The 66,061-nt window shown below is 44.6% G+C and overlaps 8 protein-coding genes across 13 annotated transcripts; 5 read left to right on the top strand and 3 right to left on the bottom strand.

The window, feature by feature from the left end:
- Positions 1 to 21,009: 21,009 nt before the first annotated feature.
- LOC133926025 (benzyl alcohol O-benzoyltransferase-like) lies at positions 21,010 to 22,847 on the top strand. Its single transcript, XM_062371755.1, has 2 exons — positions 21,010 to 21,540; positions 21,704 to 22,847. The coding sequence occupies exons 1-2, from the start codon at positions 21,091 to 21,093 to the stop codon at positions 22,592 to 22,594; spliced, it is 1,341 nt and encodes a 446-aa protein (XP_062227739.1). The 5' UTR covers positions 21,010 to 21,090; the 3' UTR covers positions 22,595 to 22,847.
- A 2,292-nt stretch (positions 22,848 to 25,139) lies between these two features.
- Positions 25,140 to 27,214, bottom strand: LOC133927372 (benzyl alcohol O-benzoyltransferase-like). 2 transcript variants are annotated; one of them, XR_009911325.1, is made up of 3 exons: positions 26,670 to 27,214; positions 25,519 to 26,482; positions 25,140 to 25,379 (listed from the first exon to the last, which is right to left on the bottom strand). XR_009911325.1 is itself a non-coding variant. In XM_062373814.1 (2 exons), the coding sequence occupies exons 1-2, from the start codon at positions 27,123 to 27,125 to the stop codon at positions 25,586 to 25,588; spliced, it is 1,353 nt and encodes a 450-aa protein (XP_062229798.1). In that variant the 5' UTR covers positions 27,126 to 27,214; the 3' UTR covers positions 25,481 to 25,585. The 2 variants fall into 2 exon arrangements, 1 of the variants encoding a protein (XP_062229798.1); XM_062373814.1 differs by lacking the exon at positions 25,140 to 25,379 and having other exon boundaries at positions 25,481 to 26,482.
- Positions 27,215 to 37,232: 10,018 nt separating this feature from the next.
- LOC133926024 (uncharacterized) lies at positions 37,233 to 38,646 on the top strand. Its single transcript, XM_062371754.1, has one exon. It carries the CDS (start codon positions 37,676 to 37,678, stop codon positions 38,345 to 38,347), a length of 672 nt encoding a protein of 223 aa, XP_062227738.1. The 5' UTR covers positions 37,233 to 37,675; the 3' UTR covers positions 38,348 to 38,646.
- Positions 38,647 to 39,471: 825 nt separating this feature from the next.
- Positions 39,472 to 41,249, top strand: LOC133927371 (uncharacterized). Its single transcript, XM_062373813.1, has 4 exons — positions 39,472 to 40,053; positions 40,153 to 40,237; positions 40,416 to 40,543; positions 40,635 to 41,249. Exons 1-4 carry the CDS (start codon positions 39,721 to 39,723, stop codon positions 40,857 to 40,859), a joined length of 771 nt encoding a protein of 256 aa, XP_062229797.1. The 5' UTR covers positions 39,472 to 39,720; the 3' UTR covers positions 40,860 to 41,249.
- Positions 41,250 to 52,179: 10,930 nt separating this feature from the next.
- Positions 52,180 to 55,419, bottom strand: LOC133927370 (F-box protein SKIP31-like). Of its 4 annotated transcripts, none has more exons than XM_062373812.1 (8): positions 54,905 to 55,419; positions 54,460 to 54,794; positions 54,303 to 54,375; positions 53,868 to 53,978; positions 53,574 to 53,748; positions 53,372 to 53,496; positions 53,036 to 53,096; positions 52,180 to 52,506 (listed from the first exon to the last, which is right to left on the bottom strand). In XM_062373812.1, the coding sequence occupies exons 1-8, from the start codon at positions 55,058 to 55,060 to the stop codon at positions 52,436 to 52,438; spliced, it is 1,107 nt and encodes a 368-aa protein (XP_062229796.1). In that variant the 5' UTR covers positions 55,061 to 55,419; the 3' UTR covers positions 52,180 to 52,435. The 4 variants fall into 4 exon arrangements, with proteins under 4 accessions (XP_062229796.1, XP_062229795.1, XP_062229793.1 ...); XM_062373811.1 differs by having other exon boundaries at positions 54,460 to 54,803; positions 54,905 to 55,418; XM_062373809.1 differs by having other exon boundaries at positions 54,460 to 54,806; positions 54,905 to 55,417.
- A 375-nt stretch (positions 55,420 to 55,794) lies between these two features.
- On the bottom strand, positions 55,795 to 57,238 carry LOC133927369 (arogenate dehydrogenase 2, chloroplastic-like). The gene has a single exon (XM_062373807.1). The coding sequence runs from the start codon at positions 57,216 to 57,218 to the stop codon at positions 56,031 to 56,033; it is 1,188 nt and encodes a 395-aa protein (XP_062229791.1). The 5' UTR covers positions 57,219 to 57,238; the 3' UTR covers positions 55,795 to 56,030.
- Positions 57,239 to 57,258: 20 nt separating this feature from the next.
- On the top strand, positions 57,259 to 61,864 carry LOC133927367 (uncharacterized zinc finger CCHC domain-containing protein At4g19190-like). Of its 2 annotated transcripts, XM_062373805.1 has the most exons (7): positions 57,259 to 57,328; positions 57,510 to 57,995; positions 58,863 to 59,014; positions 59,212 to 59,331; positions 59,547 to 59,748; positions 60,408 to 60,522; positions 60,633 to 61,864. In XM_062373805.1, the coding sequence occupies exons 2-7, from the start codon at positions 57,717 to 57,719 to the stop codon at positions 61,496 to 61,498; spliced, it is 1,734 nt and encodes a 577-aa protein (XP_062229789.1). In that variant the 5' UTR covers positions 57,259 to 57,328; positions 57,510 to 57,716; the 3' UTR covers positions 61,499 to 61,864. The 2 variants fall into 2 exon arrangements, with proteins under 2 accessions (XP_062229789.1, XP_062229790.1); XM_062373806.1 differs by lacking the exon at positions 57,259 to 57,328 and having other exon boundaries at positions 57,864 to 57,995; positions 58,858 to 59,014.
- Positions 61,865 to 63,217: 1,353 nt separating this feature from the next.
- On the top strand, positions 63,218 to 64,619 carry LOC133927366 (arogenate dehydrogenase 2, chloroplastic-like). Its single transcript, XM_062373804.1, has one exon. The coding sequence runs from the start codon at positions 63,275 to 63,277 to the stop codon at positions 64,331 to 64,333; it is 1,059 nt and encodes a 352-aa protein (XP_062229788.1). The 5' UTR covers positions 63,218 to 63,274; the 3' UTR covers positions 64,334 to 64,619.
- Positions 64,620 to 66,061: the final 1,442 nt, after the last annotated feature.

The following is a 66,061-nucleotide window of genomic DNA, read 5'->3' as shown; positions in this document are numbered from 1 at the left end:
CATCTCAAAACAATGAGACAAGAAGGATTTGATTTCATCAATCACGGCAGTATTTGTTCCAAAAATTAGTATGTGATCAACATACAAGCACAAAATTACTCCTTGACCCCCACCAAAGCGATAGTATACACACTTGTCTGCCTCATTGACACTGAATCCAGCAGATGTTGATGTGTTATCAAATTTTTCGTGCCATTGTTTAGGTGCTTGTTTAAGGCCATACATGGATTTTAACAATTTGCACACCTTATTTTCCTGCCCAGAAATCTGAAAACCATCTGGTTGCTCCATATAAATTTCTTCCTCCAACTCTCCATAAAGGAAAGCTGTTTTTACATCCATTTGATGAACATGAAAACCATAGGAAGCTGCTAAAGAAAGAAGCACTCTGATGGTAGTAATTCTTGCGACAAGAGAATAAGTATCAAAGAAATCCTCTCCCTCTTTTTGGGTATAACCCTTGGCCACAAGCCTAGCCTTGTACTTTTCAACAGTACCATCGGGCCTTAATTTCTTTTTAAAGATCCACTTACACCCAACTGGTTTACACCCGCTTCGAATATCAGTAATCTCCCAAGTCCCATTAGACATGATAGAGTCCATCTCGCTATGGACCGCCTCTTTCCAATACTCTGCATCAGGAGATGCAAAAGCCTCTGAAAGAGTTTTTGACACATCATCGACAAGATATACAATAAAATCATCACCAAAGGATTTTGCAATCCTTGGTCTTTTGCTCATCCTAGGGGCCTCATCAACTATATTGTCATCCTTGTCAGATATATCATTATTTGATTCAGGTGGTATAACGGTTTCAGGAGTATCTACATGAGTTTCATTATACTCATTATAGTTAGAACTGCATGCTGCTCTCATGGGATAAATATTCTCAAAGAATGAAGCATCTCTAGACTCCATGATTGTATTAACACAAATTTCTGGAGTATCAGATCTCACTACTAAAAATCTATAGGCCATGCTATTTTGAGCATAACCCAAAAACACGCAATCAACTGTTTTGGGTCCCAGCTTTCTCTTTTTCGGCGTAGGTATATTGACTTTTGCCAAACACCCCTAAGAACGCAGAAAATTGACATTGGGTTTTCTTCCTTTCCATCCCTCATACGGAGTGACATCTCTATTCTTTGTCACAGCTCTGTTTAGGACGAAAGTGGCTGTTAAAATAGCTTCCCCCCACCATTCGTAAGGCATACTGGCACTCTCTAACATGGCGTTCACCAAGTCTGTAAGTGTCCGGTTTTTCCTCTCAGCTATCCCATTCGACTGGGGTGAACATGGTGGTGTAACTTCATGGATAATTCCATGATCAGCACAAAATTGAGAGAATTCATTTGAGATATACTCTCCTCCGCGATCATCACGTAATCGCTTAATTTTCCTCTCAAGTTGGTTCTCAACCTCGGCCTTATAAATTTTAAAGTAGTTTAGAGCTTCGTCTTTTGTTTTTAGTAAATAAACATAGCAATAGCGTGTTGCGTCATCTATTAAGGTCATGAAATATCTCTTGCCTCCTTTAGTCAACAATCCATTCATCTCACACAAATCAGAATGGATAAGATCTAGAGGTGCCAAATTCCTCTTTTCCTCTAATCCTTTAAAAGGTTTTCGAGGTTGTTTAGCTTGAACACACGATTGGCACTTTGATCCTTTGACAAAATCAAATTTCGGAATTAACTCTAAATTGGACATTCGAGCAATGGTGTCAAAACCAATATGACAAAAACGAGAGTGCCAAGAGCTGGTCTCGCAAATATTATTCATGGATGCAACATTCAAATTATAATTAGACTCTATAGTACTTAGGCGGAGCAAGCCTCCGCTCTCATAGCCTTTACCAACAAAGTTCCCGAATTTAGACATGACAACTTTATTGGACTCGAACACTAACTTATAACCATCCCGACAAAGCAAAGAACCGCTAATAAGGTTCCTGTTTATTGTTGGAGCATGCTGCACGTTCTTCAAATGGACAATCTTCCCTGAAGTGAGCTTCAGTTCGACCGTACCAACACCAAGAACAGAAGCAACAGATCCGTTTCCCATCAGGACGGAGGAAGACCGCGCTCCCTGGTAAGAGGAAAATAAGGAAATATCAGAACACACATGTATATTGGCACCAGTATCAACCCACCAATCTGTTAATTGTAATACTAAAAATACAACTGGTAGATTACCATACCCAGAAGATCCGGCCTCATTGCCGTTGTTGCCAATAGTAACATTCACAGCCTTCTTGTTTGGCTGTCCATCTTCTCTAGTTTTGTGGTAGCAGCAGTTCTTTGCAAAGTGCCCATCTTTGCCACACACAAAACATGCTTTGTCCTTCAATTTCTTCTCAATGTTCTTCTTTTTGAAGTTAGTGGTTTTCTTTGGCTTTCCACCATCCTTCATCTTGCCCTTGTTCTTGTTGTACAAATTTTTCTCTATGATGTTTGCATTAGCACCATTTTCCGCTGCCGCGGATGTAATCGGCATGTCCTTTGCTCTTGCCTTTTCCTCCACATCAAGGGCTATAATAAGATCCTCGGTGGAGATCTCTTCCCTCTTGTGTTTCAGGCTAGTGGCAAAATCCCTCCATGATGCAGGAAGTTTGGCAATAATACCCGCTGCCACAAACCTATCAGGCAGGACACAACCCAAACTTGCGATCTCCCCAACTAGAAGCTGTAACTCATGCGCCTGTGCAACTATCGACTTCGCAGAATCCATGCTGTAGTCATAGAATTGCTCACAGGTATAAAGCAAGCGACCAGATTCGGAGACCGCAAATTTGCGCTCAAGTGCTTCCCACAACTCTGTGGGGTTTGTGTAATTCATATACACATCGTACAACTGATCTGATAACAAGGTCAAGATGCAACCGAGTGCAGTGTCTCTTGCACTCCCAAAGTTGGTATTCTGATCAACCGTGAGTGGCATCTGTGGATGGATTACCCACCACAGTCCCAACGACATGAGCCAAAACTTGACTCTAGTCTGCCATCTACGGAAGTTCATGCCACCAGTAAACCTCTCAGGTTTCATTGCATCCGAAGCACCAGCCATTGCTGAATAAGAATTAGCGCGATAAGGTTTCTGGAATGTTGGTAATATGTGCAAAAATCTAATTCTAGATTTTATACAAAGGCATATTTCACGATCTGTAACATTTGAACATACTTCTAACCCTAGCAGCAAGCAACAGTACCAAAAATCCATCAGTTTTCATCAAGAACTCACAGTCGGGTTGATGAAGGGATGAAGTTGACGATGTGTCGATTTGCTGCCGTGCAGATCGAAGATGAAGCAGTGCAGAGCGGTCGCGCAGGTTCGCTGCCTAGAAACCTTATTGTCGTCCCTCGTGCGGGCTTCACGACGGCAAAGGCTCGGAGATACCGCTCACCCTCCAACCTTGTGCACGGCAAGGAGAAGGGCCAGCGAGATCCGGCAGCACAGCACACAGGACAATGATCTGGATGGGTGGAGAAGAAAATGTGGAGCGGAGAGATCTGTCCCCAAAAGCCTGGACGTCTCCAGGATTTATAGGGAAATGGCTGCCCTCTTGGAGCCGTTTTCTCTCATAAAATTCCCACAATTGCAGCCTCCATAACTGACCAATAACCCTCAGAGTTAAGGCATTGATCGTGATTAAAACAGCTGATTATGGCATTGATCACAATTAAAAAGGGAGAGCAGCAAAAGGGCTTGCAATTTTGTGCTGCCACGTCACGCCACGGCCGCGCGTCGCAAGTCACAAGTCACGCGGATATTCACGCAAAAAATACACGAATACACGCGCGCGCGTGCGTGTGAATATAGCAAAGTATACTCTCTCTTTCTCATTTTCTCTATTTCAAAGAGGCCAGAGAACTCAAATATTTAAGTTGCTCTACATCCCCTTGCCTGGCAATACAGGACTAAACCTTCTTGCTTTGCATTCTCATGAATGGGCTTTAAATGGGCCGTATTCCAACAATCCCCCACCAATGCCAAAGCGAGAAAAAGAAGGAAAAAAAGATCACTGTATTATAGTGCTGTTAATATACCAATCTTTTAGTATAAGTCCCGTACGGGTTGAACTTACACCTAGAATATCAAGATTCAACTTTCCACAACTGATGAATGGACTATGCCTTGAATTCACAGTTTTGTGTGGGCAGATTTCACTTGAAATCGCAACTGATACTAGGCTGCTAAAACAACCTCGCCTAAACAGAGCGTTTATGGTCTGCTCCCATATCTTCTCATGAGCTTTCTAAGAGAATGCCCTGTTCTCATGAACTGCGACCAAACAGTTAGGCTCAAGTAAGTGTTTTATCTTGGACTAAACCTTCTTGCTTTGCATTCTCATGGGCTAAACCTTCTTGCTTTGCATTCTCATGAATAAGCTTTAAATGGACCGCATTCCAACATGCACAGAATATATACGGTTGTTTGAAAAACTGCACGGATTTCTTTTGTAACATTTGTCAACCCTAGCAACATAACAAAGGAAAAACTTCCGTTGTATTCAGAAATATGGCGGCGGTATGTCCAGACGAACGCATCTATCTATCCTATATACTAACGGAGGTGAAATCCTGGACGCTCAGTGGCTCTGCTACTGTAGCTACTGTAGCAAGACCACACCCATCATTGTAAATAGGTACGTATACGTATATATTTATATGGGTACGTATATGTATAGTATACAGATACGTATACATATAGTTGTATATGGATACTTATATGTATATACGTATTCGCTACTGCATTTACTGTAGCAGGCCACAGCCATCATTGTATATGGATACGTATATACATATTTGTATACATATAATATACTTTCTATTTTCGGAAATACTAGGAACATATTAAAGGAAAATTTGTTATATTGATAAATCGACTGAAACAATCTAAAGTGCAAAGAAAAAAACTAAAACTAAAAAAATACAAAACAAATTTTGTTACATCCGTATTACTAACGTAATTATTGTCCACAAATATATTATGTATATATATATAAATATATATAGATACAAATATATATTTATATTTATATATGTATATTACATACATGAGTTTAGATGAATTCAACATCCCACTTCCAATAACATATACTAACGGTGGAAAAATTAATGCACTGATACGAAACAAATTTTGTTAGTTCCGTATTACTGACGCTACTACTCAGCAATATATTGTGTGTGTGTGTATATATATATATTACATACATGAGTCTAAATGAATCCAATATTCCTCTTCTAATAACATATACTAACAGTAGAAAAATTGATAAACTCTATATACTATTAAAACTACTATAAATCGTACAACATTCAAACATAATATTTATTCAAAACAGACGCAGCAAAGCGTGCCGATCAACCTAGTGTACTACTATTGATTGCCGCACAAATCGTTGTATTCAAAAGAATCGCCAACTCGCCAAGCAAGCTTAGAGGCATTTTGGGCCTTGGCTTGAAGCCCCCAGCACAGCTCTCAAACGAACAAAGCAAAGCAAAGATAGATTGGGCTTACCTGCCGGTTCCACAAACGGCCCATATAGTAAGAAAAAACTACGTAAAATCGAATCATCATCCACGATTTACCTCCACTGCCCCGCTGGATCCAGTAAGTAAAATCGAATCGAATCGTGTCGTAGCGTCGTGTGATCCATCCGATCTCCTTCCGTGTCCCTGTCGAATCGATCGTGCCTACGTTCACACAGCAGCAGGATGGACGTGCGGACGGAGATTTTTTTTTTCTTCGTATTTTCTACTGTGCAGTCGAATGAAATCCACCATAGTTTCAGTCGATGAGCAACGTCCAGCGACGAGCTTCCCTTTGGATTCGGGGAGGGGGTTGTTGGGATCAGTTTGTGTTTTATGGGCTTAGAAAGGGGGCTTTGAGAGGCAGCTGTCCCGGCGGAGGTAGCAGGCAGCGGGCGGAGCGGCAAGGCGCCACTGGCCGTAGGTGGCGGAGGACGACCAGTGGACGGCAGCGGCATCGACGACGATGAGCTCAAAAATTGGCTGGTTAGTGTGGCGGGGTGACAGAGGTAGATCTGGTGTTCGGGAAGCCACCTGGGATGAGAGGAGGTATGGGCGTGACGACAGACTCGTGGAGAATGAGGTCAGTTGAAGGAAGAAGAAAGAAGATGGAATGTTGGATCGCATTTTGATAGCTCAGATCGTCAACCGAAACTAATCCTACGTTCGTTCACTGATAGTTAGTGCGATCCAATTTTTTTTCCATGGCACGGCCACACCACCGGAGAAAGCGCCCTGCCGACCCGGCTCGGCTCCCACCTTTTTTATGCGGGGAAATTAACTTTTTGCCATCCTTAAAAATAGTCACTCAACAAATGTCATCTAGTTCACCATCCGTAATTTTTTGCCACATGAAAGAGGCAAACTCTTACACGTGTGTCATTTTCAACTCTTTTTCTCGCCACCTGGACACTCCAACATGGCAAGGCCGGGAAATGACTTCCCTGTGCATGCCTCATTGTCGCCTCTCCCTTCCTCACCGACCTGCGTACCCCGCTCCCGACCTCGGCACACAAACCATCCCAACCAAGCAAGCTACGCTCCGAGAGCGAGGAGGAACCAATCACCGGGACACCACCGACCCCACGGCGATGGCCAAGGAGGCGAAGCACCTGGAGACGGCACAGGCTGACCGCCCCATGTGGCTTTGGTGTGCCTCGCCGATGCCAAATGGCGGCGTGGATCAGCCAGTGAAGGAAAGAACGAGCCTTAACGCGTCTCAAGGGTCTGATTTGAGGTGTCCACGTCATCTAGCAACGAGAAGAGGAGCGCTAACAGCGACCATGGCAGTGACATGCGGCTGTGCGCGACAACGACAAGAGAGCCTACGAGAGGGGGAGGAAAGGGGGTGACGTGTCTCACCGGGGCGCATGTGAGCACACGATGAGGTCAGCCGGGGAAGGCTCACGGCTACGAGATTGATTACGTGGTCAAGGGCTCGGTGCTTGGCCAGCACGGAAGAAGAACTGCGCGCTTGGGCTCGCTGTGGGAAGGAGAGGATAGAGGCGGGGAATTGACAGAGAGCGTCACATCGGATCTCCTCGAACCTCTAGAGTGACGGGGCGATGGTAGAGAAGGCCCTGTAATGAGGTATTTTCCACTGACGACGAGGTTGAGGTGGAAGTCGACAGTGCATTTGTGGTCGATGTCAGCACGGACCATTGTGTTGTGGAGCTCAGAGGCATGGCACCGAGACATGCAACCCACGAGGAGCCTCAACGGTCTATCATGAGGGTTCCACGCTGGACACTAGTGTGCCTGATCAGGGCGGCGACGCTAATGATGGGTATAGGAGGTGAGTGGCTCACAACAAGGGGCAAGAAAGATATTTCTCATATCTTGCCACGTCGGATTGGCCAAATGGTGGGAAAAAGAACCCAAAATAACACACGAGTAAGAAGTTCATCCTCTCATGTGGTAAAAAATTAAAGAGAAGTGGATAACATTTGAAGAGCGGTGTTCTTAAGAATGGCAAAAACTTAATTTCCCCTTTCTATGCAAGCGCCCATTCCGCAACGGTAAAAAGCGCAGGAGTCCGATGATGGACCACGCCCACCTCCTGACCATGCGCCGAACGTGACAAAACGGCCCCACTCCACCCCCGCCGGCCGCAACAAGCACCGCACTTCACTAGCTCACCCTTCCGGTCTTTCCCCCTCTCGGCCTTGTTCTCCCGATCCCCGCCACCTCCACCCAATCGGCGCCACAACTCGGGGGGAGGCGGCGGGAAGCTATCGGCCGTGAACGCTATCCTTGCCGAGACTGCCAACCTGGTCGTATCCTATAATACTATTACAGCATTTCCTAACACTATTATGGTACTCTCTATTTTTTCCATCTCTAGCAGCTACCTTATTTCATACATTACATTACTTTTCTCCTCCCTTCAAACCCATAGTCATTCTCTATGAACAATATTGCGGTCTCCTGCATCTGTTCGTAAATTTGCAGCTGTCTCCCTCCCTCTGTATCACTGTAGCGCTGAAAACGGACTCTGCTAGAGCGTTTTGGGGGCTGAGTTGAGTGGCATCTTCACTGTAGCAGTCGAAAAGGGGGTCTGCTGGAGCTGGCCTAAGTAAGCAGCCAACATGATGCACAGAGGTTTGAAACATCTCCACAAGGACAAGCAGGTTTTGATGTTTTTCTGACAAATTAAGCTCTCTTTTTTTTCTTCAAAGAAAAGGCAATTAAATTGACAAAAGCAGAAGATAATTCAAGATTCTACAGCACTAATTTAGGGCAGATGACAAAGCCAAATTATTTACACTTAACAGAAACCTGAAGGTCGAATCCCAAATGACTACACCATGAAGAATCCTGATTCAGCTGAAGTGCTAAAATAGATGGCAAAGATACTTCATTGAAGTCAGCTCACTATGTTTCTACATAAACTCTAAGCTGTTTGTCATGATACTCTATTTTATTTCTCAAAGCAACGGCTTTCAGCTATGTCAAGATAAATGAACATCAGGTATTGCATAAGCTGCAACAATAATATTTACAACTATCAGCAAGGCTCTCACGGTGCTAATAGTTAAACTAACCTGTTGAGCGTAAGTGTTATCCAAGACGCAAAAGATGCTAGGTGAAAGCTGCATATTTTCAGCTTTAAGAGCAGCTACACACTCACGTGCATCACAAAAATGGCCATACTGCCCGTAAATGTCAACCAGTACAGCGTATACTGCGCCACTCTCCTTGAGCCCTCGATTCCTCATGCCGTCAAATAGCTTCTTGATTTCATCCCACTTTCCCTGCTCCCCTAACCGGCCAATGATCGGAACAATGATCTTCGGGTCCGAGTACATCCCTTCCTCCTGCATTGCGGTGAATAATCGCAGAGCACGTTTCATGTTCCCAACTCGACAATGTCATCGAATCAACGCATTCCAAGTGACAATATCCGGCTTGATCCCTTCTGCGCGCGTCCGCTAACTGGCCATACTTGCCGAACGTATCGATCAAGCCGTTGTAAATCTTGACATCAAGCTCCACCCCGAGCTCCTGCATCTCCATGATGAGGTCGGTGGCCTTCTTCCACATGCCATTGTCCCAGTAAAGCCGCACCAGCATGCTGTACCCGGCGGTGACGAGCCGGGTCTCGCCGCGCCTCATCTCGCCGAGAACCCACCACGACAGGATTTTCGTCCGCGACGGGAATTGTTTGGACGTGTTCTTAGGGGCGAGATGGGCAGAAGCTTGAGCGGTGGTGGCAAATGGCGGCGGACAAGGTAGTAGACGTTCATGGAGCGCGCGCTCACTCGCTGTGGTTGGTGGAAGTGGAATGGGTGGGCCGGTGGGGAATGACGGAGCGAGAGCTTCGAATCAATGCTGAAGACGTAATTTGCCCGAATACGCCACCAGACCAGGTATGCTTATCCCTTCTACTCAACCTTGTTTTCTATAAAAATGCTGAAACTGAGGTGCCACCAGTTAATCTGTGCATTTTCTGGTACTCTCTCCGATAAAAAAATACTTAATCTTTTGAACACAATACGAGTCCATTATATACATTTAATAATTATTTTTACTATGATATATTTATAATATCTAATAAATTTATAAGTTATTAAAGTATTTTTCAAGCCAAATCAAGCAAGTGGTTTGAAACTAGCACGGCCCGTTCCAGCCCGGCCCTGGGGGGGGGGGGGCGAGCGGGGCAGCTGCCCTGGGCCCCCAAATCCCAGGGGCCCACCGGCCACCGTGCGAGTTGTGACGCGCCGACGCCGCAGCCTGCCAGCCCGCTGGACGCAGTCACGTAGCCGAGTAGACAATGTAGACTTCGCCACGCGCCCACGCGAGACGCTGAGAGCCCGAGACGCGACGCGCCCAGCCGCCCACGCCGCCACGCGGTGACGGCGTGACGCCTGTCGCCTGAGGGCTGAGGCCTGACGCCCAGCCCAGTCGCCCACGCTGCCACGCGCCGCGTGCCGTCTGCTGACTACCGAGCAGGCGTGGTGCCGACTGCCGAGTGCCAATGCGCGCCCACCGCCCACGGCTGCAAGCCTGCGACGCACCGAGAACCCGAGACGCCGTGCCGACACGGCGACGCCTGATGGCCCGAGTTCCCGTCTTCCCGGAGCCGCACTGTGGTGGTGACTGGTGAGTGACTGAGTGGTGGTGACCGGTGAATGCGATAGTCCTTTTGTCCATGATTAATTCTTAATTCTCAAAGTATTAAGTATGCACATCAATTGTTAATTTGATTTAACTTTCAGCAGGAAGACGGCAAGATGCCAAGACGGTGGCTCATCTAGTCGTTTTAGTTGACGAATTGGTGATTGGAGACAACGGTGAGACGGGAACTTGACCTAATCGTTGAGATAATAACTCGTCTTAATCGTCTAGTTGGTGATACTTGTAGTCTTTCAACCACTAATGTATTTTCTTTTTAATTTTTAGCATATTTTTGAATTATGTCTTCTAGAAAGTATGCATCTGGCAGCGAAAAAAGGAAAAAAAGAAAACGAGTAGATGAGTTGGTGGAATCACAAAAGGGAGCCATTGACAAATTTTTTAAGAGTAATACGAGCAGTTCAAAGAACTCGGATGAGTTGGCGATAGCTGTTATAGAGGAACAACCTAATGAGAATTCAGAAGACCAATGCCCTACAGAAGAAAATATTGATACCAATGGGGATGATAACAATGTGAGTGATTATGAGCATATATTTAATTCATCTGCTAGTGTTGATGAACAACTATTTTTTTCTATGGATATCTATGATCCACGAAATTAGGGTAATCTTGATAACAAAGCTAGAGACGTATTAGTTGAGAAGGAACCTATAAGAGAAGAAAATCTTAAATTCCCTTTAGATGGTAACTCAAGGCATTTTTCATATGCTCGTTATTCTAGAATAATGAGCAATGGAGAGGTACATGACAAAAAATGGTTGGTTTATTCTAAGCATGTTGACAAAGTGTTTTGCTTCTGTTGTAAGATTTTCAAATCTAACAATAGCAAGAGTTCATTAGGAGATAATGGATTTAGAGATTGGAGGCATCTCAGCGAAAGGCTCAAAAAACATGAAACTAGTATGGAGCATATTACTAGCATGAGGTCTTGGAATGAATTAAGTACTAGGTTGAGCAAAAATGAAACAATTGACAAAGATTTTCAACAGGAAATCATAAAGGAGAAAGAACGGTTGAAGCAAGTTTTGTTTCGAATAGTTGCCATTGTTAAATATCTTGGTAAAAGAAATTTGGCTTTTAGAGGATCTAGTGAGCAGCTTTACAATGATACCAATCGTAATTTCTTAGCTTGTGTTGAGATGATTGCAGAGTTTGATTTGGTAATGCAAGACCACCTTAGATGCATTCAAAACAATAAAATTCATTATTATTATCTCAGTCACAACATTCAGAATGAGTTGATTTCTCTTTTGGCTTCCAATGTTACAAATATTATCTTAAAGATTGTCAAAGAGGCCAAATATTTCTCCATTATCCTTGATTGTACCCCTGATGTGAGTCATGAAGAACAAATGACTTTGATAGTTCGATGTGTTAATATGTCTAAGAGGAAAACAAAAATTGAGGAGTACTTTCTTGGGTTTTTGAAGGTGGATGACACATCTGGTTTGGGGCTTTTTAATGTATTGCTTGAGTCTATGAAGTCATTTGGTCTTAATATTGGTGATATAAGGGGTCAAGGTTATGACAACGGTTCAAATATGAAAGGAAAACACCAGGAGGTACAAAAAAGGTTGCTTGATATCAATCCAAGAGCTTTGTATATGCCATGTGCTTGCCACAGTATTAATCTCACTCTTTGTGATATGGCAAAATCATGTGTTAAAGCTATTTCATTTTTCGGTATTGTGCAACGAATATATGTATTATTTTCTGGTTCTACCAAAAGATGGAAAGTATTACTTGATCATATTCCATATTTGACTGTGAAATCATTGGGCAATACCCGTTGGGAGAGTCGAATCAACAGTGTTAAAGCAATTAGATATCAAGCTTCTCATCTAAAGTCAGCTTTATCTGAGTTACATCAAGCTTGTGATACCGAACCCAAGGACAAGAGTGATGCACAAAATTATTCGATGTTCTTGGTAGCTTTGAGTTTATACTTGGTATGGTTATTTGGTATGATATTTTATTTGCTGTAAATACTGTGAGCAAGAAGTTGCAATCATCATCCATATGCATTGACTCTGCCTTGCACCAAATTGAAGGTATGGTTCAATACTTTGACAAGTACAGAAATAAAGGGTATGCATCTAGTTTGAACATTGCCAAAGACCTTGCATCTGAAATGGGTGTTGAGCCATCGTTTCCAGTAAAACGTTGAGCTCTTAGAAAGAAACAATTTGATGAAATTGATTGCAATGAAGAAATATTGCAAGCCGAGAAGGCATTTGAAGTTAATTACTTTTTGGTTATGGTTGATATGTCAACAACTTCATTGAAAAATAGATTTGAAGAACTCCAAGTGTTTCAAGGTATATTCGGGTTTTTACTGAGTTCAAACGCCTTGAAGTCACTGAATAATATTGAACTAACAGATTGATGCACTAAATTTGCAAAAACTTTCTATCTGCATGGTTCATCTGATGTGGAGTTAAATAATCTAATATCTGAATTAAGGGTTATGCAATTGACTTTGCCGGATAGAACAATGTCTGCTATGGAGGTTTTTGAATTTGTTAGAGAAGTGGACTGCTATCCTAATGTTTCTATTGCTTATCGAATCTTATTTACTGTACCTGTGACTGTGGCATCGGCTGAAAGAAGCTTTTCAAAGTTGAAGTTATTGAAGAACTGTTTGAGGTCAGTAATGTCTCAAGAAAGGCTAATTGGTTTGGCGACCTTATGTATTGAGAAAAATTTACTAGATGAGATTGATGTTGATACCATCATTAGTGACTTCGCTTCTGTAAATGTTAGAAGAAATTGTTTCAGATGATCTCCACAGGTAAAGTTATATTCATATGCAATTTTACTTTGTAAGTTTAGCTACATTCATTGTGTCTAACATGTATAATCATATTCTTATATATTTTTTTAGATTTATGATAAGCTAGCTTCTGTTTTCAAGTTGGATGATGGAGTCGTGATTGCTAATCTTGGTGCTGATAAATATAAAGACTTGACTGAGAAGTATGTCTTTATTTTACCCTATCATATAGTCATATATCTCGTCTACATCTTATTTTCTCTGTTTATGCTATTGTGTACTGGGACATGCTAGTTTTTTTATATGATACATACAACTGCTATTTATTTGATATAAAAAAATACCATTATTGCTGTGAGTCACTGTGTTATATAAATATTTCAAAATTTATATTTAATAGGATCCCATTTTTAATCTCACCCTGAACCACCAAAATATCAATACCGGCTCTGGCCCGTTCTGTGCAAACGTTCGCCGGACCTGTTGGAATGCTTACAGCTTGTGTTTGGAAATGATTGAGAGTGTCGTGGCAATGCATCTGCACACTACTGAAGCATGGCTCTAATGTGTTAGCAGTTCGAGTAGAAAACTTCGATTCAAGTTTCAATTTGAGCCTTTCTACAGCTCGATTTCAGTTACCCAAATCCTAAGGTATTAGTTCGATCAGATTTGAATTTGCAACCACCCTGGAATTCTTAGAGCGGCCCTTTCGTCAGGACTGCGTCAGCATCGATCACCACATTTCTGCACAGATCAACGCACTCATGATGACGCAGAGCCGACGCCATTCTAGCGGCAACGAAGAGGCAGGGGTATAGGAAAAAGGAACTACTATGGACTGGGTAGGTTAGAAGACTCGAATGGTCAACCAGCGGAGTAGCCATCCCCAGTCCCAACCCTATGCGCAGTGCTACAGTATTGATTTGCTATTGTCGGGTGAGCGAGGCAGCACTCTAGCGGAGTCTCCATCTAGCACTATAATGTTGCTACAAGGAAGCGGACGGAAGGAGGCGGCTGCAACTTTGCAGACGAAAATATGAGTCTATGGTACTGTTTATAGGAATGAATATGAACTCAAGGTAAAGACCGAGTAATGATAAGTAGAAATAAGGTAGCTATCAAAGATAGAAAAAATAGAAAATATTATAATAGTATTAAAGAATATGATAATATTGTTATAAAGAAAACGAATTTTTTAAAATATCTCCTCAAGATAGCCGGACAAGACAAATTTCCACCAACATTCGTCTTGTTAGTTTTGAAGAAAACTAAACCATCAAACAGGCGTATATTCCCTACCAAGTGTGTATCTGAAAAAAAAACACTTTGCATCGTACAAGTCAGCAGTCATTCAGTCCAAGTCTTTTTGCAAACGTGCGGTGTACAAATTCGTAACGGTTTCACACAGGTCAAATTGAAAATTGAACTGTATATATGCAGTGGCCTGCAGGTTAAACGTACTTGTTGGATTATTTGAACATGTCACTTTGGGTATTGGAAAACCTATAGGTGGCATAGCTCACTTCAACTAATCCGGCTGGTAGTCTAGTCATAACTTTGCATTGTGGGCTGTCAGAGTTTCGTATTTACAAGCCATCTCCCGTTCAGATGATTACACTTAGGCACGGTTGGTTTAGATTTCTGTTTGTTAGTTTCCGCTTCTCAGAAGCTAGAAACCTAAATAAATAGTCTATTTTTATTAGCTTTTAACTGTAGCTTCTAAGAAGCAAAAGCCGTCTTTACTGTACTATAAAGTGTGATAAAAAGAGCATGAATATCATTCCACAGGTATAATTGTAAAAGTAAAATATAGAGTTTTCATTACACATGATATAAATGACAGTGACTAACATCATGTATACTTAAAAATTCGACAACAGGAACTGAGCAAGAATAATAGTGCTCTCAAATAAATAATAATTGGCCCTATAACTATAGATGTTCTGCCCCCTAATTATCCTGTTGTACACATTATTGATTGAACGATTATCTAAGTTATCAACTAAGTATGCAGAGCCTAGTTATAAATCAAAGTATATTTCTAGATAATACTGCTGCGACTAAACAGATTGCATAAAAACTGAACAGAAATAGCCAAAGCACATACTAACAGTAGCTAAAAGAGCTAACTCAACAGTAGTATTCAGAAACAAAAAAGCTGCCTCTACATCACAGCAGTATTCAACTAGAGATCAAACAAGTAGCCCGCTGGATACTTAACTACAAATGTTTTTCGGTACATAAGAACATATCAGGTAATATCACCAACTCAAGTTTCTAGAGCTACTAAACACATGTCTATATACTATAGTACTTAGATAAAATACCCAACCTCAACACAACAATTCATCACAGAGCAATAATATATAGGCAACCTTACTGTCCAAAACAAGGAAGAGGAAAACTCACAGAGAAACACACTCAAAAGCGTCAATGACAGAGGCTAGGCATGACACTCCAGCTGTTGTCCCAGAAAACTAACACCCATCATTGCCGGCACCGTGAAAGAGATCAGAGATACAAAACTAAACGCATTGTGTCTACACGTGCGAATGAGCCTGGGCGTCATAGCTCCGACTACCACCACCACCAATTCTCGCCAGCGATTCACCAAGCCGAGCAGGGAGTTCCCAGTGCTCAACCACACGCCAGAGAGAATGCCACCAAATCAGAGAAAGTGAGATGCCACTTTTTCCTCTTGCCAACTGAGATGAGAGCTAAGGAAGATATAGAAGCCCTCACCTTGAGCGCACATGTCGAGAATGGCTACCACAAACGCAATCGGTTCGGCCTCCCCGATCCTCCATGCCGCTCCAGCCAATCTGCACTGTCCAAGCTCTATCCGGTGGACAACGAGGAGCCCAGCCGTCCCACGGATAAGCCCACAAATGTGGAAGATCCGGACACAGTTACTGAGACCCGGGCGCAATTGCCAAGCCGCCGCCACCACCAAGTAGCCTGAGGCCAGGACCAACTGGTCCCTAATCTGCTACCACCAACCTTAGAAGCAGCATCAGCACATAGATAGGGCAGCCCACAGATCTAGGCTGGTTTTGAGCATGGGCCAAAAGGAGAATACTCATTCGGTTGGCTAAGAAAGAAATATTGAACATTAAAATTTATTTAAATGACAACATTTACTATAAAAAATCTAAGGAAACAAAAACAAATCTTGAAATACTTATACTAGTAACAGACTTTTAGAAAAATCACAGCCTGTAGAAACACCAACAAACATGATATTAGTCAAGTTAATGGATATATGCATAGTATACTATTGTGCATATAAGGTTAGACACGTGTGAACTGCAAAGTCTCCGAGATTAGAGTGGAGTTGGTGCACCAACCTGCCTGCCGGCCTCTAATCATGCTTGTGCTGCCCCGTCCCATCGATGGAGTCGGATATCTGGCTGATTCATCGATCACCTCTAATAATGGAACGAATGTAGTCAACGAACACATGCAAACCAGAAGCCATATATCTTGTACAGGAGCTGTGGAACAGGTGACGATCCATCCACCCACGATAATGCATGCTAGAAATCAACGCAACGAAACCACTACCGCTCATGACGGTTCAAGGACGAAGGGACGTACGTGCCTAAATTTCAGCATTTCTCCTAAATTTCAGACGGCTGAAAACGCGGAAACAGGTGATCATGTGAATATGTGTGAATAAGCATTGTGTTCTTCTCGATCGGATTTTTCCATCTCTAGATTTAGAGAGAGATTGGCAGTGGCAGATCGGCTCAACTGTGGTGGCAAGCATGAGATTTTTTTATTTTAGTTTTTTTAAACTAATATTTTAATAGCAGTCCGTGAACATCTAAATTTTCAGAAGCTAACCCATTTTATCACGCTAAAGTGTCTACCATGACTCCTTAACGTAGTCATGTCATATTCATTGGTGTGACTAAAATAACCACACTGGCGAAAACCCTGACGCTTTTACACTTGGGTTCGAGTGACAGTCTAAGTCACGCTAACAGTGGTTTCAGCGGATGAACAGTGTTTTCAGCGGTTTTAACTGTTTCTCTCTGTTTTCTCTATTTAAATAGTAGGGTTGTCATACTCTAAAATTCACAAAACTTTTTCTGTATGTCCTATAATTCATGATGAATCTATTTTAAAAGGATTCACCTCAATACCCCATCTAGGTTTCAAAATAAAAAACTCTAAAAATGGCTACTTTTAGAAATTCTAGCAATTTTTAAGGCCTCAAATAAATTCCCAAAAATCTGAGAAAATTCACTAATATTCCTCTCATGTGGCGTCGTAATTTCTAAAATTATTTTCAATCCTAGGTTACTTGGTGAAAAAGTGAATTCCTTTGCAATGCTCTATTTATATGTATTTTTATCATTTCATACTATTTAGCCTTGTGAACGCCCTCTAAATAATTAGCAATTATGTTCGATTTTTCTCAAATTTTTGCTAGCACTTAATGCAACATGTACATGTCCTATTTGCAAATATGAACAGTACCAGGTAGATTCAAATTAAAGTCCTTTCATCTTTCTCTTTGGACAGTGGGGTTGCTGTGCTCCAAAATTCACGAAACATGCATTGGTGTGTCTAAAGCCTAAGTCAGGTCAGAGGTCTTATCATTTCATGGCTAAAGCTGAGTCATGTGTTCACTTCTTGTCTAAAGCCTGACTCACGACAGATGTGTTGCCATTTCATGATTAAAGCTGAATCGTGCTGTCACTTCGTGTCTAAAGCCTGTCTCAAGACAGAGGTGTTGTCATTTAATGCTTAAAGCTCTGTCATGTGGTCACTACATGTTGAAAGCCTGATTCACGACAGAGATGATGTGCTGGTGTCCTCTTATGACTAATATTCATCCCTGAAGGTTGAGAATTTATTGTAGTTGCCTGTGACTGCATGATTTTGGAGGCCCCTTTGCTCAGAGAATACATTTTGAGTGGGTGTAGAAGTAACATCTATCCATTTGATCTTAATCCAAAGTCAAAGCATGCTTTAAGCATTCATCCAAAAGCAAGCAATCTTTGTGTGTTGAATGGTTCATACAATCACATGATTGATGCTACAACTGCAACTAATGTTAGTCCCCGAGGTGCTGGTGATACAACCCCAGTCTATGCCAGTCCCCAAGATGCTCGTGCTACAACATTAGTCATAAGAGAACACTAGCACAAGCATTGGTGTGTCTAAACCTTGAGTCAGGACAGATGTGTTGTCATTTCATGGTTAAAGCTAAGTCATGTGGTCACTTCTTGTCTAAATCCTGAGTCAGGACAGATGTGTTATTATTTTATACTAAAAGCTCTGTTATGTGGTCACTTCCTGTGTACTGTATGAGTCACGATAGAGATGCTGTGCTGGCAGCAAGGTGTTATCATTTCATGTTTAAAGCTAAGTTGTGTGGTCACTTATTATCTAAAGCCTAACTCATGACAGATGTGTTGTTATTTCATGCTAAAAGCTCTGTCGTGTGGCCACTTCGTGTGTACAGTGTGACTGTGTGAGTCATGACAGAGATGTTGTCATGGCAGCAAGGTGTTGTTATTTCATGCTTAAAGCTGAGTCGTGTGGTCACTTATTGTCTAAAGCCTGACTCACGACAGATGTGGCCCTACAGGTCAGATGCCGAGAAGGGCCGCTGCCAGCTTTCATGTGTAATCACTATCGGATGGCTCCTTCCAATCCACAGTTAAACTACTCATGGATAATGGTTATCACTGTTTCATTCAATGTAACCTAAATTGTGTATAAATTCTTGATGAAAACATATCTCATGGCTTAAACCTAAGAACATTAATGTTATCGATTGCCTACTTTCAACAAAATTGGAAATTATTTCCTAATTTAAATGTACGTTTCAAATACTTAATTCACCCTGTAGTCTCAAAGGCTGTAGGTAGCCATAGCACTTAGCTATGTTTGAACATGCGCAATTTAAAGTGTATTAGTCTTCCTAAAAATCATGTATGTGGTCCGGCTAAAACATATTCTGAACTATCCATACAATAAATTTGGTAAGGTTTAGACCGCAAATGAAAATTCTTTTTAGCTCCACAAGTCACCTAAGTATTATTGTTATAGAACAAATTGTAACATATACCAACATTCGAAATTGAATAATTCAAATTCTACGATCTATTGGATGTGCATGTTTGCAAATAGGACATGTACATGTTGCATTAAGTGCTGGAAATTTTTTGAGGAAAATCGAACATAATTACTAATTATTTAGAGGGCGTTGACAAGGCTAAATAGTATGAAATGATAAAAATGCATATAAATGGAGCATTGCAAAAGAACTCACTTTTTCACCAAGTAACCTAGGGTTGGAAATAATTTTAAAAATTATTATGCCATATGAGAGGAATATTATTGAATTTTCTCAGATTTTTGGGAATTTATTTGAGGCCTTAAAAATTGCTAGAATTTCTAAAAGTAGCTATTTTTGGAGTTTTTATTTTGAAATCTAGATGGGGTATTGAGGTGAATCCTTTTAAAATGGATTCATCTTAAATTATAGGGCATACAGAAAAATTTTTGTGAATTTTAGAGCACGGCAACACTACTGTTCAAATAGAGAAAGCGGAAAGAGAACAATTAAAACCGCTGAAAACACTGTTCATCCACTGAAAACACTGTTCAATCCCGCGTGTAAATTACATGCGCCGGAGTTTTCACCAACGTGACCACTTTGGTCATACCAATGAATATGACGTGACTACGTTAAGGAGTCACGTTAGGTACTTTGGCGTGATAAAAGAAGCTAGTTTCTGAAAATTTAGATGCTCACGTGCTGTTATTAAAATATTAGTTTCAAAAAAGCTAAAATTAAAAAAAAATCTAAGCACGAGGGCAGGACGGAGAAGAATGACTAGCTGAGCGGTACCAAGTGAGGGTGAGCGGAAATGGCACGGTAAAGTTGAGTTAGTGTGACATGAAAGATGTTGGTGGATCTAGTGATGAGAGTGCCGTTAGAGACATATAGAGGAGAAGAGCACGCGAGGAGGAGCACACACGACGTGGCGATGGGTGAAGAGTGACACCAACAAGGGAGGTTGAAGAATATCCTACGGCTCGCAGCTGTCGTCCAAAAGAAGAAATCAGGCGCTTGTTAAATAACAGCCCTTCAACACATATGTCAAGGCGAGAACTAGGCTTTGTTGATGCTGGTTAAGATATTGGCGCAACCACTAATCTTATCCGATCTGCTTTTGAATCTGAGCGCAGTACCTAAAGGTGAAACTTTCTGCCAATCTACACTCACACGCTAATCTAGCCATTTAATGATGTGCCGCATTTGTGCTTATGATGATGTGACAGGAGAACAAACCGGCTAAAATGATTTGGGGACGTGGAAAACATCGGAGGCACAGAATTCTTCTTCCTCTGCACTGCACTGCACTGGCTGCAGGTCACCGTCCATCTCCTGCAAATCCGGTCAAAAAGCCTCCGATCGATCTGCACATCTGAACCAAACGAGAGTCCGAGTTAATCAACGGCCACCAAAGCCCACTGGTAAACCGGACCAGAGTGTGCCTAGCCAATCTTCGCCTTTCGTCTCTTTCAGAATCTAATTTGACCATAGCGCACACAAAAAGTGAGTCGAGAACGAAATGTGAACGAGAGAGAAGAAAAGTAGCACACCACTGAACACCTCACCTTAGAATGTACTCTTGCCGACCGCTGTTAGAAAATAACTAATCTGAATTGCACGATCTTCACTAATCACACGAACTCAATCCTAATTAGTGTGGAAATTAAGATTCAGAACCTGAATTCGGTGAAACCATCCCCTTCTTGTCGGCATAGATACTTGATCACAATCCGAGAAGACGATCCCCGGCGGCGTGGATCGGCGTTCAGATCAGCTACTACTTGGGACTTGCTTGTGCTGTGTACTTGTGTGCGTCTCTGGATAACTGTACCCAAATGGCCAAACCCATGCACCTGCTGTGCCAACCATAGATTCTCCATGCGACTACTGGCACGCCGCCGGTAGACTTTGCTGATCGACCATGCGCCTCCATGGCACCAACCCCCGTCTCCCTTTGCTTTCCCGCGCTATAAAACTAACCCGAACCACTGCTTGCCCACTCCAGTGCGCCACCAACACCACGACTCGCATTCGCACCTACGCCTCTAACACGTAGTGATCGATCACCGATGGCGTCGACACTGCCGGCGTTCACGGTGCGGCGGGGGGAGCCGGTGCTGGTGGCGCCGGCGGAGCCGACGCCGAGGGAGACGAAGCCGCTGTCAGACATCGACGACGGGGAGGGCATGCGGTTCTATAGCTCCGGGATCCACCTGTACCGCAGCAACCCGGCCAAGCAGGGCCAGGACCCGGCCAAGGTCATCCGGGAGGCGCTGGCCAGGGCACTCGTCCCTTACTACCCGCTCGCCGGCCGCCTCCGCGAGGAGGAAGGGGGGAAGCTCGTCGTGGACTGCGGCGCGCAGGGCGTCATGTTCGCCGAGGCAGACGCAGACCTCAGCGCCGGCGACTTTGGGGACGTGCAGATCCCGCCGTTCCCGTGCTTCGAGCACTTCATACTGGAGAGCACCACTATCGCCGGCGCCGAGCCGGTCATCGACCGCCCCTTGCTCTACATTCAGGTACGTACTGACAAGCGCGCGTGCGCAATTTTAGATTTTTGGTCGTGACGTGCAGTGCCATACGGACGGACGGTGTCACGCATCAACACTAGCTTACTGCTACATGCTACGCACAATAAGTGAGTAAACTAATAAGAATGTGCATGCATGCTGTTACGTGCAGGTGACGAGGCTCAAGTGTGGAGGCTTCATCTTCGGGCAGCGGTTCTGCCACTGCGTGGTGGACGCGCCAGGCGGCATGCAATTCGAGAAGGCCATCTGCGAGTTGGCCTGCGGCGCCGAGGCGCCGTCGATAGTGCCGGCGTGGGGGAGGGAGATGTTCATGGCACGGCAGCCCCCGCAGCCGTCGTACCCGCACCTCGAGTACCGCGAGCCGGCGGGAGGGCCGGACAGGATGCTGTCGACGCCCCCGGGTGACATGGCGCGCGTCCCGTTCTTCTTCGGGCCTCAGGAGATCGCCGGGCTGCGCCAGCGCGCGCCGACAAACATGCGCTGCTCCCGGTTTGAGCTCGTGGCCGCCTGCATCTGGCGCAGCCGCACGGCGGCGCTCGGGTACGCGCCCGACGAGGAGGTGCGCCTGTCCTTCATCGTGAACGCGCGCGGCCGCCCCGAGATCCCGCTCCCGGAGGGCTTCTACGGGAACGCGTTCGCGTACTCCGTGGCGGCGACCACCGCCGGGGAGCTGTGCGGCAAGGACCTCGGGTACGCGCTGGAGCTGGTGAAGAAGGCCAAGTCGGCCGTGACGTACGACTACCTGCTGTCGGTGGCGGACCTGATGGTGCTCAACGGGCGGCCGTTGTTCGCGCTGTCTCGGACGTACATCGTGTCGGACGTGAGCCACGCCGGGTTCAAGAGCGTGGACTTCGGGTGGGGGGAGGCCGTCTACGGCGGGCCGGCGAAGGGCGGCGAAGGGCCGCTCCTCGGCGTGACCAACTACTTCTCCCGGACCAAGAACGGCAAGGGGGAGGAGGGCACGGTGGTGCCCATCTGCCTGCCCAGGGACGCCATGGAGAAGTTCCAGCTCGAGGTGGAAGGCCTCACCGCGGAGCTCTAGGTGCGCGCCGGGCGGGCCGTGCGCTGTGTGCCGATCATAAAAATATATAGCCTACGCACATCAATCTAGTAAACCGTCACGTACACCATAAAATGCATCGTGCTCGTCTCATGGATAGCTGGTGATATATTGCACCGGTTTATGTGTTCTTACTACACAGTACGTAAGCAAGGAAACGTGGTGTTGTGCTCTTGTGTGTGTAGTAAAAAAATAACGGGAAACAATCCAATAGAAGTGGCATATATATTTGCAACATCACGCCTCATGTTGCCATGCTGGATCTGTTGACTGCTGAGCTAATGAGACATGTAAGTTTTTTGTTAGAACGTGATCGTAGCTCGTGATTGTTAGAGATCGTCTGATCGATTATATATGGCCCAAAATGTAGTACGCGTACATGATACGGTAACAAAAATATGCAGAATGTTGAAAGAAAGGGAATCAAGCAAGTTTAACCATTATTTTTTATTAAAATATAGTTATACTATATAATAAAAATATTATTTAAAATAAATCTACACGTATAATTTTTATATTTCTAAATTGAATATTTAGAAGTTATTGATGGTAAAAAATTAATTTTTTGACTATATATTAATTAAAACGTTAAGTATTTATGACCTAAAGGAATGCTAAGTTACTTGTCATTTACAAATGCAGACTACCCAACAATCTTGTTGAATGATGCAGATCAACAACCATGTAATATGTAGGTGACGTACGGCAACAAAGCGTTTGCTGAACTGAATGTTTCTTTTAGAACTCATAATAAGTTCTTTATACAGCAGGATCCTTTTCCTACTGTTTTCGCTAAAAAAAAAGGTTTTTCGTGGGAACTCATGGCAGGGTTTGAACGAAGATCGACACGTATTCTCTCCAACAGCTAAAGATATATGGAGGTAATTAAACCAACTCGATGTACGACGCCAGGTACATGCATTAGCGGGCCTAGACACCTAAATTTTTATGTAATTTTTTAGGTTAACTATATAAAACAAGAATTGGTTATCGTGTAATCTCTTTTCTCTATTCTCTTGTTATTTTAAAAAAATCTCTAAAATTCAAATAATTTACTTATTTTTGCTATCTAGCCTCGTCTTCTAGTCTCACCGTGTCGTTACTGAGTAAAGATATAGTTTGATTTTAATAATAAAAATAACTAAAAATTAGAGGTAAATTAGCGAATAATCTCCTACTTTTTTCAGATCCAACCTGAAATCAAACTATAGTGTCGCTCCTGACGTATTCATTCAGCGACGCTCCCATGATGCCTCCGCATCTTCATATCTTGTGTTTATACTTGATGTTATCGTGTTCAATGTTTTATTTTCATTGCAACACACGGATATTTAGCTAGTGTCGTGTTCTGTAGATGTGTATGGTGACCACGGTCCACAACGACTCAACCTCATATCGCCACGACCTTACCAGCGTTGACGCAGCCACAGTTCACGACCTACTACCCACGCGACCACGTATAGCGTCCCAGGCACCCTCGAGACATGAGTGATGACTGCGTGCATGAATGTGTCGATTACTGAGAGGTTAAAACCGTATGTATGACTGCGTACCCAAGATGGAGGGCAGCAGCATGGGGCGGACCCACCATGATGCATGGGTATTCAGCTGAATACCCAACTTTTTTGCAAAAAAATTGATTATATAGCAGCTATACTACGTATATATATCTCTAGTTAGGTCAACTTAATTGTTTGCTGCTTTAATCTATCAGACCACCCAGCAAATCGTGAGCCTAAGCTACTATCCATCCTCTACTCGGCCTATTAACTAGAAAGAGTCCACCTTCTCATACCACAGTAACAAGCATCAAGAGTTCATAATCTCCATATTGTGACTGCCCAATTCGGCAGTCAGCAGTTGAGCGTGAATTTTTTGTGCAAGTTAAGGATAGTGACATCATTTAACACTTCCAAGCCATAAAGGAACACAAAGTTAAATTATAATTTTTTTTAAGTATTTTGTAATTTCTCTTAATTAGTTAAAACTTCTCTACTATAAATAATTTATACTTTAAAATTTACATTACTATAGATTTCTCGTATTTTGGATTAAATATATTTTTTTAATACTGAATACCCAATCGTTAAATCCTAGATCCGCCACTGGGCAGCGGTGGCGCGGGTGCGGGGTCGTGGTGGGAGAAGTGGCGTGGGCGTGCACTCAAACCTGAGGGCAATGGCAGCACGGGCTCGAGCTAAACGGGGTACGGTGGTGGGGCGGGTATGAGTGAGACTGGACGCACGGTTGTGCACGGGGGCAGTATGTACATCTAAATTAAAAATGCTAGTCATTTAGTCAACGAGACGTGTCTGCTGGGTGCTGGGCAGTGCCCAGAATCGATCGTATCGTGCGCGTACAAACTTTGCCGGAAGCACGGACGCATCGCATCGACGGCCGGCTCCGATTCAGTTGGTGCAAAGCGATAACGCACCGGCGCAGGTGAGGTTTTTTGCCGCACCAGCAAGGACTGAGGTGAGATGGCCGGCGCTTCCCGACGTGCACCAAGCGAGCCACAATCGATTGGCCGAAACGCGCCGCCGCGGCGGCGACTCGAAGCGTCACGCGGGGTGTCGGAGCCGGCCGGGACCAGGAGACGTGGTGAACTTAACGGCAACCCCGCCGTCGCGACGCAGACTAATCACGGATGAACGGCTAGCCTGCAGTCACTCGCTCAGTGCGGCGCTGCGCGCAGCAGGTTGCAGCGTTAATCACGACCTAGCCCGAGCCTGCAGCAGCTAGCAGAGATTGATCGGATGGCCGCCCCCTGCTCGCGAGACGCTGCATGCGGCGCAATGAATGATCAATAGCTTTAGTATCAATATAGCTAATATGAATAACATTGTTTGTTAGTATGTAAGATTTAGTCTCATGAATATTATGTGATGGATTTAGATTCGAAATACCTTAAAGGGATAATCATCAAGATCAAAAAAGATCTAACATTTTCATGAAGGTACAATAATATATTGTTTAGAGCTCCGCGGTGAGGCATTCCACTTCGAGCTGGAACTTCTCCATGGCGTCCCTGGGCAGGCAGATGGGCACCACCGTGCCCTCCTCCCCCTTTCCGTTCTTGGCCCGGGAGAAGTAGTTGGTCACGCCGAGGAGCGGCCCTTCGCCGCCCTTCGCTGGCCCGCCGTAGACGGCCTCCCCCCACCCGAAGTCCACGCTCTTGAACCCGGCGTGGCTCACGTCCGACACGATGTACGTCCGAGACAGCGCGAACAACGGCCGCCCGTTGAGCACCATCAGGTCCGCCACCGACAGCAGGTAGTCGTACGTCACGGCCGACTTGGCCTTCTTCACCAGCTCCAGCGCGTACCCGAGGTCCTTGCCGCAGAGCTCCCCGGCCGTGGTCACCGCCACGGAGTACACGAACGCGTTCCCGTAGAAGCCCTCCGGGAGCGGGATCTCGGGGCGGCCGCGCGCGTTCACGATAAAGGACAGGCGCACTTCCTCATCGGGCGCGTACCCGAGCGCCGCCGTGCGGCTGCGCCAGATGCCGGCGGCCACGAGCTCAAACCGGGAGCAGCCCCCGCGCATGTGCAGCGGCGCGCGCTGGCGTAGCCCGGCGATCTCCCGGGGCCCGAAGAAGAACGGGACACGCGCCATGTCGCCCGGGGGCGTTGACATCATTCTGTCGGGCCCGCCCGCCGGCTCGCGGTACTCGAGGTGAGGGTACGACGGCTGCGGGGGTTGTCGCGCCATGAACATCTCCCTGCCCCACGCCGGTGCCACCGAGGGCGCCTCGGCGCCGCGCGCGAACTCGCAGATGGCCTTCTCGAACTGCATGGCTCCCGGCGCGTCCACCACGCAGTGGCAGATCCGTTGCCCGAAGATGAAGCCTCCACACTTGAGCCTCGTCACCTGCACGTATATAACAACAGGTAATTAATTTCCTTACGGTGCGTATCGATCGTATCGATCATGTTTTGTTGACCGTGCGTGCGTTTCGTGAGTTTTATAACAGGCGGAGCCATGGAGGTGCATGCATGAGATCGTGGCTTGGAGTACGCTGCATGCATAACCTTTTCCTGATAACGTTGGTCCGTACCTGAATATACAACAAGGGCCGGTCAACGACGGGCTCGACGCCGGCGACGGTGGTGCTCTCCAGTATGAACTGCTCGAAACAAGGGAAGGGCGGGCACTTCACGTCGCCGAAGTCGTCGGCGGTGAGGTCTGTGTCGGCCTCGGCGAACATGACGCCCTGGGCGTCGCACTCAACGACGAGCTTCCTCCCAGTCCCGGCCTCCTCACGGAGGCGGCCGGCGAGCGGGTAGTAGGGGACGAGCGCCCTGGCCAAGGCCTCCCGGATGACCTTGGCCGGGTCCTGGCCCTGCTTGGCCGGGTTGCTACGGTACAGGTGGATCCCAGAGCTGTAGAACCGCATGCCCTCCCCGTCGTCGATGTCCGACAGCGGCTTCGTCTCCCTCGGCGTCGGCTCCGCTGGCGCCACCAGCACCGGCTCCCCCCGCCGCACCGTGAACACCGGCAGTGGCGACGCCATCAGTGATGGATGAACTGCGAGCACGTGAGAGAGGCGCGGCGTACGTACAAATGCGAGTTCGTTGCGTGCACGTGCGTGGTAGTGGTGGTGGTGCAATGGAGCGGGCTAACTAAGATCGGGTCGGCTTTATAGCCGCTCGGGGAAGGAGGCCAGGGTTGGTGCTTGCCTGCCTGCCTGCCAGGGTGGTCGTCCAGATCCAAGTCCAACGCGGCAGTCCCACCCAAGTCAGCAAGGGCGGCTTTTGTCGTTCACAAAAATGTGCAGCTCAGAGTCCGTTTTTACCAGATCGTGCAAGGACACACAGACACTGGTATCGAATCCGATTCAAATTTAGGTGTCTAATTTGACAAAAAAAATTAGGAACGCAAAATACTATTTAAAATCTGATATAAGTGTTGAAATCTAACTCAGATTCAAAATATCTAATTAAAAAAAATGGATACATGTATCAAAGTAACACTAACAGGCCCTTACTGCATTGAATGGAGGCCGGCAATCTGGCACTTACTACAAGGCCGGCAAGAATGTTGTTTTCCCCTTTATTTATTAGCCGGCTATTGCAACCTGCAGGCAAGAATGTTGTTTTCCGCCTTATTTATTAGCCGGCAATTGCAACCGAGGTTTCAAAAGTCCTCATTCTCCCGTTCAACGAACATGATGCATGCCATTGGAAAAAACGTTCGATGATCCGATCCCTACGTACATACGCTTGTTGTAAGATTATTAGTCGTACCTAGCTGTGTTCCAGTATGAAACGCTATTTCTTCTTTCGTGTGATGTTCCCGGCTGGGTCGATGGGAAGTGGCGGCACAAGTGTACGCATGCATGCATGACTAGGGGCCGTCACTTAGACTCTGGTTCATGTTAAGAACTCTGGTTCATGTTAAGAAAACTGAAGTTTTATGACTAATTATGGATCTGTCCCGATCGGTTGAAAATTTTGTTTTTGTTTTTTAAAATTTTTGACACTATAAATACATGGGTGAAACCTTCATTGTCTTTTTTTTATTTTTTATCGCTAGAATATCTAGATCACACATTATAACAGAGGTTTATCAATACGTTATCAGCACGAAGCTCTGCCGGAGGCCAAACTAAGAAATCAGATTGTCTTATTCACAATAATTAAAAGGTACGATCGATTCGGTATGTATCATTGCAACTATTATTTTTTACTTCAGATCTATACATCACAGTAACGAACAATAACATAAACAATAACATAAATAGTACCATGAGCAATAGCTTGAATAGCGTGGCAATGAACATGACGTAGAACTGGTGGAGCCCGCAATTGCCACTACGCTATCGACCGAAATCTGACGGCCATCCCTCTACACAAGAAAGCAGTGGCTCGAAGTCCACCGCTACAGATTAAAAAGAAAAAAAAGGGGAGCATGGCACGCCGTCGGCACGGAAGCCACCGACCTTCCCATCGGTGCTCGCCGCAATTCACCACCTCCTTGGACTGTGACGCCACAGCCCTTGTAGGATTGTCGCGCCGCCCGCAAGCGGTCGGGCCACCGCTCGCCATGCGCCTGATCGCGCCGCGCCGCGCCTTGCGTCGCCTGCGCAGCACGTTGCCGTCGCCGACCGTCGCAGGCCTCCACGAGCTGCACAACTAGGGCGGCACGGGATGTCGACGCCGCCTCGCACCAGCCACGCAACATCCGTGGGATGACCACGCCGCCGCTCGCGCCGTCGCACGCCTCTCTCGAAGCCGCCTTCGTGCGACTCATCGCCGCCTGTACTGCTGCACCCCAACCACCACACATCGTCGCTCGAAGTCGGCCACCCGCCACTGCCTAGCCAACCGAGCAGCGCCACCGAGAGCCCTCGCATGAGCAATGTGCGCTGCCGGCTTAAGGGTGACCGATGAAAGGGTCGAGTCGCAGTTAGGGTTTTCAAACCCTAGCCGCCCCCAATTTATATGATGCATGCGCGGGTCGAATGGGCCGGGCCAGCCCATATGTTAGCAGGCCAGCTCAATAATGGGTGAAAACCGGTGGAAATAAAAAAGGGAAAAGTGAAAAATCTGAAATTTTACATTTAGCCCCTCGGGTTTTTCTTTATTTAAGTGCAGTCTTTGTCCTTTTGCATTAAGGCCACTAGTTGTTCTAAAAATTATCTAGAGGCCTCGTTCTCGCATAAAAGTACCTTCAGAATTTGAATTTTACATATATTTTTAGCAATTATGCAATATTTATCAAGTTATTATTATTTTTTACTACTTAAATTGTCTATTATGCATTTAAATCCAATAAAATTCATATAATAGCATAGAAAATGTCAAAAATTTTGCAGTAATTTCTTCATATCTTTATTTAGCAACATGATAAAACTTTATTAGCAGTAATACTTGCGTCATTTAAATATGTAGATGGATGGCATCATGAACAAGGAGTTCGTTGAGCTTAGTGCACATGACTGCAACTATCTCACTTGTACGTCGGATGTCCATATTGTATTAGGAGCGAAAAAGCTTCGTGCTACCATTGACCTAGGAATAAGTAGTGCAATGGTTCACACAGAGGATGAGAATGATCAGACACTTTATTTTCTCCTTCACCATCTCTCCCCTACTTTAATGGATGAGTGCATGGCAATGATCAGCGCTGATGCACTATGGGACGCTGTCGGTGGATGAACACTGCAAGCGGGGATCCTGAGGGACCCCCTTTGAGATTCGGCCAGGGGGTTGATTCTGGATCTAACTCGTACGTGGGTTAATGCGAATGTATGAGATCTAGGCAGGACGGATGATCGTCGGCTAGTAGGAGTAAATGCACAAGGGATTTAGACAGGTTTGGGCCGTCTAGAGGTGTAATACCCTACTCCTGTGTGTCTGGTGTGTTATTAATGCTCTTAGAATGCCTTTCTCTGGATCTCTGCGTTACAAGGTTTTTTGGTCTATCTATCAAGTCTCGAGCTTCGGTCTTCAAGTGCCGGTCTCTCTGAACTTGCTGAACTTCTAACTTAGCCTCAACTGAGACTCAACTTCTTCCAAACTTATCCCTTAAATTCGCCTCTACTTAGCTTGTTCTTTTTACAAAGGGCTCCCCCCTCTTTTATCCTATCGGGGGAGGCTCGATGTGCCCATATCGGGGGCACAAGTTTCCGTAAGTCATAAATGGAAAGCAACCATTATGGGTCTACAGTTTGATATTACAGGGGTTGAAAATGCGCCCTTCGGTCGCTCCCGTCGGTTATTACGCCCCAACTTTAGCAGGTGCAGGGGGGCCTACCGGCCAGCCGCTGAATATCCCCGCATGCCCATTTGGTCAGAGCAGATCTGACACGGTCTGATGCAGCAGGGTGACAGGCGATACGCCTCGAGCCCATCGACGATATCTTCAAGCTGTCTTCCTTTATGGGCCCCGCAGGGTGACGTGTAATGGGACCCGTCGCATTAATTATCCCCACGTCTTCCTGCCAGGCGGTGGCAGGGACTGACGTACTCAGTATGACAGGTGTGGGGGGGGGAGTGGTTGGATGTGATCGGCCACGCTTCCCTTTAAATGCAGCATCGGGCTTCCCACCGATTGACACCTCACCGTGGAGCCCTTGCGAGGTCCACCGGCAAGGGGCTTCTCAGGTCCTCGGGGAACTCTGGGTACTCGGGGATCAACTGTCCTTGGCCCCGAGCACCACCTCCCGGATCTAGCTCTTCTCGGGTCCTCGGGGAACTCTGGGTACTCGGGGACCAACTGTTCATAGCCCCGAGCACCCCCTCCCGGAGCTGGTTCTTCTCGGGTCCTTGGGGAACTCTCGGTACTAAGGGATCAACTGTTCTTGGCCCGGAGTACCCCTCCCAAAACTGTCTTTTCTCGGGCCCTCGGGGAGATGGTCCCTGAGGGATGGCGCCACGTGGCACTGTGCTATCCTGGCCTCGGGACTCAGGAACCCCTGGTTCTTATATCACCGACAGACGCACTGCAGGAGTGTTTTGAGTGTCTTAAGTACACAATCAAGCCTCTTACAGAGCAAGAATAGGTCCGACTCTGTTTTTGTGACTACAAACATGTCAGAGAGTACAACTCTGCGTTGTATCGCATTTGCACACTTCTATGTCTCTGTGGGAAAGAGATCACATAAGGGGAGAAAATTAAGAAAACTCTCTCCACTTTCCACCCGAATGTGGCAGAACTCGCACAGAATCACCATCAATCAAAATACAAGAAGTATTCTGAACTAATTGATGTGTTGTAGCTCCATAAAGTTCATGACAAAGTCACAAATAAGAACTTCTTATCCCAGCCGTAAGGAAAGAGCAATGGCTTAGAAGTCAATCACGTCTCTTTCAAATCACGCAAAAACCGTAATAAGAAGTGGGGGAAGAGATGAAGGAAAGTGGTGGCAGACAAGATCAATTCTAGTGATGATAATGATAAGATAAAGAAAGAAGTTAAGCTATATGGTGAGCAAAACTAGATATAATATAAGTGCAGTGTTTGAGATCATTGGTCCCAAATCTGCAAAACACTAGAGCATGTCATGCAAGCATACCAGAAGAAGAAAAATGAGCAGCCAGAAGCACACCTCATCATTGCAGTGGGGATGAAGGTGGACAAAGTAGCCACAGTTGAAAGGGAAACATCTCACATGGATGTTGATGATAATACTCCCATATTGACAGTAAAAGACTTTCCAATGAAGGATGCAGAGGCATCTACTTTGCCCTCCTCTGCTACCATATAAGATGTTACGAAGGATGAAGCGAAAAAGAAAGCTATTATAGATGAAGTGGCTATATATTTCGCAGACTCTATATAGAATTAGAGTAATTAACCATTTATTTAGTTGTTGAATTTAAGAGGATTGAATAAATAAATATAAGCTCTAAAAGAGCAAGCTTAGCTACAAACAATATGTTTCGATATTTAATAAAGCATTTACTCTGGTTGCTACTTCCTCCCATATGAATGATTGAATGCTTTATAGAATAGGCACGATGCTCGCATAGAGGAAGTATGTATTGTGGATAGTGGAATCACAAACACCATCTTAAGAGAAAAAGTTGTATTTTCAGTTTATTAAAAATAGCTCTAGAAAAATGATGATAGTCACTGGTAGTGATAAATGCATAGTAGATTCTGAAAGAGCCACAATTTATAGGAACTACTTTGCACATTGAAGAAGTATTGTTATACACTGAATCTACAAGAAATCTCTTAAGTTTTAAATAAATACACGCTAACGGTTTTCTTATAGAAATTGGTGAAGAAGATGATCAAGAGCACCTATTTATCACTAAGTGTGATAGTGAAATGAGAATACTAGAAAAACTTCTTTTCATAGTAGTGACTTATACTAAACTCGCATTAGATCACCTAAAGTGTTCACTACCTTAAAGATTGTGTTTCGTCGTGTAGAATTATTCTCCCTATGACATGATAAGTTAGGTCACCCAGTCTTAGAATGATAAGAAACATAATTAATAACTCCCAAGATCATAGTATAAATGTAAAGAATTTCCTGAATTATGAAGATTTTGTATGCCCTGTACATGCTACTAGGAAATTAATTATAAGATCGTCTATCTTGAAGGTATAAGATGAAATCTCTGTATTTCTAGACCAAAAGGGGATATCTGTGGTACTATTCAGTCGTTATCTTACCTGTTTCGGTACTTTATGGTCTTGATAGACGTATCCTCAAAGTGATCGCATGTATGTCTATTATCTACCCATAACCATATCTTTGCAAAGTTGATCTTGCAGATCATACAAATCAGGAATAATTTTTCTGACCATCGAGTGAAATCCATTAGAATGAAAAACACTGCAGAATTTATTTTAAAGTGTTCGATGATTATTGCACTGGTATATGAATTAAAGTTGAGCATTTTGTACCGCACGTCCACACCAAGAATGGACTAGCCAAAGCATTGATAAAAAGAATAAAATTTATTGCTATACCTTTTTTGCAGCACTATAATCTGCTGCTACATGTTGAGGACATGCAGTCTTCCATACGACAGCTCTTATTAATTATAGATCATCATCTTATAACATCCATTCACCTATGCAACTAGTGCAAGGGGTGATTTAAAAAAAATCATTTACGCAAATCTGGATGTATTGTTTATGTGCCAATACCGCCACCACAATGAACCGCTATGAGACCTTTGCGAATAGTTGGAATATATGTTGGTTATGAGTCTGCATCCATAATCTGATATTTAGAATCAATAACTGCAAATTTGTATCCGACCCCCTTCACTGACTGCATCTTTTATGAAAATAATTTTCCGTCACTAGGGGGGAATATACCCTTAGATGAAAAATATCACGAAATTATTTGGCAGGTTGAATGAATTATGACACATGATCCTCGCACTAGTGAAGCAAATAATGAAATACAAGAAATTATCAATATGTAGAATTTAGCAAACAAATATGCCTAATCATTTTTGTGATTTGAAGAACGTAACTAAGTTGCATGTGCCTGCACGCAATGCACCGGAGAGGGTGGAAGAACAAAAGAAGGTACCCATCATCTTGTCTTAGGAGCTCCAAAAAATAATAAAATGATAAGAAATTCAGTTCCTTAAGTCACATAGTCAAAGACGCATGGCGAAAATAGGGAATGAGAGTTTACCATAACCGATCATAAAAATACCCCAAATAAAAAAGAAGAGGAGCCAGTTGAGACCGGGCGATGATATAAAACCCAAGGAAGTATGCATACCGGATTTGAATCTTCCCGCGTAGGAAGAAACCAGCAAAAATACGCACGATAAAATTAACGCTGATAAACTAAAGGACCTTGGTCCTATAATAAGAAATAACAAAGAACAAGATGTAGAAGCACATAAAAATGCAACACATGATAAAATAGCAATAAACTATGTGAATTCAGGGGACTCCCAGAACAGAGCAACAACAATAGTTGATGTACTTTGCAAATAAAATTATCACAGTTATAGATCATGTCCCTAAGCCTGCATCGCTTACTGAATGTAGAATTATGCCATATTATGAAGACTGGCAGAAGGCAATAACAGCTGAACTATTATCTTTAAACAAAAGAGAGATTTTTTGGTTAGTATGCCACACACCCCCACATCAAGCCAATAGGATATAAGTGAGTTTTTCTTCGTAAGAGGAATGAAACGAATGAAATTCTGAGGTACAAAACATGACTAGTTACACAAGGTTTCACTCAACGACTAGATGTTGATTATGAAGAAACATAATCTCCGGTCATGGGTGGCATTACCTTTAGATATTTAATCTTGATGGCTGTAAACCTAGAGTTAAAAATAAAATTGATTGATGTTGTGACTGCATATCTTTATAGGAACCTTGATTCGAACATTTATATGAAGGAATACCATTACCAAATTAGGATAGAAGAAATAGATATATTTATGCGTACAGTTGAATAAAATCGCTATATGGTTTGAAACAGTCAGATATAATGTGATACAATCATTTGAGTGAATTTCTCAGAAAATTAGGCTACACAAATAACACATATTATCCTTGTGTATTCATAAGAAGGTCATATGATGGATTTTGCATAATATCTGTATATGTAGATGATCTAAATATCATCAGCACATAAGAAGAAATAGAGGAAGCAATCTCATACTTGAAGTCTGAATTTGAAATGAAAGATTTAGGTAAAACCAAGTTTTAGTTAGGCCTACAGCTAGAGCATGTGACAGATAGAATTTTTGTACATAAATCAAACCACACTCGGGAGGTGTTAGAGCGGTTTGGTTTTAAAAAATTATTTTCCTCTAAAACCTCAATGGTCGGAAGGTCATTGCATGCAAATCAAGATCCCTGCAGACCTAGAGAAGAGGAGGAAGAAGTATTGGGACCCAAATTCCCATACTTAAGTGCAATATGTGCGTTGATGTGTCTGGCTAATTGCACTAGGCCAGACATAATATTTGCAGTAAACTTACTTGCATGATACATGCAGAGCCCACTAAAAAGTATTGGAATGGTGTGAAGGATATTCTGTGTTACTTGCAAGGTAGCAAATATTTGAGTCTATTCTACAAAAAGAATCAGGATCTAAGTCTGGTTGGATATGCAGATGTTGAGTATATGTCAGACCTGCGTACAGTGAAATCACATACTGATTATGTTTCTTATGTGGTAGAACTGCAATATCCTAGAAATCGTCAAAGTAAAGTCTGTATCTACTTCGATGAACTAATTAGAATTAATAGATTCATATGAAGCCGCACAAGAATACGTATGACTTAAAAGAGTGATCAATCATATCCAACAGTTATATGGTTTGAACACTACTAGCACCCTCACTATTATTTATGAAGATAATACAGCATGTGTTGCACAAGTGCAATCAATATATGTGAAAAGCAAGTTAATGAAGCATATTAACTCTAAGTTTTTTTTATCCTAATGAAATGCTTAATAAATGAAATAAAGGTAAAGCATATCAAATCATATGAAAATCTTGCATATTTATTCACTAATTCTCTCTCTGCATCTAGTTTAAAGATATGTTCGTGGTATTGGGATGATGAGGCTTGGGAGTTGCACATTTTAGGGAAAAATTTTCATGTAATAATGATATGAGGAATTAAATCTTAATCAAGAAGATTAAGTGCCTAAAGTTAATCATAAAGATTATATAAAACATTTTGAGTGGATGTACTTTTTTCCTTTAAATGAGTTTTTCTAAAATTTCTCATGATAATGTTTTTAATGAGGCAATTCGTGTAACCATGTCGCATGCTATGTAATCTTTCTCTCATTTTTTCCCACTGAATTTCTGCGTAGTTTTTTTATGATAAATGTATTTTTCACAAGAAGTGACAAGGAGAGTGTTAAGAAACTTACTAGTAGAGTTTTACCACTAATTGTGGACCGTCTTGTTTTCTTGAAAGATTCAATTATATCTTTTAAGGGTTTTATACTATAAATACAAATATGAAATTCTCATTATAGAACATAGATAAATAATAGAGAATGTTTTTTTCTCTATATTGTGAGAATGTTTTCCATCTACATTTATGGCTCTTTTTTATATGATTATTTATCGCTAAACTACACTCGACAGCAGAGTTCCTCAGCCGTTCACACGTGTGAGCTCTTGTACATCTATGGCCATGATTCGTGTCCATCAGCTTCTTCCAGGTCAGGCATCTTGACCGACATCCGACGTGTTTCACCGTTCCGGAGAGACACGAAAGGCTGCCCATGGTGCTCAAATCCAATGGCCGGGAACGGCGGGAAGGATTCCCATTGGTCGCCTAAGCAAGAATTTTGACCGTTTGATTTGAATCATTTGACCTGATGTCGCTCCGCAGCGCGTGTTGACCCATGGCGGGTCCTACTACTACACAAATGCTGCGACCAAGATAGGGTAATCGCGCCTTTGCTGCTGCTGCTGCATGCTTTTCCTTTTCTTTTTCCTGATGTCATTTTGCCAAAAGGATTTGCAGTGATGATGTAGATAAGATTCCTAGTTAGCCTCACACAGCACCAGACTCGGATTACAGTAGCCAAATGTTAGGGTGTGCAGTGATCTGATCCAGCTAATTATACTCATGAGTCACATATTTAGCTTAGGTTTTAATGAGTGTTATATGCATATGTTCAATTGGAACCACGATTAAGGTCATGTGCTAACTCAATCTAAAAGACTAATTTGATATGTGATGAACTCTCCACCTTTTATGCTATGCTCGTCATCATTAATTTTCGATATGAGACTAAATCTAATAATCTACCTCGTTACACACAACTCGTGTGATCCTGAAGATGTTTTGGACTCATCCGTAACTATACAACCCTGATGATATTATGGATTTACCGATATTAGGTTCTAATTGACTGGTTAGAAAAGTAACTATCAGCAGAATCAATTGATTGATCTACCGACATGATGTACACGATCACAAACGACATCAGTAGCTGTTGTTTATAACTATGACGATATAGCGACAGTTCACATGAGGCAGCAACAGTTCTGTTGGAACCCTGGGAATTGGCCGGTATTGGTATTTGAGGAGTAGCGTTCGTAGTTATGCTCTGAAGATTTAGGATTCGACCGAAACTCGTTAACAAATATCACACGCTCTAGCGTCGTATGTGATCATATACATCATGTCTGTAGACCCATCACTGACAGCTAATTTCTACACCAAATTAACGAGATACTGTATGCATGCATCTGCATGACAGTAGCTGGGCTTTGCATGAATCGGCCGTGCGCCATGCAAATGCAGTCGGATCGGCCAACTCTGCTACTCTAGTCCTCGCAATCAGGCATCAGCTGGTGTTTCCAACACACAAAAAGCCCCAGATCTGATCTGACACTGATGATTTAATACTACTAGACTGAACAAGTTGTAAAAGCAAGCAAGAAGCGCCTTGAGCATGCAGATCAGCTCCAAAAAGGAAGCTGGGGGAGAGAGCAAGGAATGAACCAAGATACCAAACCCTTTCCTTTCCTTCCCTTCCCCAACCTTAACGACCATCCCTTCCTCCTCCCCTGCTTTACCTTGATGCCACTCCTCCAGTATTAATCCTATCGATCGATTCTTCCCGCCCGCGGGCGCCATGGACACCACAGAGAGAGAGCGGAGGAGTGGCCGCGCGGAGATGCAGCCGGGCCAGAACCAGAAGCAGCAGCAGATCTGGGGCCGGGACCAGGGCAAGAGCTCCGGGGTGGTGTGGGCGATGGTGATCCTGTGCACGCTGCTGGCCATCGGCGTCATCGTCACCGGCGCCACCGTGTTCGCCGTGTACCTGCTGTACAAGCCCAAGATGCCGTACCTGCTGGTCTCCGACGCGCGGCTGGTGGCGCTGGAGTACGACCAGGCGGGCACCATCCAGAACCTGGTGCTGTCGCTCACCATCCAGGCCGAGAACTCCAACTCCAAGGCGGACGCGTCCTTCTCCCGCGTCAACCTCGCCGTGGGCTTCCACGGCGCCGAGGTGGCCGTGCTGCGCGCGAGTCCCTTCGTCGTCGCGCGCCGGAGCTCCGTGCCGCTGCGCTACCAGGTGGTGTCGGCGGGGCGGCCGCTGAGCCCCGACGGGATGCGGTACATGGACGGGGCGCTCAAGGCCGGGGTGGTGCCGCTCGACCTCTTCGGCAAGGCGCGCACCACGTGGAAGGTCGGAATCTTCGTGTCGCTCCGGTTCTGGACGCGCATCTCCTGCCGCTTCCTCTTCTTCTTCCCCGGCAACGGCACCGCCATGCCCATCGACTGCCGCTCAAGGTCGCCGTAGCCCGTGGCATCACCCGGATACATTCATTCGTTCATTCCACAGTAGCCATTGATACGTCAATACGCCATATCTGTACAGGCAAATAATAATGCTGGTACGTATACAAATAATCGTATACTTAATCCTCAAGGTGCGAACGAACACGAGTAATCTGTAATTCATTTCTTCTTCCCATTAATTGGTTGTACTTATCGACCTACTTACTGTACTCGGTCAATTGAACTAGTTCGGTTAAAGGCCGTTCCTCGCAATTTCCTTTTTACCTGCGAGCTGTAAATCTGTGATGATAAGATTAAAAAATCCAGCTGGTAAACCAGGAACTGTGTCAACGTACAACACGGTGCAGCATGTAATTTCGTCACTGTTACTGTAATCCGATGGGAATTAAGTATCTGACAGACTGACACCATCGGCTCGACCTGACACCATCTTCTTCTCCTCTAGAAATTGGGCTGGGCCAGGGTTTCTTCAACGCATGTGATCCAAGCCCAGATCGGATGCCACTGGGCCGAGAACCAAGCCCAGCAGTAACCTGATCAAGACCCTATAGAATTAACGAACAACCCATGGTACACGTCACCTGGGCGAGAGGCCAGCCAAAGCCGAGCGATTCGTGTGGCGCTGCGATTTTTACCATTTTTTACTTTTTTAAATCCAAAAATTATAAATATCTACTACCTTATATTTAGGTTTGATGTAACCATATCCAATATTTATATTTTCGTTACAACACACGAACACTTATCTAATACTCCCTGCAGTCGTAAATACTTGTCTTTTTTATTTTTCACAGTATTCGACATGCAACTTTAAATAATATTTTTTATTAGAATAAAGTTATAATATCTAATAAAAATACGATATTATAAAAGTGCTTTTCAAGTACATCTACACATATGATTTTTATATTTTTAGATTAAATATTTTAAAAATTATTGACGTTTAAAATTTTAAAAGGTTGATCAATCTTAATCAAAGCGATAGACATTTATAGTGAAAGGGAGTATATGTTTTATTTATTTTAATTATATACTCGTGTCGCCTATTTGAAGGTTTGCAATTCTATCCACACGTGGCTGCGAGTTCGCATCATCCCGCGGAGGAAGTATCTTCGTCGCCATCCGCCCGGCCAGGGAGGACGCACGGCGTGGCGCGGGGGCTCCCCCCTGGCCTCCTCCGCCAACTTGGATTCGCTGCCAGCCCGCAACGCGACGAGGAACCCGTCGGTGTCCGCGCCCCCGCGGTACACCGAACGTGTCGTCCTGCCTGTGGCGCGCTCCCCCCGCCGCCGCGCTGCTACATAACCACCAGCTCCGCACTCGGCGGGAGAAGGAGTGGAGTGGGAGTGAGCAGTGTCGGCTAGAGCCACGGCAATGAAGCTCAGACCTCTTGGTTGCGGGGCGGCGGCAGTGGCGGAGGGTTTAGTGGGGGCCGGATGCGGCGGGTGGGGGTGGAGACCGAGGCTGAGGCCGCGCGCAAGGTCAGCAGCGGTGTCGCCCAAGTGTTCCCACGCGGCCGCGGTGCACCCGGAGCACCACGGCCACCGCCGCGTGGGTGGGGTGCTGTTCCGCCCGGTGGGCCTGTTCGGGACGGAGTACGGGTCGGATCTGGAGGCGCGGATCGAGAAGGTCATCTACGCCTGCCGCTTCATGACCTTCCTCGCCATTGGCGGCTCGCTCGTCGGCTCCGTCCCATGCTTCCTCCAGGTGCCTACTTGCTCCATCGATTGATTCCCAAACCACTCGGGGTTCTATTTCAATTCCTCCCAATCTGTGAAATGTGAACTGGAGTGTCTGATTCCGCAGGGCTGCGTTTACGTGATGGACGCCTTCATCGAGTACTACCTGCACGGTGGAGGAAAGGTCATCCTCATGCTAGTTGAAGCCATTGGTAACCAAACTGACTCACCTCATGCCTGTTATAAACCTCAAACAAGCACCACTAAACACTTTTTATCTTCAAATTCGGGTCACTAAAGTACAATCGAACCACTTTTTATCGTGTCACTAAATGAATGTTCAAATCTGTACTGATGGCTTTCCACTGTGCATTATTTGTTTCACCTCAGACATGTTTCTCATCGGAATGGCCATGTTTGTCTTTGGGACGGGCCTGTACGAGCTGTTCATCAGTAATATGGACATTGCAAAGTCATCCTCTTACGGCTCCAACCTCTTTGGCTTGTTCAGGCTTCCGGTTGGTTCGGATGCACATCCCTCTCAATGATACTAGAAGCAGTGTGTTGTAGTCAATTTCATTGTCTTCATATCTCTGATTCTGTCTGTAGGAACGCCCCAAATGGCTTGTAATCCAGTCGGTGAATGATCTTAAGACAAAGCTAGGTCATGTCATTGTCATGGTTCTACTGGTTGGCATCTTCGAGAAGAGCAAGAGGGTGACCATCACATCATGCACTGACCTCTTTTGCTTCGCCGCGTCGATTTTCCTCTCTTCAGGTTGTCTCTACTTACTCTCCAGGCTCCACACCACGAAAGGAGGGAGCCATGCCTGAAAAATGAGCCTTGTAGATAAGGATGGGCCTGTTCTTCTGTTGTGCAACGCCCTTGGTTTATTGTTGCGTAATGTAAAAATTAGAAGGGTGGGGGGGGGGGCATCATGTATATTGTAACTCGCTACTTGATGGTGCATATAACCAGTTACCAAAATGGTGTGCAGTGAACTGATTATAATGTTGTCATGATTTTCTTGAGATTTTTTCTTTTCTTTTTAGAGTATGAGCGCTTTTGTGGATTGCTTCAGTATTTCCGAAAAAGAAAAGTTGAGTACGCTCGCCCACAAATGAGTAGTTCGTTAGTTTTAGATCGGCAAGAAGTGCACATATTGCTACTTCTTCTGATGTATTTTATAAACAGATTGGGGAGTGGATAACATTTTTTATATCTTCTTATTCTTACTGCTTGTCTTTACAAATCATTAGGCAGGTAACACATTTCTTTCCATTTTGATTTTCATAAAGGTAGGTGATATGGAAATGCTCCCAAATTACCCCTGGGAAAATTCATGATTTGCCATCCTACTAGATGGCACTTCAAGATTTGCCACCCATTTCTCACTGAACGTGAGGCATTGGGTGGCAAATCCTGAAGTGCCCCTTTGGTAGGTTGTTACTTAAGCATGTGCCCCAGTCCTTATCAATGTGGCTTTGACATAGATACTATATTTGATGTATGAAAGCCTCTTATCTGATGGTATTACATGAGGTTTCTTGTGGAGCAGCTGGCTTGTGAATAAACTGAAACACAGAATCTAATTGTATACATAACCATTGTCATGTATCAAGTGATAAATTGGTGTCCTTATTACTCGATACGCCATTATGAAGCATATATGCTGCGTAGATATTCTTATGATAAATAAGAGGAAGAAAGTTCCTAGATTAGTTTATCAGGTATATAATAGTTTTGACTAGAGACTAACCTGATGCTGCAGTTTGACAAGAAACTACTAAAGCTGATGCTTCAGCTCTGTGATTTCTTTCAGACCGAGTGCCCACACATAGCTATTATATATGGGTGCCGGATGATCGCCTTTAAGGCATGTTTCTGATCTTAAGTACTTATGTATTATTTACAACTCTTACCACCACTCAATGATCTCCAATTGGATGCACCTATGGCTATTGAAGACTGAGTTGGTATTTACCTTTCTCCTAAAAAAAATCACTGAGGAACAACTGACATGGCAAGAATGATGAAAACTTTCATGCTTTATGACCTTTGGTCAAGTTTATGACACTTTTTCTTTGAGTGATTGAATTAAAGGACAGGAATAAATGCAGATTAGTTGTATTGTGCCACAAAGGATGATGGAACGACAAATAAATTATTTTGATGAGTTCCAGCCAACCAATGAGAAGCAAGGTTCCAAACCAAAAAAAGACTTCAAAGTGCCTTTTCCAGATCGAAATCAAAGTTCCAGGAAATTTTAGAAAAATGGGATCCCACAGAGATGGAACAGTTTTGATAGTTTAATGCCTTGCATATATATTTTTAGGTTTGAACATTAGCTGTTGTAGGCTCTTTTCTATATGCAGTGAGGGGCAACGAAATTAGAAGCTCCAACTTGATATTGCTTCCTCCACCTAATGGCCTGATAAGCTCTGATTGGAACATGAATAGTGTTGCATTTAGGTATTCATGTTTGCAACTTGCATGCTTAATGAGGCTTCCATGATATATATAGGATATTTAGTCCTTTGTAACATCGTGCTGCCAAAATATAGATGGCAGAGTGTTATTTGCTAATTTTAGTACAAGTGAATCGACATGAAAAGTGTCGCACCTATATATCTCAAGCTTGCAACTTACATGCTTCACTTATATATCTCAAGTTTGCAACTTGCATGCTTAATGAGGCTTCCATGATATATTTGACCCTTGGTAACTTTGTATCTCCAAAATGCAGACCATGGAATGTTGCTGCTAATTTTAGTACAGGTGGATCAACTAGTGTGCTGAGCAGATGTTTCAGTAGAATAACTGGTTATCATGGGAAGCAGATGATTCATAACCGCATCTTCAGTCCTTGGTAATTCTTGGTAACTTTTTTCGAATTGCTAGGTCGGTTGATTCATTGATGTAATCGTGAAGAAAAGTAGAAAAGGACCATGCTTGCGAGAAGGATGGATTTACATGAAAGCATCAATGTGATACCTGTCAGGCTGTCACTGGGTTCACCCATACTCGAGGCATATTCCCGTCAGTGGCATTAATTTTTCATTATAAATCACTGCATACAGTATACATTCAGGCAGGTGAAGCTTAGATGGAATAAAACCGGATTAGGAAAAGGTGTACCCTTTGGCGTAGGATTTGTAAAAAAAAAATTAAGATCCTGAGACATCCGAATCCTAAACAATTGGCTGGGGATTGCTGTTGTCCTCCCATTACTCAACTCCTTTATACGTGTATCTTTTGAAGTAAATTAGCGATACAATCTGCATATATAAAGAAGGGAGCTGGCTCAAGAGGTGAGCCATCTTAGCCGTGAGTAACTTGCGTACTGAGTTCTCATCCTCCTCTACGCCACTCCAAACTAGCTACCATCATATTTTTTCTTGTAGACCTCATGGCCATTTCATTGAAACGCGTTGTTGTGTTCATGTTGCTGCTCAGTACTATCTTCTTTGTACAGCTTTCCGTGCCAACTCATGCAAGGAAGCTGGAAGTGAGGGCACCTATCAACAGCATGCATCGTTCATGCACCGGAAGGAGTGTTCTGCAGGCGCCTGATACGCAGATCGATTCAACCACTCCAGGTCATAGCCCCAGCATTGGCCATGGCAGTCCTCCAAACTGAAATGATCTGCTGCTTCCTAAGTACCGCCATCCTTGCCTGAAATTTGTATCCGAGTATCTGTAACTTATGTGGTGTTTTCTCAAGCTTCTATGTAGCTGTTGAAACTTGAAAGGCGTAACGCATGCGATGGAGGCTAGCGAAGTTTTTATTTCCTTTTACATTTACCACCAGTAAACTTGAGCATACATGTCTGGATGCTTTATTTTGTCACTCTCTTGTATGGAAGACTTCTGCTCAGCATTGTCTCTGAGGAGCTGTACGAATCTTTAGGCTGTAGCAGTGTGTCCATCGAAAGTTTTTAGTCATTGTTAGAAACTTGAGGTCTACTGTAACCCTGAGCTTGTTCAAAGTTTTGCTGCTATAATGATGTAAACTTGAAGGTATTTACGTCCATTATGAGTGATACTTTGGTTTTGCACATAGTGGCATAGTTGAAATAGCTCTGGATGTAAATATGTACTCTGAAATTTGGTCCATGTCTCTCTATCCTTTGTTTCAATAAACATCAAGTTTGGTGCAAATTGGACAAGAAAAGACTTGGCATAATTTACAGTTCTACACCGCTTGATTTTATAACTATGTAGCATCCCTTGGAGCTCTTAATAATCAGGCATGCCTTTTTCTAAATCCATGCCATTCTTGCTGCGCATGCTTGTGTAAAATAGCCGCTTGGCATGTCAGTTCAAAGTGAGCTGCTAATATCCGCACATTATCTTGTTGCACCGACTACTGAGTATGAAAAAAAAAAAAGAATTTGGTTTGTATTGTGCCCTTGATTTGTTTCATACCTGCATGACAGCTTGAGACTGATGGGAGGAAATTTCTTTCTTTTTCATGAGCTGATGATGGAAGAAAATTTCTGCCTATACTCCAAAATAGATTTCATCCTAGAATATGAGTATGTCAAACTTTATAATCTTCGATCATTAATATGTACACAGCTAACATTTGTCACATGAAGCTGATACTGTTAGATTCATCATCGAAAGTACTTCAGTGTCACTATAATTAGAAAATCTTATGATCAAATGCGTGAATTAGAGACAGTATCGATGTCCTACACGACAAGCAAATTAGATCAGAAGGCGTGGGGATGCACTTGCTGTCAGGCGATGATCCCTACGATGCCGCAGCACGATGTAACAGCTATGGGGGGCCAAAAGCATGCAGTGGGATTAGTACTATGATGTTAAAATATCACGCCAACTAGGTAGGCATACACAAATTAGTGATCAGTGATCACATGGTCCCAGTTCACAAACAAATCACACCGTCCTAGGAAGCACTGCATCGACGTTAATGCATCTCCTTTTGAAAAAGGAAACCCAGTTGTTCCTGAGAATTGACCAGCAATCAGTAGTGACTGAGAAAGATATTCCGAATTAAGGCATGTAAGTGTTGTGATAGGTTATTTTTTAACACATCTCCTTTGTTTGTTTAATGTTTTCTTGACTGATAGGAATCTCCATTAGCTGCGTTCACCCATGTAACAAAGTATCCCCATCTCTAAAAAAAAGAAAGTAACTCGTTAGCTTTTGAAGGAGAAAGTTAGTGTGCAATGTCCTAAGTTCATGATTAAAAATGAGGATGGCCATCCTAAGTTCATGAGAAATATAAGAAGGTGATACAGGTTTAGTGACTTCAGTGCAATTTGTTTTCGTGTATGACTCCGGTGAGGTTCATATATAAGCTTCACTTCAACAACCGCAAGAAATTCTCTTTGATTTGCTAAACATTGTATGCCTACTGAATAACGATGCCACATGCCATTTCCAAGTGTCTTTTTATATAATATATTATGTCATTACTAAACCAATCGAACCAATGCTCCCTGTTTAGAAAAGCACTGTATGTCTTGCCTGATGAATGATGATTCAGTCCATTTCTAGTATTTCCCCAGCCAAAAATGAGTGTTATCCTATAATGCATGCAGCCAAACCCCTTTTTTAGCTTTGACTAGTAATTATTATTAATTTTAATATTGGCTATGAGCATATTATATGACGAGATTTGTGTCGGAAAATACTTTGAAACCGCTATAGATTTTGCCGATATATATTATAACAGAAATTGGTGTTCAAAATTACGTTCTGGAGACGAGGTTACTTGGATATATAACCCATATCATCAACCATAGGGAGTGTTAATCTACATACAGTTGTTCAATCAGCAACTCTCCAACTTCAGTTGTTGACTTGTTTCCAGCAAGAAGAGTGGTTTAGTTAATTTGTTTTACCATTAACCCCCATCAGCATCGAAAAGTTTTCACCGTCGTTCTCCAGTTGTTGGCGTGTGACGAGCTCAGGTCAAACCGACAAAAACAGTAGAGCATCTGCACGTACACATACCACTCAGCCCTGATGCCGCAATGCGTCTCTTTACAGCGAAGAAAACCTCGTGGTTTCCAAAACTTGACCAGCAGCTGCTAGTGCCTGACAAAGTTCTTTCCTAAATGAGGCATGCAGCTAAGCAGTGATATATTATTTATTCTGCAAAGTGTGTGAGGTAATCACCCCACTAGCTTGCATTCAGAAATATAATGCAGGCTTAGTGTGGCAACAAAGTTGAGAAGCTTGATGTGTCCTTGTAAAGCTGCTTTTCTGCTGCACATCTCTGTGTGCATGCTGGACTAGCATAGCCATAGACCAGAGTAGTTCATCAAGTACATATTACAAAATATTCTCTCTATTTTCAAATAATTTGTTTAAAAAATGAGTGCATCCATTAGATGATCGGTTGTTTCTGGGAGCTGTGAACAATGGCTGAAGGAGTCGTCCGGGTAGTCCATGACCTTTCCTTCGAGCCACGGTCCAGAGGTGACCATGAAGCCCAAGCCAAGCAAAGAACTACACTTTCGCAGGCACCCACATTTTTTCAGATTAATTGAGCACCCCTTAACCTAATGGACCCTTGAACATGACTTCATAGGCTGATTTCGCCTAGTACTACCTAGAAGTATTTCATCTCCAAAGAACATGATCAGGTTCATTAACCAGGACGACGAAGCTCAGCTGCGACCAAAGTCGAATGAACTGAGCGATCGCAGCAACGGATAGAGGCCCAGAGATGTCCCGCACCCAGCTGTAGTTATGCCAGAGATGTAAAATACTTTCAAAACACTATATATTTTATACTTTTAATAATACAATTATAAGTAACAAAGAACGGAGTGAGTATTGGTATTTCATCTCTGGATGTTGGGCTACGTGGCGCAATGTTGGGCTACTTACATCTTGTGCACATCTTATAAACCTTTTCAACTTTGAGGATTCAGATATTTGCCTTGATCACACCTGAAAAGATCGATGCGCAGCTTACCTCACATGTTGTGGGCTATCTTATCCATCACTTTTATACAATTAATTAGTTCGTAAGTACGATGCTTTTGTGGCACCATTGATTGTGGATCTCATGATCATCTCCTCCATCTACATCATCTTCATAGTTTTGTATTCTTGAAAACAAAGGCATGGCGATTAAGACAGACAAATACCACTCAGAGCGACATCATCTTAATAGTATATTCTACAACTAGTTCTTGCACTACAGTAACCACTACAACTACGAAAATCCTGTCTTTGATTGTCTTGTATGGAATACAACATGCTAGGCAGCTATCTCTGGGCTATTTTTTAAAAGAAAAAATAAAAAGATAATGCCGAAGAGAGGAGTTTGTAATATTTTTTAAAGAAAAGAAGAGTCAGTCTAAGGAAGCAATGTCTTGGAACAGTTGTAGTAACTGAGTTTGTTGCAATTGAATGCCAGTGCCAATAAACTCCACTGGTTCAACAGCTATGCGCGTTTCTACATGAATTTCTCCTCGCTGATGAATCTCTTATGCAAGCAAGAAGCCAAGAACACATGATATGCTGCCTTCTCTCTCTCTCTCTCTCTCTCTCTCTCTCATTCAATCATACTACATCATGAATTCTTGATGCATCTAACATTTACCCAGTTGGTGCCCGAATTAATATTTGGATCTTTTGCAGTGTTGATCATTGATCGAATGCTTAAATTTTGATGGCTTTGCATGGCATCAATCAATGGCTTCCAGAGCCGTTTCGTCCTACCCTGAAACCTTTTGACCATGGAGAGGAGAGTGCGCATCATCAAGTGCATGCATCCGAGAACAGATTAATTGCCATGGCTCGTCGCACCATCCTTTTAAGGATCACCGGCAGCTGTGCGCACATCACACTTCGGCACTTCGCAGCACTGCATTCTTGGGTTCGTCTTCCTCTCCGTCTCCTGCTGCTGCGCAGCTCACTCTACCTGGCGCTCTCATGGCTTCGCTTGGCCAGCTTGTCCTCGTCGCCGGACTGGTCTTCCTGGTGCTGACGGCCCAGGATCATGTCAGCCATGGCGCGGCGAAGGCAGCCGCTGCTGCTCAGGCGCCGGAGGTGGTCAGCCCACCCGCGCCACCGTCGTCCGTGGGGACCATGCATCGGCGGGCCCTCCCTCCGTCCGGGCCGTCCGACAATCGGAACTCGGTGACCACCCACGAGAAGACGGCGGCGACCCGCACAGACGGCCCTCGCCTCGGGGCGCCGTGACGCAGCCGGCCTGGCGGATTCTTGTCCTGGATAAAGAGCTTGCCTTGAGCAAACCAGCTGCAAGATCTCGTCGTGCTCCGGCCGAGATCTCAGGGCTAGCTTATTTAGTGTTTTGATCTTCTCTGTGCGAGTAGTAGTGATTCCGTCCTCTGCTAGAAAGAAATTTTCGTAGATTCCATGGCTTCTGCGACACTATGAGTGTACTCCTGATTGGTTTCCTCGAGTCTGAACTCTCTGTAAGATCTACCAAATTTTCTTTCCAGTGGAGAATGGAAGCTTCCCTTCACTCATCCTAAAGATTAAGTTCTTATTGTCCTCCTCCTTTTTTTGGTATTTCTTTTAGTTTATTTTAAGCTGGTGTGTTTAATTGGGAGTGCTTGGCTTGGTGCTCTACCTGATGACATCAAAGGCCACTACTATGTTGTTGTCTTTCTATCTCTGCTCCTGGAGAAGAGACCTAAGAACAATTTGTGTTGGAGATGAGCAGAAACTATTGGTGTTGGAGATAGTTTTCCAGGGGGATTGTCCTCTTCTTTTGCTGCTCAGGTGATCTGAGATGATTGGCCGTTCAGAACTTCAGTAGGTACACAAAGTTTAGAGCTTCAGGTAGAGTCTAGGTACTAGTAATAGCGGCACCATGAGACTTTGGGGCCGAATGTGGTTTAGGAGCACAACCATTGATAGCACCCAAATTACACAAAACAAAAGAAACAAGCAAAATATAGAACTTGTGAAAACAACAAGCTGGGCTAGCTTCAATCCTTCAATTCAATGATAATGGAAGAATATCATAAAATTCACGGGAGGGTAGGATTACAACATCCAAAAAGGTACACATGTCTTATTCCTGAAAAGAAACATCGTGATCGAGTTAATCCAAAGGTTTGTGGATACCAACACTGAAGAATAGGTGCCCTCACACATAACCTTTGAAACATAGTAAATTGCATATGCTAACCTTGAGGAACAAGAGAAAAATATGGAAATCATCCATCACTTTTAGGGTTTTATGATAGCGTCATCACAATAAATAAGGTATCGTGTTGTTTTGTAACGTAATATTCGGTAAGCGTTACGTAACCTAAACTCTTTTAGGGTTTTATGATACCGTCATCACAATAAATAAGGTGTTGGGTTGTTTTATAACGTAACATTCTGTAAGTGTCGCATCATATAACTTTTAGAATTTTATGATTGCATCATCTCTAGGTGTCGTTAACTACAAGATACTATTGAAGCTATAAATGCCCTAGTCCGACAAAAACAAACACTTGCACATAGATACAACCCTAGATAACGTTGTTATTTACGAGCCCTTGAATGAAGCATAATGGATTATACATGTAAAGTCTCCATAAACATTAGCTGTACATGTAAAGTCTCGACAAAAATTGACTCCCTCTATAAACGACAAGGTTGAATAATACCTTCGCATCTATTCCATACGTTGCTAAAACATAAAAGGCCAATATACTCTCTATTTCACTCAATATATAGCTGAGACTATAGGTCGCCAAAGTATTTACAAAAGTATACTTCTAATTTACAGATAAATTTGCATGGAAAAACCATCCCATTATATGCATCTTCTTCACTTAGATAAGATGTCATACTACTTTATATATATATACCTACCATGCTACTACGGAATACGTAACCAAACACAAGTATGAGAGGCATTCGGCAGATGTTCTCATAACTGACTATGAGAACTATGCACAATTCAAGAAACCAAAAAAAAAAATTATTAACTACACTTTACACGAGCTCATATAGAAAAAAAGAAAAAATCATCTAGTGTTTTTCTTCGAACTCTTGCATCCCTCAACTCTATTTCGTCCTTTACTATAGATTTCTAACGACTGTGATGAAATTCTTGTAAAATTAATTCTTATAAAATTTATACATTCCAAATAGGGTCTTAAGAAATGAAGAGAGAATAAGAGAAATACCTCAATTTCTAGTGAGCGAGTGCTACTAGCATTGGCACCACCTGCCGATTTGAATAAAAGTTGCAGCTTCGGCGACGCCGTGACCCTGGAGGCTGGACACCACGTACTGGAAGACCAGGTACATGCCGCCGCCGGCCGCGGCGTTCCACCTGCAGGGGATCACGCTCGGGTGCTGCCTGCTCCTGGACGAGACCAAGGCGTCCCACCCCTGGCTGCTCGACACATGGCTCGCGGCAATGGGCGGCGGCCGCCGCCACCCCGGCCTGCTGGTGACGGGCCAAGGCAAGGCCATGGAGGCGGCGGTCGCGAGGGTGATGCCCAACACTCGCGCGCCACCGCTTCTGCCAGCGGCACATCCTGGGCCGGTGCAAGCAGATTCTGTCTGAGGCGTATGCCAAGCATGCCACTCTGAAGGCTGATCTCAAGAAATGCGTCTGCGCTCGGTGACGGATGATGGATTCTGTCTGAGGCGTATGCCAAACCTGGAGAACGTGCTTAATATGTGCAATCTCCACGAAAATTCTTGGCTTCAGTCAGTGTATGATTCCAGGCAGCAATGGGCTCGGGTGTACCAGAAGGGATTCTTCTTCCCTGAGCTACTCAAGTCGCAACGATCGGAGAGCCTGAACAAGTTCTTCAAGGCGCATTTCAACTCAAAGACCCCATTGCTCGTCTTCATCTCCAGGTTTGAGCAAAAGCAATGGCATTGCACTTTGAGAAGGAAGCTGAAGCCGACTTTGAGACACTGTACTTGAAGACTACCTTGAAAATACCTTCTGTCTTTGAGAGGCAGGCCCTGGGCATCTACGCAAGAGCAGTTTTTGACTTGTTCCAGGAAGAGTTTATCGAATCGCTGAGCTATCACGCTGATAAACTCCAGGGTGGAGTGGTCCGTTTATTGTGGCCAGAGAGGAAGACATTGGGCGAAACTACCTGGTCACCTTCAACCAGTCAGACAAGCAAGCAAAATGTTCATGCTCCAAGTTTGAGTATGCTGGTTTGTTGTGCAGGCATGTGCTAATGATCTTAGTGGTGGGGGTTCGGAGTCCTATTTAAATTATTAAGATGCTACTAAACTCATCATACCGGAACTTGGAGCATGAAGCTAGAAATACTAATGGGCCGGAGCTGTGGGCAATACTGCACTGGATGAGCGACCACTGGAGCCCGGAGTTAGCTCCTCAGAGTGCCTAGTTGCTTGGTACAATGATCTTTGTTGGAACGGTTTGGCACACGCAATGAGAGGAGCCATGTTGCCGGACGTTTACAAGGTTGCTAAGGCTGCACTTAAGAAGGCATTCACTGAAGTAGTGTCTGCGAAAACGCAGCAAATGAGTGAGCAACAGAGTCGTTCAAGGTAACAGGACATGCTTCAGCACAGAATGCATCTGCCAAAGCTCCAGGCGAAGAAGGCGCCAACAAAGAAGTAGATGTGCATGATATGATACCGCTGGTAGAAGAAAGGAAAACACCAGGGTGTTCAACCGTGTCATTTGTTATATGTAACCTTTCTGATCTTGTAAACAACTATCCCGGGGTATGCTCATTTTGTGCATACTGAAAGTCGATCTCCAGCAATCACTTTTGTAAGCTGTTCTTTCTGCTATGACTATCACTTGCTCTTCAGCATTTCAGCAGACAGCCGGCTAGTACTTCACTGGATCGACATCCTTGCACTTCTCGAGTTGTCCTGGGACACCAATTTGACTATGGGGCATCCTAAAATGTTGGGACGAGGAAACTGTTCAGTTTTTCCCAGAGAAACGCCAGGAATTAGGGACGTTGTAGTCTCCAGGATTTCATTTGAAGAAAGTAGGGCAGCTACTCATGCTGCCTGGCACAATAACAAACAGCTTATACCCTCCTCTCATGCAGCTGCTAAACCACAGAAATCAGAAACATTATTTCAGATTATCACCTACCTCGCGATGGATCTTGACTTCTCAATGTACCGCAGCTGTAGCTGTTATAACTGACTACCATGATATCAACATCCAAACAGAGCACAGAAAGACAAGACAAGAATTCATAACCAGAAAAATGAAGGCATACATCTTGATAATTTAGTAAACTATACAACAACATAACAGATCCCTCAACTGATCGAAACAGGTCAGCATTTCAGCTCAATAGTATTGGCACATGCACAGGAGTTACATTCATAGATACATTCTGGAGGCCGAAATTTAGGTAAAACATAGCATAAAGGCTACATCCTACTTATTTCCTCTTCACAAGTAGAAGCTTTATCTCAGCCGGGCGTATCAGCAGAATCGCAAGGCATGTTCAAGTTCCTTCTCATCAGTGCAGTTGTAACCCAACATATATGCACGTGCTGTTCATCATATCAAAGCATGATCAGTAACTTAGTGTAATAAAACAAGGCGTTTCTGTATTGCAAACAAATCCAATGATGACAGCCAGGTATAACATTTCATTATTGGAAGCAATACTCAAAAAAGAAAAAAAAGGCAATGATCACAAATTGGTAACATGCGATAAACAACTGCGCATCTACTAGAAGTCATAAACAACGTGGCAATTGCTTGCATAATCAAATCTAAGAAGACAAGCCCAAGACACACAGCAACAGCACCTCCTCCCCTTTCTATCACCACCAAAACACCATGCAACATTTCAAAGCACCAGAAAAAAAGGAATATCAAATTCTAACATGTCGATTTTTAAGCTGCACAACATCTATTTTGCTATGATAATTATAAACTCTAGGATCCATAAGAACATGCCAAAAAAAGATTTCTTTGTTCATAATTTCTAACTTGTCCTATGAGGCTAGGATTAAATGCAACACGAACGAAGGAAAAAATATGTCTTTCTCAATTTTAAAAAAGAAAATTTAGTACCAAATCGTCCAGATCCCATGAATGGCTCTGCTTCATCAGCGACACCACCTTGTTGCTGATCCTGAAAACACCAGACAAGCAAAGGATATTAACCAGACAAAGAAATTCAGTAGTATTTGCTAAAAGGTTTGTTGAACCAGTGAAATAATAATCAGATGCATACTGTAGATTATAGGAATATTCCCAGGCAGAAGATGGCAAATTAAACATATCATGTGCATTCTTACATTAAGATGGCAACTTATGAAACTCCCTTTCAGAATATATCCTATTTGAATTTTATGTCAGGGAATTAATGGATAAATGAAAAGCAAGACACTTTGCACAGGAACTTACAGAATCATAAGTGTCCCATTCATCCTCAGGACACAGCCATCTCTCAAAGCAATGCCCAGATATCGTACAAAGAAGTAGCCCACTAGATTGGTCCAATATAAACTCACGACAAGCTTCATCACAAACTGAAAACAGCAGATACAAACCATTTCAGCCAAATGCAAATTACAAATGACCAGAGAGTGCGAGGAAACATATATACCGTGGACACAACCAGTCTTCTCACAAATGTATGCATCACCAATCTGGGTGTAAGAGCAAGTAGTTCCAGAACAAGAGTGCCCCTTGACTGCTTCATCAGTAAGCCCTCTGCTGCTTTTCCAACTAGACACCTGATCAGCTATTGTTTTATCAAGGATAACCTTGTCATCGTTGACCTTCAAAATTCAGACGAGGAAGTCTTGTCAACGTAAGACAATTTCATTGAATTGTGAAATTATTAAAAGATAAAAATGTCACAGAGATTAAACGAAGTCTTGAATTTAGTAATTATTACCTCTGAGGGAAGGGGAGCTTGACTCCTTTTTGCGGCCTGCATCTGGATATAGTACTCCTTGAATTCTGTAGGGGTATTCCTCACAAATTCAACCATATCCTCTCTATCTCGCTGGGGATTAAGAATAGCAACAACATCATTAGCAAGTTCATGCATAAAACTGCAGCATCAAACTAATAGATTATGAAACAACATGAAAGGAAACATGTTGTTTGGTGAGTATGACTAGGAAAAAAAATCAACTGTTAGTTTTGCACATTCAACCGCATGAACTTATTGTGCAAATCGTTGGTCCAAATAATGTAACTATTATCACCTTTCAATAAACGTACTACAGCCAGTAAAAACTGAAACTAACTTATAAATTTTAACTTTAATTTCCATGACCTTAACGGCCTTGAATTAGAAGTAGCGATGAGGAACAGATGGGTTTACCTGGATGTAGAGGTTCTTCCAAGCGCACTCCCTGAGTTTGGCATTGGAGGCCAGGCCCCACCTCATGCAATACCTGAACAAATTGGAAAAGGATCAAAACGTGAATCTTGAGTCGAATTGCAACGAACACTAAATCCGGATCGCACGGACAGCTTACAGGCGGCGCCAGAGCGTCTCATCGGAGGCGGCAGCGTTCATGAAGCGGCAGACGAGCGCGCAGGAGATAAGGTCTTCGGAAGAGAGGAACTTGAAGATCTGTAGGAACAGCTCCGGCGGGATATTGCTGAACATGCCCGTGTCGATCTGAGGCGCCACAGCTTCCCCTTTCGCCTGCGCTCTCCTCTCCACCCTCCTCACTCTCTTGCTCTGCTCCCCCTCACTGCTGCTGCCGCTGCCGGCACCGTTCCCTCCATCTCCGTTCGACCCCGAGTCCTGCTTCCGCTTATTCTTCGCAACCTCACCTTCCACCCGCTCATCCTTCTCCGCCTCCTGCTGCTGCTGCTGCTGCTGCAATAGATTCGTTCGTAGCACATCCCAGTCACGGTCAGATTCGATACGTATGCGACAATTAGGGAAGAGACCCATTGATCAAGACGACTTACATCGAGAGGATCCCCTACCCCGGATCCAGAGAGTATCTCCGATTCGAGGAAGCTGGCGAGGCCGTCGACGTCGTCCTCGTCCTCACCGTCGACGCGGTCGCGTTCACCTCCCTCTTCCCGATTCGACCACTCTTCCTCGGGGAGTGGGTCGGCCATGCTCCTCCACAACCGCCGCCGCCGACGGATCGCCGCTCCTCCCTTCCCTACCGAGATGAGATCGATTGGTGCGGTTGGAGGACGCGTGAGGCACCAGAACACGAGGAGATGGGCCGAATCTGGCGAGGGCCAACTTTTCCCGCACGAGGCCGGCCCGTGGTGAAAGAATCTGGGCTCCTATAGGATTCCACGTCCGCTCCGACCACGGACAGCGCGCGTCAGAAACACAGACGGACAGACAGACAGCAGTGCAGCCCTTCAATGGAGGGTTTGGGCCGGCGTCCACTGCACCGAGCTCTTCCACCGACCGCCATTGCTGCCGGCGAGGCGCTGCGATTTGTGATCTTGTCGGCTTCGGCACTCCCACATGTGGCTTTCCTGGGAAGACGGGTTCTTTCTTTCGTCTTCGAGGAACAGTGTTGCCAAAAAATGATCATTTGGTAGGAAGAGAGTACACGTTTTAGCCTCTGTTTGGTATAGCGTGTGCTTATAGTTTTATATCTTCTCTGATATTTGTAGATTAATATAAAATAATTTAAATATATATATTTTTATTTTAAAATATAAATAAGATGATTAATCTAAATATTCTCGTGCCTTTAGCTCAAACTCTATAAGTTTCTAAAGTTAGAATAATATGCTCAAAAAATTTTAAACTAAAGCTCTGTCAAACAAATCCTAAACCAGTGCATACATCCATTCAAAAAGTCTGAAATGAAATGAATGGCTCCATGTGCGAGAATTCATGATACATGTTTGCTTTAGAAAATAATATCATGCATGCCATCGTGTCAAAGTTATTCCACTGAAGCAGAGATTCACGTCGACGATCTATGAATCAACACCGTCGATCTTACACAGCAATAATACAGTGCGTTCGATTTGGCTGCAAAGATAAGATCCAACATGCAAGGCGTGCTCTGCAGGGGACCGCGAGAGATCGACATGCCACTATGCCAGAGCGGTGCGATCAATTATTCTCCCGATCGACTCGTCGCCGTCGACGGCGTCCAACGTCATCGTCGTCGCCGTCGGCGTCTAGATCATCGTCATCAATTGGACCGTCATCCACCACCAGCTCGGTGGGATCCGCCAAGGTGTCGTCCGGCGACCCCTCGATGTCGAAGAGCTGCTGCCGGAGCACGTCGTGGAGGCCGTCGAAGAGCCTCTTCTTGACGGCGTCCATGGCCCACTCGAGCCGGTTGAGCAGCTCGGTGGCGTTCTTGTTGTACATGAAGAGGCCGTTGTAGAGGTCGAAGCTGTCGCTGCAGGTGTTGTCCACCAGCCGGAGCAGCGTCTCGTACCCCTTGGTGCTGATGGGCGTCGGCTGGAGCTCCAGCAGCGCCAGCGTCCGCCCGACGGTGTGGGTCAGGAACTGCGTCTCGGCGGCGTGCGCGTCGTGCTCCGCGCAGGACATCTCCACCATGCGGCAGCCCTCGCGCTCAAAGACGCCCAGGAAGGCCTCGGCGCGGGCGCGGCGCACGGGGCAGTCGCCGACGCGGACCTTGTCGAACACGAAGGGGAGGCCGGCCCAGCCGTCGCGGGCGGACTCCGGGCCGAACATGGGGTGGGTGCAGATGATGTCCAACTCCTCGGGGAGGGCGCCGAGGAGGAGGTTCTTGGGGAACTCCTTCACGGAGAACACGTCGGCGAAGAGGGTGTCGCGGCGAAGGCGGTGGACGGGGAGCGAGCGGACGACGGCCTCCGCGGAGAGGATGGAGGTCGCGAGGAGCACGACGTCCGGGTGGCACTCACAGAGGTCGTGCGGGTCGGGGAAGAAGCGCGCGCCGAGGGCGGCTGCGGCGGCAGAGTGGTCGGACCGGGAGTGAGCCAGGACGGTGTGACCCTGCGCCACCAAAGTGCGCGCCAGGAACTGGCCATAGTTGCCGAACCCCACCACTGCGATCTTGAGGCGCGGGAGCTGGTCCTCTCCGTCGACGCGACCGCGCAACGACGGTTCATTGTTAACAAACGGCTGTGCGGAGCCTGCGGCGCGCAAGCGGAGGGGAAGGGGAGCGGCGACGCCGGGACCGGGATGACGCCGCCACCGGCAGGCCGTCGTGGTGGCGGCCACGCCGAACAGGAGGTTGGTAGGAGCGGTAGGTCGGCGGCAGGAGGATGGCAGGTGATGGACGCGGACGGAGGGAGACATTGCCATCTCGCGCCAGGGTGAGAGGCGGTATGGGATTTTCGTGCGCTCCGGGCTCCGGTTGCTTTCTAGACGAGACGACTGTGGTGATCTTATCTTTTTGTCGAGGGGAAAAGACGGTGAGAAATGGAACTTTGCATGTCTTGATCGATAGCTCATATTTTTTACTTAATATGTATTTATTTATTAATTCTCTTATCTATATTATAATTTTTTTATCTAACTTTTTAACACAAATTTTAATGTAAATAAACGGTACTAACTTTTTAGCACGAATTTTCCGGTTTCGAACAAACGAAGCTCCCTGCTTAATGGGCCGGACCAGTTAACAAGTAGCCCAAATTGTAACTGTGCCGGGCCGGTCGCGGATTATATTCGCGATCCAATTCACGAGCTGCTGAGGGGGTAGGGGGTCTTTGGTAATTTGACGACTAGGGAGAAAAGGGGATTCGGACGGCCGACGGCGGCGATCGGGAGTGGGGGCGGAGGCCGGAGAGGGAAGGGGCGATGGAGGAGGGTGTGACGGGGAGCGGCGGGGGGATTGGGCGGAAGATGGCGGCGGGGGAGGTGGAGCTGAAGGAGAAGGCGGGGACGGCGTGGAGCCACTCGTACCTGAACCAGAAGCCGTGGCACCCGCTCTCCTACCCGAACCAGCGCCGCAAGTGGATCGCCGAGCAGACCTACGCCAACCGGGAGCGCCGCCAGGAGGAGGTGCAGCGGGAGTTCGCACAGGAGCAGGAGTTCTTCCGCCAGACCGCACTCTTCTCCAAGAAGGACAAAGAGAAGGTATAATACCTATGCTATTCGTCCCTGGAATCAACTCCTCGTAACCATTAACTTGAGCAGCTCTCCACTGAATCCTGTATTCTCATATGCAAGATCATTAGCGTAAGCGTCGATAGGGGAAGTAGCGGCATAGGTTTGATTATAGATTTTCATGCTGGTAAGGTGGTAATAGTGCCAGGATTATCGAATAACAACCTCAACCTGTGCCGAAGCCGACCTGCAGAAACAGTGATAATTCACTATCCAGAATCCTTCTTTTAACACCTTGGTAAAACATCGTTTTTTGTTTTCAATCCAAACCAAATCTAGTAACTGGAGAGAAACTGAATGTTGACGGCTCGATGTTATCTAATATCTGTTGGTATTCATTGTGCACTCCTCACAAGAATTAACATTTCTGACAAGCCAACCCTATAGAAACTTTATATACTACAGTCTGCTAATCCTCCTTGACAACAGCACCAATCGCAGAGTTCGCCTAGGCAGCCAGAAGCCATCGTTTCTAATGGTATAGTATTGTACAATCTGCATCCTGCAGATTCATTAGTCCGTTGGGGCGATCTTAAGTCCATAACAAGGCAGCCCAACTCTTTTACTGTCCAACTTAGATTTACCAAAAATGTTACCAAAGAACATATATCAGTAAGTTAAACAAATAAATGGGGAAAGAATTCTGTGCTCTTGGAATGAGGACCCTCAGTCTAACTAATGCTGTGAAATCTACTAACTATTCTTTCATTTCAAGAGGTATAAGATTTCTTTTGTTGTTTTTAAGCTGTAATAAACAAGTATCCTTAATGTTCATCCTACTGTTACCACTCATGAAGAATTGGTGTCATTAATGTTCAATTTGTTTTTTAAGTTCAGATGGAGGTAATGAAAGCTGTGAGTTTCATGTATGTGCGCCCACCTGGCTACAATGCAGAGAGTGCAAAAGCAGCTGAAATTGAAGATGAGAAGAAGAGGTCAGATCCAGGTGACATGGCTCAAGGTGCTGCAGCAGCAAGTACCTCTTCAATGTAAGTCATGTGTGTGTGTGTTTTTCCCTTTCATGAGTTACTTTTTTTAAAAGAATTTTCTACTTTCCTTTAACTGTCTAAGTTCTGATAAAGTCTTGGAGAGTATTTAGCTCGCAGCTGTAATAAGTAGATTTTTAAAAAATCTTTCCTATTTTTTCCCATTTTGCTTCTGCATCATGTGTTATCTTCTCTTGTAGGCCTGATAAGGGACTTGAAAAGGCCCAGTCAGGTGCAGATAAGAAAAATAGGCCGAAAGATGTTTTCGGTCGGACATTGCCAACAGAACAAGAATTTGAAGTTCTCAAAAATGCTCCAAGGTACTTCGCCTACTTGTTTAGTGATGATTTGTTTAACAACCATGCAAAATGAAACACGAAATACTTCCTGTCTGTTCTTTTGGAAACTGAATACCAAACAAAACAAGAGATTCATTTTACATTTTATTTTATTTTATTTTTTATGTTTTCTCTATTTCTTTTGGATCACTGTTAAGCCTTTTCTTATCATTTATGTGTTTTGCTCTTATTTTCAGGTTGGACACAGGTGCTCCTGTGAGGATTAAACCATTTGGAGTTGAAGTTCGTAATGTTAGATGTTTAAGATGTGGAAACTACGGCCACCAGAGTGGTGATCGGGAATGTCCCTTGAAGGATGCGATCATGCCTAATGAGGAGAGTCGTTTGAAAAGGGATGATCCACTTACAGCTATAATGGCGCAGGCTGATTCAAGTGAGGTTAGAATTTTTGTTCTTCTCTTTGAAAAATATTTCCTGCCACAAGTTACATAGAAATAACAAGCCATAGCAAGAACATGGAAATCTATATCTCACAGTTTTATAGTTCTGACCTTTTCCCGCCACCCATGACTGCATCTTATTTAACTTATCAATAATTGCATGATTTCCTGTAGTTGGGTTTATCTATGTGTTAATTTATTATGGCTTGGTTCTTTCATCACTATTCTTGAAACTGTGTATTGCCAGTTGTAATATTTTGAGCACGTACCTGAATAATTTAATCAATCTTAGAGATACATCTACCCATGATCTGGCTACCAATATGTCATGCTTTATATGTCGTACCAATGCAGACAATAGACACATGCTCATCCTAGAAGTTGATAAATGCATGTCATCCTAGAACTTTTATGCACTTTTTAATCTTTTCTTCCATCTTTGTCCCTACTAAATAAATGCTACCACTCTCATGAATAAATGATCTCTCTTTCCCAATGTACTATAAATAAAGGGCAACAAGGTCATTTAAGTTATTTTTAAATTCTTGTGCAGAAGTCTAAAATGACATACATTTGTGATCGGAGGGAGTATATATATTTGCTCATTGTACTTTTTTTAAACATTTTCCTATTTTTAATGTAAGGAGTTCTTTTCAGCCTTTGAAGTGGGAACTTAAGCAAAGGCCGGGCATGAGCCCTCCTCGTGGTGGATTCAACCCGGAAGATCCTAATCAGCAGATTGTGGCAGAAGACATATTTGATGAATATGGAGGTATAACTAGTGGCCTAAAACACGGATTTGCCGAACTCTCTCATCATAAGTTTATGACTTACTTCTGCGGGCTAATTTTTTGCTGACCACCCTGCCTTCTTGTCTTTCAGGATTTCTGGGTGACTGTGATATTCCAGCTCTCCTTTCCAACTTTTCTGCTAGCAAATCAAAGAAACAATCCAAAAGTAAGATCAGGCATAAGCACACTGAGTCAGCTGTTCATGAGGAATCCAGAAGACATCACAGCAGTTACCATTTATCCTCGGACTCCAAAGCTGAGAAGAGCAATAGGACATCAAGAGTCAAGAGAAAGAAAAAATGTTCTTCTGATTCATCATATTCTGAAAGTGAGGTGGAAGCTCGAAAAAGCAAGCATAAGTCAAAGCATAAGCATAAGAAGAAACACCGGTCAGAGTCTTCTTCTGATTCAGATGTTGAGGTTAATGAAGATACAAGGTGGCATCTGAAGGCAGATCATAGGAAGAAGAGGAGAGAGTATTCGGAAGGTGCACCATCTTCCTTCTCTAAGGACAAAGGAGACACAGAAAGCAAGAGACATTCAAGGCGCTCAAGGGAAAAGCGCCGGTACAGTGATTCAAGTTCCTCTGAGAGCGAGAGGCATTCAGTGCGACAGAAGGAGAAACAATATTACAGTGACTCAAATTCTGATAGGAACAATCGACACTCAAGGAGGTCAAGGGAAAAGAGATATGTCAGTGACCCAAGTTCTCCTGACACCAATAGGCACTCAAGGAGATCGATGGAGAAGCAGCGCCATACTGATGTAAGCCCGCATGAAACCGATAGGCATTCAAAGAGATCAAGAGGTAAGAGAGACTTCACCGAATCAAGCCGCTACGAAAGCAGTAGACATTCAAGGAGATCAAGGGAGAAACGACACTACTCTGATTCTAGTGCTTCTGATTACTCAGACCCTGATCGGTGCAATAATCACCATCATCACAGGAGAAAATGAGTAGCAGTGCATATGTAGACTGCTCTCTCCACAGTATAGAGCTATAGATCTAGAGATCACCCTGTCTGTGATGACATTATAGAGTGATTGGCCCCTTTCTGAAGATCACCAGGGTCCACGGGGAGTATGGTGTTTGGTGGCTGCCGCAGGGCTTTGTTATGCGATGGTAATGTACACTGTAATTGAATTTCATCATGTGGGAGAACGATGAATGTGTTTTTGTACTGTATTCTTGTAGTATGTTATAGGATTCGTCAGAACGTTAGGTGTTCTCTACCTCTAGTGCATCAGACTGCCTCCAGTTGTATTGTGCAGCGTGCACTCTGAATGGACATGAAGTCTTTGCCGAGCTTTCACTTACATTGAGTTAGTTCTTTTTCTTAGTTTTAGGAAAGGCTTTATGCAAAATTCAACTTTGTGAGGTATGTTGTCAAAATTGCACCTGGTAGTGATGTGGGGCACTAATGGTGTTGAACTTTTTTAAAGCTTGTTGTCAATAGCTATAGCTTCTTTAGTAATCAGGCTGCTGACCCTAAAAACTAGAGATTAAGCTAAGACAGAATAGGTCAATTCAACAAAAAATATGGTATTGTGGAAGTATTTTCCAGGCTAATATACGCGTTTCAAATTTAAGCATCACATGTTGTATGTCACAATCCAAATAGCCTTGATTGTACCAATTTGAAAACATCACTTATTTTTAGAAAGACCCCTCTAATTTATATTATTAATTTATAATGCAAACAAGGACATGAGTAAGGGGTGGCAACGAGTCTGCTCCCATCGGGTTTGGTCAGAACAAACCCAATTCGAAACTTGATTTTCCAAACTTAACCTGGCCGCAAAATGAATACTGGATCTAAAACAAGCCTCGGCCCCGTCAGGGACCCGAGCACGGGCGAGGCGGCGCAGTGGTGGAGGGCGCGGGCGAGACGGTGCGGCGGTGGAGGGTGGGCGGGGGAGGAGGCGCGGCGGTGGAGGGCTCGCGACCACGTGGGTGAGGCGGAGCGGACACAATGATGGCGAGTGGCCGAGCGCAGCAACGACGGGAGGTCGGGCGGGCGCATCAGGGCGAGTGTGCGAGGGGCATCTCCATCTGAGTGGATCACGGCCAGCCGACTTGATTAGAAGTGGCCGACGGCGACCGTGAGGTTAGATGGCTTGGGGAGGGCTCGTGGGGACTGGATCTACAACGAGGTTGAGGAGGCGGCTGCCGAAGCTAATGAAGAAAGGATCGGGGATGTTGATTCGGCTGGGGAAACCACTGATCGATGTGAGAGATGAGTTGAAGGAGACCCTGATACCCTTTTTCGAGCTGCTCGTGACTTGGCCTCTACAGATCCATGCCCTTGGTCAGCGAATTTGGGGTAGCAATGTTGCTAGTGCTTGGTGCGGCGCTCTACTCTATGTGGCTCGGCAAAGGGAGGGGAAGCGGGTGCGGAAGAGAGAAAGTCAGGAGGGAGCAGGCGGGCGGCACATGCGCGACGAGGGCGGTCATCGAGTGGGCGGACGGGCAGCCACGTCATCCCTTGTTTCAAGATGCCCTTTCTTATAAACGGAAGCAAAATTTTTCTTATAAATGAAAGATAAAATAATTTTCTATTTGTCATTTCATAAAATAATTTTTTTTATTTATTACTGTTTCTCATTTTCATTTTTCTTCTTTTGCGATGTCATTTGTTAATTTCCTCTACTGCTGGGATAGAGTACAAGTATCACTCACGAACCCCAGAGCAGAGCAGAGCAGTGCAGCCTACCCGAGCCCAACCGAAGAAGATGCTGTCGTCTTCCACCTACACCCTCCGCCTCCACCAACCAACCCGTCCCCATCGCCGCCACCTGCCGGCTGCGGCGAGCCCCCATCTCTCCTCCCCCGCGGGCATCCCCCGCTGGTGGACGGCGTCCCTCCGCGCGCGGCCCCACCGCATCCGCGCCCTGGACGCCGCCCAGCCGTTCGACTACGAGTCCCGCGCGGCGGGGCTCCTGGAGGAGCGGCAGCGCCTCAAGATCGCCATCGTCGGTTTCGGCAACTTCGGCCAGTTCCTGGCGCGCACCTTCGCGCGGCAGGGCCACACGCTCCTCGCCTACTCACGCACCGACCACTCCGCGCTCGCCGCGACCCTCGGCGCCTCCTTCTTCTCCGACCCGCACGACCTCTGCGAGTGCCACCCGGACGTTGTCCTCCTCGCCACCTCCATCCTCTCCGCCGAGGCCGTCCTCCGCTCGCTCCCCGTCCACCGCCTCCGCCGCAACACCCTCTTCGTTGACGTCCTCTCCGTCAAGGAGTTCCCCAAGAACCTCCTGCTCAGCTCCCTCCCGGCGGACTTCGACGTCATCTGCACCCACCCCATGTTCGGCCCCGAGTCCGCGCGCGACGGCTGGGACGGCCTCCCCTTCGTGTTCGACAAGGTCCGCGTCGGCGACTGCCCCGCCCGCCGCGCCCGCGCCGAGGCCTTCCTCAACATCTTCGAGCGCGAGGGCTGCCGCATGGTAGAGATGTCCTGCGCCGAGCACGACGCGCACGCCGCCGAGACGCAGTTCCTCACCCACTCCGTGGGGCGGATGCTCGCCATGCTCGAGCTCCGGTCCACGCCCATCAACACCAAGGGGTACGAGACGCTGCTCCGGCTCGTCGACAACACCTGCAGCGACAGCTTCGACCTCTACAACGGCCTCTTCATGTACAACAAGAACTCCACCGAGCTGCTCAACCGTCTGGAATGGGCCATGGACTCCGTCAAGAAGAAGCTCTTCGACGGCCTCCACGACGTGCTCCGGAAGCAGCTCTTCGAGGGCTCACCGCATGCCCCCAACACCTCCAACGTCCGCAAGTAGCCTCGCTTCATGTATGCCGAATGCCTCTCAGTCAATTCAGTTCAGTTCTTGCTGCTCGTGATCCTCCTCCTATACATTGCATCGGATCAATCTGTATCTGTATTTTATTATTGGAAAAGGGGTTCTTTCTTTCTCTTTGGAAGAACCCCGTGCTCCTTGTCAATTTTGCTGCATTCCAATCTTTGGGGGGAGTAAAAGAAATGCGGCAAATTGACATTGTGAATCTGTGATATGACGATGAAGAAGAAGAATAAAGGAACAATCTTGCCATTGCGAATTTGTGATATCAGCATGAAGGAAACCAGGAACAATCTCAATTAGCTAGCTTGTGGTTTAGGACTCTAGACATCTTGTTCTTATTTTAGAATAAAAACATTTATTTAAATTATTTTATCTTATTCTACAAACTCTAAATTCTATAGCGAATCTCTAAGTTAAAGCTATATCAAACCGATCTAACTTTTAGTCGCAAATGACCTGCGTTTTGGACCCAAATTTCGCCGTGCGTTCGTTGTGAGAGCGACCTCACTCTATGCCCTGCGACGACGAGGTTTAGGTGTTAGGTAGCCACTGCTCATTTATCAAGGTTGGTACGCTGCCTTCTGAATTCGTATCAAGCAAAGTCAGGGAACAATATTAGCCCTCTATGAATAGTAGAATCGCTACAGTATTTTATTACAGGAAATAGCTAAAGTAAATAATGGCATCCCTGCCTTCTTGGCAGCGGTGTTGAGAACACTAATTACCAAGGAATCTCAAAACCGTGTGCTCCACGCAATTCTTAAGTCACTTCAGAATCCAAATGAATCAGAGAGTACTGGTACACATGGCTGTTGAGATCAAGATCAGCGAGTATACGTGAAACGATTTGCGGTGCCAGGAATGGTGCGCAGGAGAGGGAGGAGTGTTCCATGCTATGCTGCCTTTGGATATGCTGCCAACGTATGGACAAGACAATATCTTGCATATGCAGACGTGCAACCACGACTGCAGACAGAGAATAGAAAAGGCCCTTTTGTTCTTTCATCTTGGGGACTTGAACAAGCAAACCAACAACTTCGTGAGTCAGGAAGGCGCAGCATAGAAAGTGAAGTCGTCATATGCCTTCAGCTCTTTCTTTTGATCAAAATAAAATGCTCAAAGGAGTGGCAAAATTCCATAAAAAAAAAGTATCTTGTAAATCAAGAGTAGTATAAACTATGTAAGAGAAAACTAAATATATGGTTGTGAGATCAGATCAGCGAATAGGTAAAACAGTGTAGCGAGCAGGGATTTCAATTTTATTTTACAATTTTTTTCACAGGCAAAAAAAGCCGAAGTTTGCAAAATTTCGTTCCATGCTCTGTCGGTCTCACATGCCAATGATTTTTTTAAAAAAAATAAATATTTCGTTTCTCTTTAAAATTCGCTAAATTTTAGCAAAATTATAGTCCCTATAGCTAACTACCCACCACCTACCACACATTTACCAGATCAGATCAGTCCTTTTCGTTGGTCCGTCCAATTTTTCCCCCTTGGCGCTGGTGGTGACAGATCCGCACACATGCTGCATGGTTTCTATTTTACAGTATTCATGGTACGCCATGGCACGTTGCTTCTCGCGAGCTCTTTGTTATGTCGCTGCTACTAGTGTTGCATTTTATATATCTGGATCCGGAGCAACAAATTTGACATCGACTGAACGAAGGCCCATGCATTGCAAGGTGGTGGCACCACTGTTTGCAAGCA

Source organism: Phragmites australis, chromosome 8 (assembly GCF_958298935.1).
Source record: "Phragmites australis chromosome 8, lpPhrAust1.1, whole genome shotgun sequence".
NCBI lineage: Eukaryota > Viridiplantae > Streptophyta > Magnoliopsida > Poales > Poaceae > Phragmites > Phragmites australis.
This window is presented reverse-complemented; position numbering and strand designations above follow the sequence as displayed.

Bases quoted from the DNA above. Each gene is read 5' to 3' on its own strand.
- LOC133926025 (XM_062371755.1), top strand. From the start codon at position 21,091: ATGGCGTCGACACTGCCGGCGTTCACGGTGCGGCGGGGGGAGCCGGTG. The intron at 21,541-21,703 runs GTACGTACTGAC...TGTTACGTGCAG, and splicing joins GCCCCTTGCTCTACATTCAG to GTGACGAGGCTCAAGTGTGG.
- LOC133927372 (XM_062373814.1), bottom strand. From the start codon at position 27,125: ATGGCGTCGCCACTGCCGGTGTTCACGGTGCGGCGGGGGGAGCCGGTG. The intron at 26,483-26,669 runs GTACGGACCAAC...ATATACGTGCAG, and splicing joins GGCCCTTGTTGTATATTCAG to GTGACGAGGCTCAAGTGTGG.
- LOC133926024 (XM_062371754.1), top strand. From the start codon at position 37,676: ATGGACACCACAGAGAGAGAGCGGAGGAGTGGCCGCGCGGAGATGCAG.
- LOC133927371 (XM_062373813.1), top strand. From the start codon at position 39,721: ATGAAGCTCAGACCTCTTGGTTGCGGGGCGGCGGCAGTGGCGGAGGGT. The intron at 40,238-40,415 runs GTAACCAAACTG...GTTTCACCTCAG, and splicing joins CATGCTAGTTGAAGCCATTG to ACATGTTTCTCATCGGAATG. The intron at 40,544-40,634 runs GTTGGTTCGGAT...TTCTGTCTGTAG, and splicing joins TTGGCTTGTTCAGGCTTCCG to GAACGCCCCAAATGGCTTGT.
- LOC133927370 (XM_062373808.1), bottom strand. From the start codon at position 55,060: ATGGCCGACCCACTCCCCGAGGAAGAGTGGTCGAATCGGGAAGAGGGA. The intron at 54,810-54,904 runs GTAAGTCGTCTT...AATCTATTGCAG, and splicing joins GGGTAGGGGATCCTCTCGAT to CAGCAGCAGCAGCAGCAGGA. The intron at 53,749-53,867 runs GTAATAATTACT...TGAATTTTGAAG, and splicing joins AAGCTCCCCTTCCCTCAGAG to GTCAACGATGACAAGGTTAT.
- LOC133927369 (XM_062373807.1), bottom strand. From the start codon at position 57,218: ATGGCAATGTCTCCCTCCGTCCGCGTCCATCACCTGCCATCCTCCTGC.
- LOC133927367 (XM_062373805.1), top strand. From the start codon at position 57,717: ATGGAGGAGGGTGTGACGGGGAGCGGCGGGGGGATTGGGCGGAAGATG. The intron at 59,332-59,546 runs GTACTTCGCCTA...TCTTATTTTCAG, and splicing joins GTTCTCAAAAATGCTCCAAG to GTTGGACACAGGTGCTCCTG. The intron at 59,749-60,407 runs GTTAGAATTTTT...AGTTCTTTTCAG, and splicing joins CGCAGGCTGATTCAAGTGAG to CCTTTGAAGTGGGAACTTAA.
- LOC133927366 (XM_062373804.1), top strand. From the start codon at position 63,275: ATGCTGTCGTCTTCCACCTACACCCTCCGCCTCCACCAACCAACCCGT.